Here is a 72,089-nt window from a genome sequence, read left to right as displayed (position 1 = left end):
CCCTGCAGGGCCAGGCCCCGGCGAAGCCCCAGGTCCGCAGAAGGCGGCACGGAGGAGCTGTCCGCGCTGCAGGAAACCGGCGCCAGGAAAGCTGCCCACACGCCACGCGCACTGGAGGCATTTCCGGTGCTGCCAGACCCTGCTGGGTCACTCCCGCGTCAGGACGTCCCACCCCATCACCCCCAGCCTCCCCAGTGCCCTCTGCTGACCACGCTGGCAGACGGGCAGCATGGAATAAGGGCCCACGTCCTCTATGACAGCACCGGCTGGGAGGGACAAACGGCCACCCTGCACAGCCCGCCTTGACACTCAGCTTGCACTGCTGTCTCCCCCGCCCCCGGCCCTGCCACGTCCTGCAGAAGACTGTCCCCGCCACAGGCCACCGCAGTGGCCTCGCCAGTCAAAAGCCAGAGGGATCCTTCTAAAGCGTGCACCGTGTTACACCCCCTCTCTCCAGCCCCTGGCCTAGCTTCCGAGGCCCCCGGCAGCGCCCCCAGCCCTCTTCTGACCTCACACATGCTCCTGCCACGGTGCCCTGATGTGGGAACCAGTTCCCCTCCCCAGGGCGCACGGGGCTGGTCACTGATAGGGGCTGCCCCTGTCCGCTCCTGGAGCTGGGCAGACACCCCAGTCACTGGGACAGGTGACTACACAGCGGAACACAAGGAAGCGGTTCACTTTGGGAGGTTTGACACCTGTGGGATATCCAAAGAAAGGTGTCCATCAGACGACAGGTGAGTCTGGGCGCAGAGAGAGGTCCAGCTGGGGACACCCACCCGGGAGGTGTCAGGAGTGACGGTGTGGCCTTGAGACAGCCTGTACGGAGGGACAGCCAAAAGCCCAGAACAGAAGCTGGGAACCCTGACGTGCAGGAAGGAGCTGAAAGAGACCAAAGCTATTCCCAAAGCAGAGCCACTGGGTGGAGGGGAGGGGACGGAGCTCAGGTCTCAGGAGGGGGCAATGGCCACACGGGACGGGACGAGGACCGACTCCCGGGGAAGCGGGGCGGAGCCGGTCAGAGTGGCCTGGGAGTGTCCCAGCAGCGAGGGACAGCCCAGCAACGGCGGACCACGTGGGGAACTGGGTGGTGGGAGCCCACGGAGACATGGACGTGCAGGTGACGGGGACCCGGGGCGAAGCAGAGGCCATCTGAGATGGTGCACTTTGAAGTGTGGTCAGAAGCATCAAAGAGGAGAAACCTTCAGAGAGAGCAAGAAGGAGACCGTCCCATAAGGGAAGTGGCTGCAGGCGGGGGCAGGAAGCAGCCCCTCTGGAGGGAGGCGGGGAGGGCGCCTGGGACAGGCCGGCGGCGCCGTTCCCTGGGGGAAGGGTGGGTCCCCTGATGAGAAGCGAGGACGACCAGGCGGGCTGCTGATGCCGCGCCTCACGCAGAAGGTGGGAGCACGTGCCGGGGAGGAGAACAGGGCCGCTCGGGCACACCCAGCCCAGCAGCCGCCGTGCGGCTCCCCTGGCACAGGGGCCTCAAGCCCGCCTTGAAGAGGGTTTTCTCTTTCCTCCCCGGCTTCTGGAGGCCACGCCCAGCTCCTTTCCGGGCACCTTCGCCTCTCGTGTGTCGGAGCAAACCCAGCGCAGCTCCGGACACGGCCATCACTCGTTAAGACAGGCTCGCCGACCGATGGGCCGCCTCCCGGGTCCAGGCCAGCAGCCCCATGTGTGCCCACTCCTGACCCCCCAGCATCAAGCGCCTGCAGCCCGTCCCTGCGGCCCCAGAGCAACGCGGAGCTCCTCGCGCACGCCGAGCCACGTGCTGGCCCCTCGTCGGGACGGCGGCACGCTACGTAAACGCGCAGCGATCAACAGGTGCTCCAAGTGGCCGCCAAGCTGGGCGCCGGCCAGGGCGGACGGACGGCCTTCTGACGCCCCCTCCCAGTGTCTGCGGGGTCCTCTCTCCCCAGGGACCTTTCCTGGCCGGCACCCCACGCTGCCCCCGGGCTGTGGGTTGATCCCAAATTGGCCCTTGCTCCAAAATGGTCCCTCTCTCCTCCCTGTCGCTGAGAAAAGGCTGAAATCACTGAGGGGCTTATTAGCAAACCGATCAACATCCCAGGTTAATTGCCAAGACGGGGGCGGGAGGTTTACTGTGGCAGCTCCACGGAATGCCTGTCTGTTAAGGGGCACTGCTAGGGGACTGCCGGCAGCGTGCCAGCGGCAGGGGTGACGTGTCAGGGTCACTCAGGTCACTCCTACCCCTGCTCATGGCTGTGCAGGGTGGGCCTGGCTGCAAAGCAGTGAGGAATCAGGTGACTGGTCCACGTGGGATACAAAACCTAACCCAACACAGGAGATAATACAGTGACTCCAAACATAACTAAATGGGAAAAGAACAGAAAAACATGCACTGAACTCAAAAATTCAATTAGGGACGAAGTTCATCACCTAAAGATGAGTAAGACCATCGGTTCCCTGCAGCGGGTCGCTGTCCTAGAGGTGCAGCAAGACGAGGGCGAGCGCCACTAGGAACGGATGGGCCACGTCAGACGCGGCTCAGAAAGGGAGAGGAGCCTGGCTGCGGGGAGGCAGGACGGCCTCACGCAGCATCCGGGCTGGGCCTTCCGGGATGGGTAACCTTTAGAGGAGCAGACACGGTCAGTCGGGGGTGGGGTGGGAGGACAGGTCATTCCTGGCAGAGGAAACAGTCTGCAAAGCCCAAGGTCAATCAGGGTCGATGACCGAGCGTCCCACAGAGAAGAGACGCCAACATCGTGAGGCCACACGGCAGCTCATTAGCTGCTGGCCTGAGTGGGAGAGGCCTGGGCACCACACAGCTGCTCAGAGCCAAGAGAAAAGTTAAAATCATTCTAGACCGGAGTTCAGTCGTGGAGCTCATCCCCTGATGCTAACGGTGCTGTGCAGGTACAGAGGTGGTGGAGGGCACGTTTGGAGAAGACAGTGTCTGGCTGGTTGACAACTCCACGTTACCAGGTGAAATTATGGTCTGGGATCTGGAAGGCTTCCCTGAGGAAGTGATGTCTGAGTGAGATCCAAAGTATGAGGCGTTAATGATGTGCAGTTCCGGGGCCAGGAAGCAGCGTGGGGTCTTCCTGGTGGAGGGGGTAACCTAATCCAAGGCCCACGGGCAAGGCAGAGACACGGGGAATGTGAGGGCTGACGTAGGGACGGGTGGGCGATGCGGATGGTGGATAGATGGACACGTGGGTGATGGGTGGATGGATGGAAACAGGCCACTTCTGGCTTTTACAATCATTCGTAATCAGCCAAACACACACAGACACACTTAAACACACACGTTAACACATGCACACGCATGTACACACACATCATCTAGAACTACCACGTGCCTGAAATTATTTTCTGTTTTCATAGTAGATAACTAATGGCAGAAGTGGCCTATCATACCTTAGCCCAACCTTAAAGTAACAATCGGGAGGAAAAAATAACATCTCAGAGCAAAAGCCAGTTGAAGATGAACAACCAGGTATTTCACTAGAGAGGAGGAGAGTTACATTAGATTATATGCAGCCCTTAACTCTTAGCTCCAAGTCAGAGCAAAATGTGACACGTGTTTGCCAGGAAGATAATTGCCTTCAAAATTCCGTCATCTTCATCACTGTCTTGCAAAAATATTTAAGAGAAAAGTTAATTAAGAGACTACTAGATATATAATACAGATGGCTAATAAGGCCCTACTGTATAGTGCAGGGAGCTCTTCTCAATACTCTTGTAAAGACCTATATGGGAAAAGAATTTTAGAAAGAGTGGATACAAGTATACGTACAACTGATTCACTTTGCTGTACAGCAGAAACTAACACAACATAAATCAACTATATCCCAATAAAAATTTTTAAAAAATTAAACATAAAACAAAAAAAGAGACTGCTACCCCTTTAGGATATCGTTACAACAATAAAAACTAATAGTGACCAAGTCTCCCAAGGCAAAAGAAATAAAAGAAAAAATAAACAAATGGGACCTAATCAAACTTAAAAGCTTTTGATTAGTTCTCTATTTTACACATGGTATCAAATCAGAACCTACTGTTTAGCACAGGGAACCCTACTTAATGCACTGTGGTGGCCTAAATGGGAAGGAAATCCAAAAAAGAGGGGATATATGTATATGTATAGCTGATGCATTTTGCTGTACAGTAGAAACTAACACAACATTGTAAAGTAATTATACTCCAATAAAAATTAATTTTAAAAAAAACTTATAAGCTTTTGCACAGCAAAAGAATACAAAAAGACAACCTATGGACTGGGAGAAAATATCTGCAAACAATACAACCAGCAAGGGCTTAATTTCCAAAATACACAAACAGCTCATACAACTCAATATCAAAAAAACAAACAACCCAATCATAAATTGGGCAGAAGACCTAAATAGACATTTCTCCAAAGAAGACGTACAAATGGCAACAGGCACATGAAAAGGTGCTCAACATCACTAATTATCAGAGAAATGCAAATCAAAACTACAGTGAGGGGGCTTCCCTGTTGGCACAGCGGTTGAGAGTCCGCCTGCCGATACAGGGGATGCGGGTTCATGCCCCCGTCCGGAAAGATCCCATATGCCACGGAGCGGCTGGGCCCGTGAGCCATGGCCGCTGAGCCTGAGCGTCCGGAGCCTGTGCTCCGCAACAGGAGAGGCCACAACAGTGAGAGGCCCGTGTACCGCAAAAAAAAAAAAAAAAAACTAGAATGAGGTATCACCTCACTCCAGTCAGAAAAAGTCTGCAAATAATAGTAAATGCTGGATACGGTGGAGAAAAGGGAGCCCTCCTACACCGTTGGTGAGAATGTAAATTGGTGCAGCCACTGTGGAGAACAGTATGGGGGTTCCTTAAAAAACTGAAAATAGACCTACCATATGATACTGCAATCCTACTCCTGGGTATATATATCCAGAAAAGGCAAAACTCTCATTTGAAAAGACACATGCACCCCAAGGTTCACTGCAGCTCTATTCACAATAGCCAGGACATGGAAGCAACCTAAGTGTCCATCGACAGAGGAATGGATAAAGAAGGTGTGGTACATACATACAATGGAATATTACTCACTGATAAAAAATAGAATGAAATGCCATTTGCAGCAACATGGATGGACTAGACGTGATCATACTGAGTGAAGTAAGTCAGACAAAGACCAAAATTATATGACATCACTTCTATGTGGAATCTAAAAAAAATGATACAAATGAACTTATTTACAAAACAGAAACAGACTCACAGACATAGAAGACAACCTATGGTTACCAAAGGGGAAGGGAGAGGGAGGGATAAATCAGGAGTTTGGATTAGCAGATACACACACTACATATAAAATAGATAACCAACAAAGACCTACTGTAGAGCACAGGGGACTATATTCAGTATCTTGTAATAACCTATAATAAAAGACTCTCAGAAAGAAGATATGTGTGTGTGTGTGTGTGTGTGTGTGTGTGTGCGCGCGCACACACATGTATAACTGAATCACTTCGCTGTACACCTGAAACTAACACAACACTGTAAAGCAACTATACTTCAATTAAAAAAAAAAACTAAGAGTGACCAGGTCGTGCGTGTTCACCGTGAACTAGGGCTACATTCGGTGCCTCGGACATAATAATCCTGCTGGAAATGAGAGATAATCATCGTCCCTTTTTATAGATGAGGAAACTGGGAGTCAGAAGGCTGTCTAACGTGCTCAAGGTGACAAAGCTGTGAGTAATCTACAGATCGGCGCCAACACCTATTAAAATTTCATTTTTGAAACAAGGAAAAAAAAGACCCATATTCAGTTCTCCGGTTCCATCCTTACCTCCTTTTTCTGTTTTGCTCTGTTTTGCTTTTCTCGAGTGAGCAAAACCCCTACAAAGGCCATCCTTACAGGCCATCGCCCAGACTAGGTGCTCCCTTCCAGAAAAAAATCTAACTCAGCATCCCCGAGAAATCTTGCTGTTCTAGAACATCTTCTCCTTCAGCTCAAAGAAGTTTTGTAGGCAAGACCCTGGGAACCCAGGAGCATAGGATGCGGCCATTCTCCCGTGAGCCCGGAGGCGGCACAGGCCTCCCACCCGATCTCAGGGTGGGAGGATGTGGGGACCGAAAGCCGGGAAGAGAAAAGGTATCACTCAGGCTCACACAGGGGGTTCCAGGGACCTAGGGGCACACACCCAGCAGCTTAATTCCCAGATGGGTCTTCTTTCCACCATCCTGGACCCAACAGTTCCTTTCACCCTGAAAGCGGGGGGGGGGGGGAGTGAGCAAATAGGGATGGGGCCCCTAAGAGGTCAGGGGCCTCTCAACACAGGAGAAACCCAATCCTCTGATGTCCCCAGAGTCCTCAGTTGAGCATGGTCACTGTTCTATGTCCCCAGGGTGCAGGGGACACCTGTAGCCCTCTCCTGACTTGGCCTCTGAGCGAGCTGTCTCCCCACCTTTCTTTTTCCTACATTAGGTAAAAGCCTACTTAGGCTCAACACTGATATTGGTGCGTTCTGCCTCGGAGATAAAAATAACTGGCGACGCTTAAAGGAGTTCTGCCCCAGTTTATTTAAGGTGTAATCTCAAATATCCCTTTGTCCTAATTACCGTGCCATCCCCCAAAGGCAGGGAGCTCAGAGAAAACCCGAGAGCAGGACTAAGTTGTATTTTTGGTCTTCAGTCTGACTCTCTCAAATATTTACAAACGACCTCAGAGCAGAGAAGTCATTGGGTAAGAGGGTTCAGTCTGGCCACTTGGAGAAGTGGAAGGAGAGGAAGCGGGGCACTCCTGACAAACAAGAAGGCTTAGTTCTGAGATGTCTGAGAGACGGTTACTGTCTTTAAACGCAGTGACAGTTGCTCAATATTTGTCACCATGTTGCCACCTTAATCATTCGTAATCAGCCACACAGACACACACACACACACACACACACACACACACACACTCCCTCCTGAGAGCTCAGAGCACATCGAATGAGGCCGACCATCGCCATGGCCAGTGGAACCAGCTGCTTGGACGGTGGACCTCTTCGTGTGCGCCTGCGTTAACATCTGAACTTCTCATTACACAGAAAATTTCACGGAAATCTGTTTTTACATTTATAAATAAATATATACACACATTCATGGAGAAACTGCTCAGGCAGACGTCTTGTTTCAGGATGCCGGATGTTCTGTAAATCCATCCGAAGGTGTAGCGTGAGGCCCTGAGTGAGGTAACTCATTCCATTAAAAGTAGAAAAATCCTTCAGACACGACTGGGGAACAGACAAGTGTGACATTCCAGCAGCCTGAGTCACTTCCCACCGGCCAGCCACGCCCTCCATCCCTTCAGGCCACGCCCATCACAACAGCCACCTTCCCATATCCCGCACTGGTCTGGGTGGACCCTTCTTTTTCAGAGACTGACACAGGTAACAGCTAGGAGTTTTCCCTTCAAGACTCCCCCCTGAAAACCAACATGAAGACGCTGAACTTTCATGAAACAGCTGCTCTATCGTGATGCAGGTGACGGGTGAGCATGAGTTCCTTTATTCTGCAAATACTTCTCGAGCCTCCATTATGTGAACGGCAGCCCACGCAGGGTCCTGTGCTATGGGGTTTGCTATTACACGATTAAATGTGATAACGATTACGTTTTTCTGTGTCTAGAATGGTTTAGATCTTGCTCAAAGTGCTCCATGCAAAGGATCCCTTAGGCGTGCAGCGTGCCAGCCACAAAGCATTTCGTCACTTACTGTAAATCACACACGTAGACAAATACGAACGTTATTTAAACGAGAGGCCCTTCACTTACAGAAACCGTATCACAGTTACTTCCTTCCAAGATCGAATTAGATTTAGAGCTTCATTTGGGAAACAGAAGATGAAAATGAACCTCTTCTCCTGACGCCATCTGGATGGGGATCAGGCATCATTTGTTTTCATCGTACAGCAAACGTGCCCAGGTAATGATCAAACAAAAGAGCTCTGCCTGTGAGTGCCGTGCAAGGGAAGAAAAGGCGGACGATGAGCGCTCACCACGCTCACGACTGACACTACCTTTTAACCGTTATTTAAGGAAAAGTAACACTGTTTACCTGGCTGATTCCCGGTACATTTGAGATACAGAAATTCAGGGATTGGATTAAAGTTCCTAAAACAAAATGCCTTGAAATGTAAACATACAGACATCACACTTTCAGGAGTCAGTGCAGAGTTCCCTGAAATTTAAAACAAAATATAAGGTACATCAATCCTTAAAAATCACACAATGAGTCCCCCTGACCTTCCATGGGACCTTCAAGTGCCCGAGTGTGTAGAACAGCAACTCAGGTCCGTTTAGACAACCGTCTAAGGTTTACCTGCCTCAAAAGCACACAGCTCTGCCGTAAGCCCATTACATTAGCTCTCAGTATTGCTTGAAAATTATAACACTGTAACCATCCTCTGCTTTGCTTTGAAATACATGTAATAGTAACTATAAAATATAATAATCCATAAATATATAGTATATAATGTCAGCATAATATACATTCATGAAACAAATCATATGAAGAAGGGAAATGCTGAAAAGCAGGGGTCATCCATTTTGGAAAAAGGTTCTTTACGTTAAAGAAGTTGCTGGAAAGTTCTTTCGACCACTAAACTTTCAGATGCATTGAAGCCTTGGTCTATATAGCAGGTACTTCTTGACAAAACTCAGAGAAAATGGATAAGGTTGAAGAAGGCAGGGTTCCAAGCGCGGCCCCCGCAGGGGAAGGCTGGACAGGAGCAAGCACCTCGCAGGCTCTGGAGAGACGGAGTCACTAGGAACCAGCCTGTGAGATGGACACCTGAGTGGTTCCGTCCAGGGCTCCTGGCAGCACCTCCCCACCTGCCACGGCACTTCCCAACGCTCTATCCAGGCGTAACTGGCGCACAGGTAGTGGGTTTTTTAAAAGGTAAGAACGCTCTGTGCGGACCTGAGAGTCCAGAGGGAGCAGACGCGGCGTGAGAACCTCTGGGGTCACAGCTCCGGCTTTCCTGACTCCCGGTTGGCGCGTTCTTGCTTCCCGACCTCTGGGCTCAGCCCTGCCACCAGGTCAGGACTCTCCTCCCACACTGCTCACTCAGCTGGCGTGAGAGCCCTCCCCAGGCCACCCACCTGGGTCCCCCGACAGCCGACCGTTCCTTATCCCAGTGCAGCAGACCCCGGGAACCACAGGCTAGAGCATCCTTCCTCCCCAATCTCTGGCCCGAGCCCGGCCACCTGGTGCAGGCCTCGGGTACCAGCCATGGCACACATCAGCAGAGCTGCTTTCCCGAGCCAGAGCTGGACATTGGGTGGAGGTCAGGCCTGCTGACCGGCTGGAGATAAAGGTGGAGACGGAAAGGCTGGCAATGGGCGACCCGCCATAGTGACCTCAGGGGCCGAGGGGCAGCAGTGGGGTCAACTGTCAGCCGCGTGCAAGTCCTCACGCTGGACGACGGGTGACAGGAGGGAAACGGAGAGAGGAATGGGGGTCTTGGCACATGGAAACCCCCGCTGGAGGGAACTGTCTCAGTCCCTCCCCAAGTGTCCCATCCCCCAGTCAGCTGAAGGGAAAGTGTGCTCACCTTCCCCAGACATAGTTGGGGAAGAAAACAAACAAAAATTGCTGATTAAAATGTCCAGCTCTCCGCAGACATAGAGAATGGACTTGAGGACACGGGGAAGGGGAAGGGGAAGCTGGGGCGAAGCGAGAGAGAGGCATAGACATATATACACGACCAAACGTAAAATAGCTAGCTAGTGGGAAGCAGCCGCATAGCACAGGGAGGTCAGCTCAGTGCTTTCTGACCGCCTAGAGGGGTGGGAGGGAGACACAAGAAGGAAGAGATATGGGAACATATGTATATGTATAGCTGATTCACTTTGTTATACAGCAGAGACTAACACACCATTGTAAAGCAGTTGTACTCCAATAAAGATATAAAAATAAAATAACATGTCCAGCCCTCTAAACATTAGGGGGGTACCTGACCACTGTCGCCCAGTGATGCTGGCTCTGGGAATTAACCATGGGGCTGTCACAAGCCCTGCCCCTGAGCCTCACCCCTGCCGCCCTCTGCTGTCCCCTGGAGGAGGAGATAGAGCCCGGGGCCCTAGTGACACCACGCCCACAGCAGGGAGATCTCTTCCCCACAGAAAGGGTGCCTGCTCGGACACTGGGGTTCACGCCGCTTTCTCCTTTCCTGACCTCCCTCAACAGTCACTGGTGCAGGTCTAGCAATGACAGGCCTTATCTGGTCGTATTTCTGCCTATTGTTTCACGTCTGAAAACGCTTATGAACAACTCAGTAAGATCCCCAGACCAGTTCTGCATGCCCGCAGCTCCCAGCTCAGCGGAACTACCCACAATTTCAGGGTCAGCATCAACAGTGACGGAGGGGGCATCCGGAAGGCTCCGGAAATAAGTGACGACTCCTGCCCACCCTGGCCTCCTCCGAGGACCCTGCCTCAGCTGACGACACTGGTGCCCCTCCCCGACCACCCCTCCACTGCAGCCCAAACTGAAATTCAAGCTGCCACCAAAGGTCTGCCAGATTTTCCCAGTAAAGGTCTCCACGGCCGTACATTTCCCATCAGCCCCCCTCCCCCACCCCGATCCGAGACACCCACCCACACTCCCATTCTCCACCCAGTAACCACAGTGATCTTACCACTACGATCCGAGCCGGCCACCCTCATGCCCAAGCCCTCTAAGGTCTTTCCAAGACCGCCCAGGTCAGTTCCACACCCGCCCCGCTCCTGCGTGAGCCTCCACAGACCCCACAGCCCGTGTCTCCCGACCCTCCACGGTCCAGATGCGCTGGCCTCCGTCCTCCAGCACAGACTTGCGCCTCAGGGCCTTTGCACAGACTGCTCCTACCCCGCAGACTGCTCGCCCTGAGCTCCTGTTCACGCCCCTTCTCTATGCCCTCACGTGCCCTGCCCCTCCATCACGGCAGGTAACACAGGCTGTGCTTACATTCTAGTGAGATTATTTGATTAGTGTCTAGTCACTGGCGGGAATGTCTGTCTCAGCCCTTTGCATCCTCTCTGCTGAGCACGGCTCCACTTCCTGCTGAAGGGCCCAGCGGGGGAATGAGCAAACAAACCCACCAAGGGGATCGATACCTAACCCCACGTTACATCCAACCCCAGCGAGCTGAAGCAAAGGGAGTTATTACTACCTCGAAAAGCTCCTGTGTTTTCTAACTAGGACCACGAAGGCCACTGCAGCAGCACCGGGGGTTTAGACTTTTCTAGGACAATTCACGACAGCCTCGATAAGGCCGCCTGTGGTGTCAACGCAGCCGCAGCGAGGAGAAGATCCCACGGTGAAAGGAGCGGCCGAGCACAGGGGGCACCGGAGCCCTGCAGCCTCGCGGCCATGGGGTCCCCGACCGTGGCGTTGAAGCACCCACGGATTCACACAGGGGGGCCGTCTGGTTGTTGGGGTCTAAGGGTGGGGCAGGCCCACTACCAAAGACCACTGGCCCTGGGAGGACAGCGGATCCCAACAGCCACAGCCTGGCAGGGAGGGAGCCCGTATCTGCCACTGGTCCCTTTCCAGCTCCACCACTGCTCGAGCTCAGGAGAAGTCAGAGCCCACCGAGGGCAGCCCCCGGGCCCGGCAAAGGGAGGAGAAAAGTCTGCGAATGTCCGGAAGGCGGAAGTCTGTGTCCCGTCAAGGTCCTGCCCCAGAGGGCCGAGGCCTCGCCCTTCCCAACCCTGCAGCGGGGCGGTGTGAGCCGTGCAGACACGGGCCTCATGCCTGGTGCTCGGGACGAGGGCCTCCCTCCGGCTGGTGCACACCCCACCACCACCCCGTAATCAGCGGGACCCCCGGCCGACCGCTGAGAAGCCCGCGTCTCTTCCCTTTTCCTCTCTTGGGCGATTAGCAATGAAACTGGAGCCACTTGAGAGCAACTCCTGCTCCGAACGCTCCGTCTACAATCACCCCGGACGTCCTGCCAGGCCGCAGCTCTAAGCTCATCAGGTGAATGGACATCACAGCCCGACAGGCGAGCTAGGGGCTGGCCTCCAAGCCTCCCCCCACGCCGCCTCACCTCCTCAAGTGCACTGAGGCATTTTAGAACTTGCTGGCAAGCTCCAACCTCAAAATCCTGATTATTTATTTATGCCCTTTTTGTCTAAGAAGTTAAATCCCCAAAGCAGCTCAATTTAGATCAAAAGCAATTTACCAAACGTCACCTGGCACACCTGTGCCTTATGATTTGTTAATTACCCGCTTAGCATTTCCAGGGCCTGAGCAGAGGTGCAGCCTCATTGGCTGCAGGGGAAACCTCTGATTCTCGCTCCTGTGATGGAGCCTTCCAGAACACCCGGGTGAAGCTCTCCCACAGCCATGTGCCTTTCTGCAAACTGCTTCCATTTCCCAGGGTGAGGAACTCAAGCACCAAGCAAACAAACACAGAAATGCAAGTGACGTTGCTGACACATTTCCCGGCCACCTGATCAAATTATGTAACAGCCCCAATATAGCTTATCACCAGTGACCTATCCCACACGGGCTCCTTAAGTACTAGCACCCCATTTACTTCTCCAGAGCCCCTGCTTTAAAATTGCTGTTAGGATATTAGGAATAACAATAATTACTTGCTTTTACATCACTTCAAACGAAAGAAATCATTCAGTTGCACATGTGAAGAGATGAGCTCATTTCTAAGATGGCTCTCTTAGCTTGCTTGCCCTTTGTTTTCCTTTTCCTTTCTTTTTCTTTTCTTTTCTTTTTCTTCTCTTCTTTTCCCTCCCTCCCTTCCTTCCTTTCTTTCCCTCACACGTTCTTAGCAATCATAGTATTTTCCTCTGTAGCACTATAAGCAGTGGTTACAAATGCCAAGCAATTAAAAAGACAGGGAGCTTATTACAGCAACACAAGGCAAAAAGCTTTTTGTCTTTTTTCCTCAGTTTTTGTGTGAAGAGACAGCATAACCTTTACCGAGCTCCACCACTGCCAGAGGGAAACAAAACAAACAGCCCCATGCAGTTCGCTGTGTCACACGCAAGGAGTTTCTAAATCTTAATTTGCTAATTGCTTTTTAAGTTAAACTCTGAGGGAGTTGAACAGGCTCCATGCTTTGAAAACATCTAGAAAATTAAGATTATGAAATTTATTGGCTTCTGGAAGTCAGTAACAAAGCCGCAGCTCAAAGCCGCGCAGCAGAGGCTTCTGGGTCCTCCCCACGGAAGGAGTCGCTCCCCCGACTTAGCTCCCACTGTACTTTTTTTTTTTTTTTTTTTTTTCCAGTACGCGGGCCTCTCACTGTTGTGGCCTCTCCCGTTGCGGAGCACAGGCTCCGGACGCGCAGGCTCAGCGGCCACGGCTCAGGGAAGCCCTGGGTACTTTATTTTTATTTATTTTTATTTCTATCTCCTCCATGAAAGTCGCCGCATTTGAACTTGTATTACAATTGCAATTGTGCCCCTGCTCGTTCATTACGCCGTGAGTCCCGTTAAAGCCAGGTCCTATCGCCAACTCCCCTTGGTACCCCTCCTCTCCCCAAGCCACCTCCACACCCCAGGGAGAAGGCAGGCGTGGCCCGCGGGCTGCCGTGGGGCCGCTGGGGTCACATCCATCCGGCCTCTGCTCCCCGCCGGAACCCATGGCATCTCCCCAGCCAGCGCGTACTTCCAGTACCGCTTCATGTTCTGAAACTCAATCCGAATTTCTTCACAATAACTGGGATAGTGATATCCGTCCTACCCCGAGATCTCGATGTGTTAGATCAGAAAACAACGGTACACAGAGAGGAGAAGAACAGGATCCTGACAGTCACAACTAAATGAACCTTGTCCTTAGTAAAACAGAAAAAGGGGGCTTCCCTGGTGGTGTAGTGGTTGAGAGTCCGCCTGCCGATGCAGGGGACACGGGTTCGTGCCCCGGTCCGGGAGGATCCCACACGCCGTGGAGCGGCTGGGCCCATGAGCCATGGCCGCTGAGCCTGCGCGTCCGGAGCCTGTGCCCCGCAACGGGAGGGGCCACAGCAGTGAGAGGCCCGCGTACCGCAAAAAAAAAAAAAAAACAGAAAAATGAACAATCTCAAAAACCATAATGACTAATGAGTCCTGATCCAGGGGCTTCCAGAGGCTGCAAGAATGACCTGCTTGGTTTGTGTCCCTCCGTGAAGCGTGACGCGGTCAAGGTTCAGGCTCAGAAATGCACTTCGTCTGGATGATGAAACTAACAAAATACCGCGACGGCGGAGCATCCTAGAACCGGCGGGCGTGTGCGCACCGGCGAACCCCCACTGTGATCTAGATCGTGCGAGCTGAAAAGATGCGTCTGTGTTCATTCTGCTCAACGGTCACAGGACGACTGATTCCAAGGCCGCTCATAGTCACCACGTTGAAACCTGCAGCGAACGTAGCGCGCGGTGGGAAAGAGCTCCGGCGTCACAACTAGGCGTCGAGTCCCCTCGTCACGTAGAGACCCCAAGGTGCCACATAAGCAGCCTCGGCGCCTTCATCTTACTCCGTCAGCGGACGGGGACAGAGTCAGAGCTCTTCAGACGGGACTGTGACGGTCCGACGAGAGTTTTTATCCTAATAGACACCCCAGGGCTTCCAACAGGGCACGTAACAGCCACGGTAACTGGAAGGTAGACGCTGCTTCTATCTTCTGTCTCAGAGACGCTCCAGGATCCAGTCAAAGGTGGAGGACAATTATCTGAGCTAGAACCACTCAACACAATGAGGGTCCAGTGGACCAAAACTTGTGAGGGACGTGGTGTTAGCACCCCGTTCTTTCCGGGGTGGCCAGGATGCACACTCCCCTTGCCCACGGCCGCCAGCGTGCGCTTCACTCAAAGCTGGTTCCCCAGCAAGGAGTGCCCCGTGCTCTTCCCTCCCCGCTCCTGCCTACAATTAAACTGCTCGTGGCTGATAACAACAGCAGAAACAGATCAGGCAATGGCCAGAAGGAGCCCTTCCACGTCCCCCGGACTGGACTGAAGCGAGTTAGGGCACCTCTCGGAGAAGCACGCGTCCCGTCATCCTATCGTGGAGCCACACTGGATTAGCGTCCCAGGGCTGCTGTGACAAAGTAGTGCAGACTGGAGGGCTTAACAACCAGACTTTACTCTCTCCCAGTTCTGGAGCACAGAACTCTGAAATCAAGGCGTCAGCAGGGCTGGTTCCTTCTGGAGGACCCAGGGGAGAATCTGCCCCAGGCCTCGCCTCCTTCCCGTGGCAGCTCCTGGGCTCGCAGACTCAGCCGTCTAACCTCTGCCTCTGTCTTCACAGGGCCCTCCTCTGGCACCTCTGTGCCTGTGCCCTTGGGTTTAAAGCCCACCCGGTTAACCCAGGATGATCGCATCTTGAGATTCTGAACTTAATGACATCTACAAAAACCTTTTTTTCCAAATAAGGTCCCATCACAGCTTCTGGGTGGGCAGGAGCCCCGTTCAACCCACAAGACTCTTTCTCGGGATCCTTAAAAGCTTCAGAGCCTTTACCGCTGTGTCTTTTGTATCTTTCAAGGAGCCTAACAAAATGGCAATCCCCTTGACCGGCGTCCAGTCACAGCCACTGACAGATAACATTACTGCTGACCCACTGTTCCTGCAGAGCAGGCCGGTCTTGCCTCTCCAAACGCCTGGAGAACAAGAATAAAGGGGGTTTTTCCCCATGGAATGGGCATATATTAGGGACTCAACGTTTGAAATTTTTCTTGTAATAGTTTGGAGTTAGTTGCATTATTTCCCCAAGATCGGATTTTGTGAATGTGGAGCAAAGGTAAGAGAGAAGAGCTCAGACGGATAAGAGAAGTGCTATCATCTTTCCAAATGTCCATTCCACAAGGTGCTGCGGGCCCGCCCTGCACACACCCCGCACTGAAAAGAGGAGGATGAAAGCTGGGCGGGTCCTCGAGCAGCTCAAGGCCCTGTTGGGAAGACAAACACACAGACAGCTCACCACTGACACCAGTGATTCGTGCAATGATACAGCTGTGAGTGAACAGAAAAGAAGGACGAAAGCAACTCACTCCACGAAGACTCCAACGGGACGGCAGTGGGGGGTGGAGGGATGTCTCAGAGGAAGTGGCCCTGGGCTGCAGAGGGAGGGGACATTTAGAACAAAAGACAAGCTTGTGAGAACAACTGGGGGATCGCGCACGTTTCTGTTGGAACGGAAGGCGGAAGAAGACAACGCTAAAAATGCAAACTGAAGCTCGTCTGGACGTTGCCTCAAATGCCGCTCTCTGAAATTCTACCCTGTAGGCAGTGGGGGCTGTAAAGTTCCTCCACCTCCTGGGGTTGGGGAGGACCCCTGCCCTTGCCAGCATTTCTGCTCACAAAGGTGCAGGCTGCGCAGTGCGGCGGCACTCCAGGGGCTGCCACTCACGTAGCGGTCTGGGAGAAGAGTGCCCCCTGGATTTGTGCAGCGTTCAACAACGCAATCGTCCAGGGCGGTCCGACCTTTACTTTCGCTTCCCGCCCAACAGCTTTTTGTATGCAGGGCGGATTTCTGCAGTTAGCTGCTTGGGAACTGGAAGCTAGCCCTGGTCGCATGTTAGAACTAATCAGCATAACGCGTGTGGTAAAAGCTCACGTGGTAACCCACGTGGTAACCCACGCTCGTATTTATAACATGTAAATAAGTTGTGTATATAACAGCTGTGCAGAAAGCCTGCAGTGACAAGGTAGATGGTGACACGATGAAAGGTTGTCAAACTGTAGTGTGTCTACCACAGGCATGATTTTAAGGTTTCTTTTAAGAAGAGAGCATAAGAACAGACTCAAACGGGAAGGAGGTCCAAGCTGAGCGCTGCTGCAAACTTGAAAGCAGACAACCCCGTGAGACGTGCGGTCAGACAGGACAGCAGGTGACCGGAAGCAGCCAACCCATCCTCCTTCTGGGCCTCGGGTTACAACACCTATCAGAGGGGACTGTCGGACACTGCCCATCTTGCAGAGGTATTGGGAGGATCTTATGTGAAAACTCTTGGGAAAATACAAAGGGATATCTTCATGTAAAACACAGTTACTGTCAGGGAAAAAGAGAAAGGACGCTACATTCTCAGACACCGGAAAGAAAGTGAAGGAAGTTTCCCTTTGTAATGCCTGAACTTTTCCTCCTCCTGATTTGAATGTCAGCCTCTAGCATGCTGGGAAGGTATTTAGAAAGCGATAACCCTGCATGAGAAAATAGAGTTGACAGAGAAGAGCGGGTCTAGCTGCAGCTACAGCTAGAGATGGGGCAGGCGGAGAAGGCTGTTTTAGGAGGCGTGGGCCCAAGCATCATCGGGCTGGCGGGGTACGCGAGTGAGTCTGCGCTCTGAACGACGCTGCTTCCAGCTCACTCAGCCAGGCAGCTTGATACAAGAAAGACCATTTGGAAGAGGTTCAGAGAAGAACAGAGCAACAACACTATTAAGAGGCTGGTTTCAAGGATTGATTTAGGAAGAAAGATTAAGGCCGCTAAGTGTGTACAGCTTTCCTAATCGTGGACTAAGTGAAGACAAGATACACATCATCAGATATTTAAAGGGTAGAAGCAGCGAGGATAGAAGGGGATTATTTAGATGAGATTTTCAATTTATGCAACACGTTGTAAACTGTCATAAAGAGCTACAGGAAGACTTGGCTCCCTCGGGGACTTGGGAATGAACTTCAGCTGAAATTGACGGCGCTGTGCCCGCCCCTCTCCCAGGAATTAAAGTGGCTGAGGAGGGGCACCCCCTCCATTTGCAGAGGGACAGGCCACGTTCACACTAAAACACACGGGGAATGACCTGGAAGCATGGGCTCAGCCCGTAGCACCGTGCGCCCACCCCAATCTCTACGTTCTTTCCCGGGAGCCTGGACAGGAGGGCGAAGGGCTCCGTCCCTCAGGGGAGATCAGGCCCTCACGTACCCCGGGCCCCCGAGACGCTGACCACAGCGTTGTGCCGCCAAGGCCCCGCCCACCCACGCCAGGTACCGTCATTTCTCACCATCAGTGAGACTTACTGATGCTCTGCTGGCCGTCGCCTCTGGTCACTTTCCTGGTTTTTCTTGCATTAGGTTTGCTTCTGTCCTGTGTCTGCTCTGGCCCTTTAGTGCCCTCAATATGCGGTAAGGGATTTTCCACCTTTGGATCTTCTTTCACAAAAGTTTCTAGGATATTCAAGGACCTTTATATTCCCAAATAAATCCATTTCTTGTGTTCCTGAAAGAAACCTTGCTGGACTTTTTATTGGAGTTACATGGAAATTAATGATTACTTTGGGACGAACTGACATCTCGACAATGTTAACTTGTCCCATCCATGAAACCAGAACATCTTTCCATTAATTAAAATCCCCTTTTGTGTTCCATGATAGAGTTTTTAAATTGTCTTATAAAGGTCTTATGCATTCTCTGTCAGGTTAACTTCTAGATCCTGAATAGCTGTGCTGCTATTCTGAACGGTGCCTTATGTATATTATATAATCCAGCTGTTCGCTGTTGATGAGGAAAAACACAACTGAGAACCGTAGGTTAATTCTGAATCCAGCTTCTTTACTAGACCCTGTATGGTTTTAATAATTCATTCATTGATTCTGCTAGGTTTTCTGTATAGATAATCATATCATATGAAAAAATGACAGTTTTGTCTCTCTTCTCACACTCTATACCGTATATCCTTGTATTTATTTGACTTGTCCTATTTCTTTGATTGGGGAGATGCTGGAAGTTAACAGGGATGACAGTCATCCACGTCTAGATCCTAATCACAATAATCTACCCTCCTCCACGAGCCACACGCTTGCTGTCCACGTCTGTCTGTACAGACCTTGTAAAGCTAAGGGAGTTTCTTTATATATGTTCCTTGTTTCTGAGAAGTGTCTTCATAAGTAGACGTCGAACTTCATCAAATGTGTTTCTGCAGCAACTGCAGTCATCAAATGATTCTTCTCCATTGGTCTACTGTGTAGTGAAGTAAGAGGAGAAATTTCTACTGATGAGACACCCCCGCTCTCCTGGGAGAAGGTGTGCTTGGTCATGATGCATTCTGAATTCTCCACGGGACTACGTAAACCATGACTCCTCCAGGGCGCCTCACGTACGTGTGTTAGGTTCCAGTCCTCAGGTCTCTGAAGCTCCCCCAGAGGCTCCTGCACTTGGTCTCTCCGCCCTGGTCTCACACACGTGGGTCCTACTGGACACTGGTCTCGACCCACAGGTCCCGTCTTCACCTGTTGGAGGCTCCCCCAACCCCCGAAGCTCCCCCAGGGACCCTCCACCACATTCCACCACGCAAAGTGCTCCCTGACCTGCCTCCTCAATGACTGCTGAGCTCTCCCGATAGTAGATACATAGCCAGAGAACAGCCCTTCTCTGCCCTATGGGCTTCTGGTCCTCACTGCCCAGACACGCTGGAACACAACCACCAATAAATATTACGTTGCGGAGCAGTGGTGGGGACTCAGTGCGCTGGCATTTTAAGTAGTTTAAAGCATGAGCGATGCCGGTGGACAAGGGGAATTTCTGATTACCTAAAACTCCCTTAAAAGGCTAAACGAATATACACTCAGGGACGAGGGAGAGGGACAGAGGAGAGAAAAGGAGAGGGGGAGAGAGAGAGAGAGAGAGAGAGAGATCACAGGCCTGTGCACAGATTCCCTGACATCTGTTTCTAGCACATGTCACTAAATAAATCTTGGAGAATCCTTCTAGAAACAACCATGAGCACAGGTTTTTGAGCCCTTGCTCTGCACACAGTGAACACTGAAGCAGAGGCATAAACCGAACTCCAGGAGCTAGAATGACAATGGGGAAGGTGTGGCCAGCCAACAGCCACGTGGCGGCGCAAGGGGAGTGTGAAACGGTCCCAGTAACTGACGGGAGAGGAAACTTGGGGTATGGGTTGGGGGGTGTCCAGGAAGCACCCAGAGCAGCTCCTGGGCTGGGTGGTCGGAAGGGGTGGGGCAGGCCCCTTGGCCAAGAGAGAAGCGTGAAAGGAAGGCCTCAAGTCAGAAACAATTGGGACTGTTCACTGGAAGCTGCGGGCAACTGAGAGAGGATCATCCTGACCATCCTCCAAACAGCCCCAAGTGGGAGAGCATCCTTCGCCGAGCGGACCTCCCGAGGAAGAGGGAGGCGGAGGGAGGATGGAAGATGCGCTGAGCCGGCTTACCTAAGGCTGCAGGTATTTCTCTCGTTGGCCAGTGTTTATCACCATAGCAGTAGATCTGTACAGTCTGGGGAGATGGTCTGTGTCTGGAGCATTTCCCATGCACCGTCTGTGCACCATCCATGAGAAACGCTGCAGCCACGCAAATGCAGGTGAGAGCAGGGACCCTCCCTTGGGTGCAAGAGCCCCAAAGGGCATCATCCTAAGAGGTCAAGGTCTTAACGTGGGCCAGTCGCTTAGATGAACGCCAAAGCGGCTGGAAAACCTCGCGCTCCGTCATTCCTGACGTGGACCTTCTTCCAGAAGCACAAAAGGGACCAGGTAGCAAGGAGCTCCTGTGACCAATGCAGTCCCTGACTCAGGGGAGGGGCAGAAGTCTCCACGTCCGTCGAGAACCACGGACACTCAGTTTCCATTGGCAGTCGCCTAAATGAACGAGCGGTTGTTGGTTGTTCGTTATCAACTTGCCCAACTAAACGTTGAGCCCCTCACACCATAGGAAAACCTCTCACACCTCCATATTTTGTGAGCTTCCCACAGACACCGAGATTTTGCGAAAACGCTGATGGCCTTTCAGTCATGTGAACGTGGATCACTTCTTCCTTTATCCAGTACTCTGTGTCCGTCGTTATGGCTCAGATTATGTTATCTATTTATTTAGCAACAGATGGTATGGTTTTTTGAAGGCAAGAATGAACTCAAATTCAGGCTAGTTTCTTTTTTAGTTCTACAACTTCTTGTGATTTTAGAAAGTGTATCCTTAATTTGCACAGAGTAGAAACTCCACCATATCCGTGTTTCCCTCGCGTTTATCCTTGGTTCAGCTTGTAAGGTGTGTGTGGAAGGTCTTCTCCCCCCAGCCCTGAAGGGCGAGAAGTGAGTCGATGCGAGAGCAGACGGGGGCCAGGCTGCGGGGTCTGTGCTCAGATGCTGTTCCTTCCCCACACCGCTTCTTCTGTTCTCTGCTTCCCTAGCTGGGGACCCTTTTTAACACCCCTCTGTGCTCTATTACCTTATGCTGTCATCAGGGTGAAAAGGTCAAACAGTCACGTCCACCCTCATGTGTCCAGAATTTCCTTTCTTCTGTGTTGCATATGTGGAGACAGCCTCACTTGGGCTGATTTTTAAGGACGGTGTTAACTCAGGACCAAATGAAGACCTTCGGGGGCCGTAAGCTCCCAGAAAGATAGCTGTGCCCCCATATTTCATTCAATCAAAACACTATTATTCTGCAAAATAAAGAAGTTCAGCAAGTTCTGGTTGTTCTCACGACAGTTACTTCAAAGCTTAAAAAAACCCACTTCTTCCCAAGACAGTGTTTTCTTTCTCAATCATGGAGCCTCGGTTTTGCTGACCCCCTGGACGGCCCAGCGCTGGACGGAAGGCCTCAGTCCTTCCCAGCAGATTGAAGCGGTGGTCAAGCACATTCCTCAGGGTCTTCTTTTTTTTTTTTTTTTACTTTTTATTGGAGTATGGTTGCTTTACAATGTTGTGTTAGTTTCTGCTGTGCAGCAAAGTGAATCAGTTAGACATATACACATATCCGCTATTTTTTAGATTCTTTTCCCATGTAGGTCATTACAGAGTATTGAGTAGAGTTCCCTGTGCTACACAGTAGGTCCTTGTTAGTTACCTATTTTATATATAGTCGTGTGTATATGTCAATCCCAATCTCCCAATTCATCCCTTCCCCCCACCTATCCCCCGGTAACCATAAGTTTATTTTCTACATCCGTGACTCTCTTTCTGTTTTGTAGACAAGTTCATTTGTAGCCCTTTAAAACTTTTTTTTAAAGTAAACTTTTATAAATTTATTTATTTTATTTATTTTAATTTTGGCTGCACTGGGTCTTTGTTGCTGCACACGGTCTTTTCTCTAGCTGTGGCGAGCGGGCTTCTCATTGCGGTGGGTTCTCTTGTTGTGGAGCACGGGCTCTAGGCACGCAGGCTCAGCAGCTGTGGCACATGGGCCTAGCCATTCCACGGCATGTGAGATCTTCCCGGGCCAGGGCTCGAACCCATGTCCCCTGCATTGTCAGGCGGAGTCCTAACCACTGAGCCACCGGGGAAGCCCCTGTAGCCGTTTTTTAGATTCCACATATAAGGCAATATCATATGATATTTGTCGTTCTCTGTCTGACTCACTTCACCCTGTATGACAGTCTCTAGGTCCATCCACGTTGCTGCAAATGGCACAATTTCATTCCTTTCTATGGCTGAGTAACATTCCGTTGTATATATGCACCACATCTCCTTTATCCATTCATCTGTCAATGGAAATTCAGGTTGCTTCCACGTCGTGGCTATTGTAAACAGTGCTGCTATGAACACTGGGGGGCATGTATCTTCTTGAATATTATCGTTTTCTCTGGATATACGCCCAGGAGTGGGACTGCAGGATCATATGGTCCTCGAGCTCTTCTTTAACTGCAGACAACTCAGGATCAGACTCTCCTTTGGACTGTGACTCAGATCTCACTGGATCCAAGAAAATCACTTCAGAAATCCTAAAATGAATCCACAGTGCTCCAGAATCTGAGGATCTGGAAACACACTTTCAGGGGCCCTGAGTTCAGACGCCAGTGAGTAAAGTAGGTGAAAGGACTGACAACTACATTTGCCCTAGAAAAGTCTCACGAGGCCCCAGCGGGGACGTGGCTGAACAGAGTGGCCGCCGTGCACCCGGGGAGCCTGCTGTGCAGGGGAAGGACGGGGCAGCCCTGTCACCCACTTGGCTCAGGGGTGCCCGCCCTGCGGAAGGCACGCGGGTGGCCCTGTTGTCCCACGGCACAGGCGGGGAAACTGAGGCTTAGTGTGGGAAAGCGCCCTGCCGAGGGCAAGAGCAGGCTGACTGATGGCAGGGCTCAGAATCCGCCCCCCATCTGTCTCTCCCAGAGGTCCGTCCTCACCCACTGGGCCTCCTCCTTCCGGCCCTGCTCTGCGTTCTCAGTGCACCCGGCACCTCGCTTTCCCGCCACCAACAGGGCGGTGAGGGCACAGCTGGCCCCGTGTGTGTGCGCTCAGGCGCCGAAAACAAATCCGTCTCCTAACGGTCACGATGATGAAATAAACATGAGGGAGAAGCCTCGTGCTCTGACGTCCTGCACTTCGGGTCACACTAAAGTGCTGTACAACTGAGCGAGCTGCTGTGAGGCCCCCTGCTTGACAGAAAGATTCAGCCACAGATTTTAAAGATCTATTTGGGGAAACAGACCCATCAGGGAGGACAGCGCTGCCACTGCCGATCTGCACGCAGGACAGTGGAATGACCCGGAGGAATTACAGCTTATACACTGTGTTATCCCTTCACAGACATGGAAGAGTAGCTAACGCGAGGCGGTGGAAACCCGAGCAGAACGTTCTCGATACGACTGCGTGTCCGCGGGGGCTCTGTGTGTATATATGCACGTGTGGTGACACTTAAACGCGTGTGAAGTGCTTTAAATGCCATGGGGGTGTTGGGGGCATAACAACGGCAACAGCACGATCCAGAGGCTGAAACGGAAACCTTGTGAGTCAGTCCGAGCAGGGCCGTCCGCCCCGCGGAGCGTGTGAAGTGGCTCCCCAAATGGGAGAGATGGGGTCGTCTGTGGTCCCCACTACGATCACGACCCTGGGCCTGTGCGGCTATCCCACGCTGCCGAGTGACCGACGGGGGCGGGTCAGGCTGCCCTGGTGAGAGCAGCCGAGGCTGGGTGCCAGGGCCTGTGCCCCTCCTGCAGGTTCTGGAAGGCCAACCACCCCGAAAGCCTGGCTCCCAGCTCCGGCCCCAGGGCCACCTGGCGCAAGCTCGCGCCCTCAAGCCGAGCTCCCCGCCCTCCTGGAGCTGGGACAGTCACAGCCGTCCTGCCCACAACAGCAGGTGGCACTGAGGACTAAACCGAAACTGAGAAACGGCTTTTAAACACACAGAACACGACAGGCAAGACGGTGCTGGTGGGGCTGAGTGCCCGTCAAGAACCTTCCCTTCAACGTAACAAACACCAAAGCTACAGGTCTCCAGTCTGAGCTCCCACACGCTCCTGCTTTAGATCCTGGTTCACGATGGCGGAAACCTCATCAGCTCCTGGGTTAGCTACGGGCTCACACGTGCCATGTATTATCAGCTTAGATGGCGCTGTGCTCTCGGTTCCATGTCACAAACCCACATCACTAGTGGCAGTGAGGGCTGAGCCCACAGACGCACGGTTCGACAGGAGGCCAAGGAGTGAAGAGGGAACGGAAGAGGAGCCGCCGAATCGCCCAGCGAGCCCGAGGGGTGCTGCCCGGACGAGGCTGGGGGTGCCTGTACGTAAGAACGCGGCCAAAAAGATTCAGGAGTCTCAAAAAGAGATGGGCTGCCCTGTCCCTTTTGCAAGGGGACGTGAAACTACAAGTCTGAGTCTTGTACTTTACAGAGCAGGTCGCCCCGCAGGGCTAGTCGGCCACGGGTGGGAGCGCGGGGCGAGGTGCAGAGGAAGATGTGGTCTCCGCCTCGAGAAGGAGGTGTTTTCGCTGGAAAGTGCAGGAACAACTGTGCGGTCCTCACCGTAGGAGCCGGAGGAGGGACAAAAAGCGCTAGGTCCATGCGGGATGAAACAAAACTTAATGTAGGGGGCAGGTGACATGAACCAGACCTTTAAGGAATGATGGAGATCTGGACGGGAGGAGGAGAGGCATTCTGAGACAGGAGACAGCACAAATGAAGACTTGGAGGGGAAAGAAGAAACGGGTCTGGGGAGCTGGGGAGTCTGGAAGCCAAGCTTACGTGGCAGGAGGGAGGGGGAGGGGAAGAGGGGGGAGGGGGAGGGGGGACCTGAGAGGGGGCTGTAGGCGGGGAGGGCAGAGGAAGCAAGAGTGGGAGAGAAGCGTGAATGGGAACGTGGAGCCGGACCATGGAAATCCATCAGCAAATTAATAAGCATTAGTTGAGATCTCGGACAACGCTCCGACCCTCCCAAGGCCCCGGTCTCCCCACAGAAGCGAGAGGAGCCCACTGGACCTTCAGCTGTGAGTTCAGGGGGTGCCAGACAGCCCCTCCCTCCCAGGACCTGGGGCCCGCGGAGCCACTAACCATCCAACCAGAATTCTGTGTGGTGACCTGCAAATAAAGCTGACATGCCACAGACAACGTCCATGTTGCTCTAAGAGTTTAATCCAAGAGCCCATGTCTTTTAAGAAAGAGATGGTTGCAAAATGCATGAGGACCGAAATTACAATATTACAAATAGAAGAATCAGAAAATTATTGCACAATGATCTGACTGGCTCACCATCCCAAGTCCCACTGTGCCACGGCTCAGGGCGTTTAGCTGCCCTCCGTGCACCTCCAGCCTGGCTGCCGAGAGCATCGTGGTTCTGCTCCTGGTGGCCCCTGAGATGCCCGTCCTGCCTCTTCTTCGTAATGACGCCCTTTCTCGGCATCGTACCACTGTTTGCCAAAGCCACCAATGCTGAGACGTCTGCCGGCCCCTAGCCTCATAATTACTGCCTTTCAGGAACTGAATTAGTCCTCTCTGCCTGCCCAAATTCCGGCGACGGCTGCCACTGGGTCTGTCCCCAAGCCAAGCACCTGCCCCACTGGGGAAACTGTCTATTTTGTGGACCAATGACTCAGGACATCAGGACATCCACCCTGAAACTAGACCCTACGGCCTCCAACACAAAGACACTGCTGTGACAAAGTGAGAGAGTGGCATGGACATATACACACTACCAAACGTAAAATAGGTAGCTAGTGGGAAGCAGCCGCATAGCACAGGGAGATCAGCTCTGTGCTTTGTGACCACCTAGAGGGGTGGGATAGGGAGGGTGGAAGGGAGGGAGACGCAAGAGGGAAGAGATATGGGAACATATGTATATGTATAACTGATTCACTTTGTTATAAAGCAGAAACTAACGCACCATTGTAAAGCAATTATACTCCAATAAAGATGTTTAAAAAAAAAACACACACACAAAGACACTTGTTTAAACCTCCACTGACAAGACCAATCATTGAGCCGGAACAAGAGACATTTTTGCGGATGCTCATAATATGCTTAGAAAACTAAGGAAACCACATTTCAATAACAATACGCAGAGACACCATAGGAATTCAGAGGAAGGAGAGGAACATTTCAGAAAGATTTCACAAAAGAAAATCTGAGCTGGAACTTCAAGAATGGGATAGGTTTTGGAAAGTTGGGTAGAAGTAAGAATTCTTAGCAAGAAAATATCCCACTTAAAGCCACGGAGTCAGAAAGCTCAGAATGTGTTCAGAGAACCCAGTCAGGCATCCGACACACACATAGAGAGCTGAGGACAGGACGGGGCAGGTGTGACCCAAAGGCCCAGGGACCTCAGTGGACAAGACAAGGCCTCCACCCTGGGGCAGATCACATTCTAGTGACCACACGCCCAGAGTAAGGTCCACAGAGGAGATGAAATGGCCGGGGGTGAGAGGAGGTTAAGGGCAGAGTGGCACCCCCCCATCCGCGGGGGCCCCAGACCTGTTGGCTCACAAGGGCTGAGGTCACAACTAGAAACACGCAGGGCCTGGCTCTGGCCCTGGGCGTTCACCTTCCTCATCTGTACAGTGAGGGCCAGGACCTCATCTCACTCAAGACTTCTATGATCGTGGTTGCCTCTTGGTCTGCAGGTAAAATTTCTGGGGTTCTCAGGAGAAAAATCTAGATACCTGTTCATTCTGGTTTCATGCACAAGCTGTAGTGACGCTTCTCTCTCTCATTTTGGTAATTAAAGCTCTCGACATAGATGAGTGCATCTCATCACAGAGGAAACGCAGGTGGGCCCTGTGTGCCTGCGATCTGAAAGGACCAAAGGCCACCAAAATGATTTTCCGTCCTGGAATCTCTGTGGCCAGAGCTGTCGCTAGACGAAGCGCCAGGCCTGAAAGCACACTGCAACTTAGGAAGCGCTCAGGTTACGGAAGTGGTGGTCGGCCACTAACCAGCTGGTCAGATGACTGGAGGTCGGTCAGGAAAGGAGCGAACAGGCAGTGATGGAAAAGCACTGGGGCTCGAAAGGGAGGGACCTGGCGTCCTCCTCCGGGGGATGGTTCAAGAGGGGACCCGGAGTTCCAGCAAAGCCCCAGGGATGCTGCCGGCTTCCCCGGCTCCATCTTTTCCTGCTTCTGCCCTGCCCGCACGTCTTCAACCGAAAGACGCCTCCAAGGCAGCGGAGATGCACGGGGACTGTTAGCAAGTGCTCCAAACACGGCGAGACCCCAGGTCTTGATGGAGGTGACGAGAACAGACGAGGCTCAGAGCGGGAGGTGGCGGCTGAGCCCAGGCAGGTGAGGGCCTGGAATGTGAGGCCCTCTGGCAGGTATCGAGGTGCAGTTGTAAAGAGATAATTCAGGCAGTGAGGAATTGAAGTTCAAAGCCAGTGACACAGAGAGAAACCTGAGATACCGAGTTCAAAGTCACAGCAGCAGGGACAAATTGCTGCTGCATCTCGGGCGCGAACGCGGCTGGGCGCGCGCTCGCCCGCTCCCGGGGTCTGGGCGGGGCTGGGCTGGAGGTGCGGGCTCAGCTTTGAAGTTCACAGATGCGGCGGGCGCGGCGCGGAGGAGCCGGCATCCCGGCGGGGCGGGGCCCACGGAGGAGAGGGCATCAAAGACGGCCTCTCCTCCGCGTTTGCTCAGGGCGGGGCCTCTCTCCAGTTACAGCTGCGTAACCCATTGTGTTCCCCACTGTTTGCTTAGGTTTAACGCAGAGTTAGAATTCTGGTTTTGTTTCCCACTTAGAAAAAAAAATCGCTTTGTAAAGGGAGGTTACTAAATAAAACTTGCGGAATTCTATTCAGCCGCATAGGATGACTTTTGGCTTGAATGTGATCCCTGGCGGGTGACTATGAGTGTATAGAATTTCCAGGAGACTAGAAGACGTTTGAAAGAAATTCCTCCTGAGTAGTTACCTGCCTTGGTAACCACAGAAGACATTTCTACCTGCCAAGCTCCAGGCTGGGAGTTTCGGGGCAGCCTGACACCAACAGCATTCCTTTACTCTTTCAGGAAACAGGACGGTGCCTGTTACGAACTCAGCTCTATGCTGGGTCCTATGGTATAGAAAATGGCTTTGCCACCTTCAAGGACTTAGACTGTAATGAAACAAGTGTTTCAATATTTTTCTAGCTGATTGAACGTCATCAGATGAATTAAGAAAAGCCCAAACCCTGAACTAGAACGTTGAGAGTAAACACAATACAACAGTGCTCAACCCCACGATGAGACAGGACGGCACCATCGGGATCCTGAGAGCACTTCCCACAAAGAGAAGGTCTGGACGGTGCCACGTGCAGCGTGAGAGGAGACGTCGACCTGGAAATGTCTGGGATCGTCTTGAATACAGACGGCTTACAACGTGCCTGTGTTCAAGGCACCTGGGACAATGGCGTTTTATGTATATTCTAACAAATTTAGATCGCTCTGAGGTCTAGTCCATGGCTAGACGTCCACACGAGCACGTGACCAAATCAGAACATCCCGGCTTGAGTTCTGTGTCTCCAAATTCAAACACTCCTACTGATATCAGACTGATCTACTTACAGAGACAGGGACCACCGTCACCAAACATAACAGGCCATGGTGCCGAGTCAGCTAGCTCCCTGTATCACTCATCTCACAATAAACCATATATTTATGTGAAAGAAAGTCTGAGACACCTAGCGTGTGACGTGTGCGGAAGGAGACCCTTTATCCCCTCAAGTATTTACTGGGCACGTCCTAATCTGCCCCCCACTGAGCTGGAAAATGACAGGGAGACAAAACAAACCAGAGAAACTGTGCCCGTCCCCAGATGCTTTGACCGTTCAGTTGAGATGCAAGACATTCCCGCACAGAAATATGATTATGTGCCCAAATGGCTTGAAACCGGCAAAAATAAAATGCTATGAGGTTTAAGAAAAGGAGGAAATTAATACAGGTTGCAGTGACCAGATAAGATGTTACGGAGGGGCAGGTCCTGCAAGGCTCCTCGAGGACTGCAGAGAGTTTCACAGGTGGAAGGGGAATAAGCGGCCGACAACTGGGTTTTGTCACGATGTCGTCTAAACCAGAACACAGCCGAAACCAGACTGGAGCGTGGATGGGGGAGGGCGGGGAAGTTGGGGTCGGGGGAGGGGTATGGCTCTGGCGATAGGAGAACCCAGACTGCAGGAGGACAAGAGCCCTTGGACAGGTAACTGTGCCCTCCACTGGTCCCTACTATTCCCATGATACTGACACCTAACACTCTGGGGCTGGAGATAAACTTCAGATCTGAAAGGGCAACACAGTAACATTCATCACATCCTTAGGCTAAGAGCTTAAATAACCAAGTATCAATGGCTACCGGCGGAAAGCTGAGATGATGAGACAGAAATCACCGCGGGTGGGTGGGAAACCATGATGACTACAGAGAAAGGAGTGCTACCCACAGAGGCAGACCCTGGCCTCAGGGAGCCATGGGCCACCCCAGGGATGGGAGAGACTGGCGGGAGAAGGGGACAGGCTCCAGGGAACAAGGGTGGTGAAAGGCAGGCTGCGGTTCCAGGTCAGGGCCCTTTTCTGAGCCACTGCTGGGTGACAACTCCAACGTTTCCGTGTTGTGTTGCACACGGTACCTTCTAGACGTCAGCGTTACATCTGACAGCTCAGGATTTGATCAGAAATACACAAATCACGCCATAGCTTTTCCTAGTCGTGTGCATACAAGAAGATGACTTACACCCCATTTCTTTCTCCACCCTGAAACACCTCTGACAGCCATCTCAGCAAAGGGAAATGCCCTCCTGCCAGCTGCTCAGGCCAAAAACATCAGGGTCCTCCGTGACATCCCTCTTTCTCTCACACCCAACATCTAATCCATCAGCAACACATGTGACTTTACCTGCAAAGCACACCTGGACACAGTCACTGTGCAGCCGCCATGCTGGTGCAGCCACTGTCAGCGCTCCCCTGGGTATGTGTATGCTTCTGCCCTGGGCTCTGCGATCTAGACTCAACGAGAAGTCAGGTTACCAAGAAACAGAAAATAACAAGTGCTGGTGAGGATGCAGAGAAGTTGGAACCCTGGGGCTCTGCTGGTGGAAACAGCCCATCAAGGACTAAACATAGAATTACCCTGGGACCCAAGCACTCCCCTCTGAGTATAGATACGGAAAAACTGAAAGCACAGAGACAGTCGGGTCTTTGCACAACCACGTTCACAGCCGAGTTATTCACAACAGCCGCCAGAAGGTGGAAACAATGCCGACATCCAGCCTCAGACTAAGGGATGGACAACATGCGGGCCACACGCAGAGGGCTATCACGCAGCCCCAAACAGGAAGGACATCCTGTCACGGCTACACATGGAGGAACCTGAGGACATCATGCTCAGTGCAATAAGCCAAAAAGACAAGTACTGTGTGATTTCCCTCATAGGAGGGGCGGAGCTGTCACGTTCATAGAGACAGAGTAGGGTGCGGGGGCCAGGGGCTGCGGGAGGGCGGGAGCCTTAGCGGGGACAGAGTCTCAGTTGGGAAAGATGAGAAGTTCTGGGGATGATGGTGGCGATGGCTGCTCAACAGTGTAAACGTGCTCAATGCCAGTGTCCACGTAAACACGGCTAAAAAGGTAAATTTATGTTATGTGTGTTTTACCACAATAAAAAAAGAGAAGACAGAGTAACGGTTTTCAAACATGAATCACAGGGTGCCTGTCCTCTGCACAAAACCCTCCAATGGCTCCCATCTCGTCATCTCACAACTTTGTGCCCCAAGTCACTCCCCATCGTCCCCCACGGCCACCCTGCTGTCCCCGGCCCAGGTGCCCCAGGGCCTGTCACCTCAGCAGAGGCCAGCGTGCGGCCCAGGACTCCACTCTGCATGCCCCCACCAACCGCCGAGACCCCGCCCGCTGCCAAGACCCCACCACCACCACCGTGACCCCACCCACTGCCGAGACCCGACCCACCTCAGACCCCACCCACCGCCGAGACCCCACCCACCCAACCAGCACACACACCCTCTTCATTTTCTCCACAGCACTTAGCACCTCTGACATAGTCTACTTATTTGCTTATTCATTATCTTTCTCCTCAAATGAGAATTTAAATCCTATTAAGGCATAGATCTGGTCTCTTCTCTTTTGTCCCCAAAACCCAGAACAGTGCCCGAACACACCTACCTCTTATATCTGGGTGAGTGAATGAACGAATGGGTCAAGCTTGAGAAATCCTTTTCTTAAACTATCAGCTCTTTCTAAAACTCTAAATGTGGGTATACCAATTTTCTTCCTTTATGTGAAGATGATGTTTAAAAAATTCCATATGGTCTATGTGAGTATAAAGCACAGAGAAAACTAGGCAGAAATCGGCTTTACACAACTCAATCTCTATTCACCATACTTACTATAAATTTCTGTATCACAATGACTTTATCAGAAATGCATGTGTGTGTGTGTCCACGTGTCTGAGTGCGTGTGCACGTGTGCGTGTGCATCTGCTAAAGAGGCTTTAACAAATTTTCCATTTAGCAGTGGTTGTAAGAACACCACCTTCACTTTACACTTTCCCTGTAGGTTATTTTTGTAATAAAATGTCCAACTCTGGTTGTCGCACTAGATTTCACCGGCTTCAAAAAGCTGAGCTCAGAAGCACTACATATTTGAAGTCTGCACACATTCGAAAACCCCTCTTGAAAAGTCGATAATATTCAAACAATAGCTGATGTTTGGGAGAGAAGAGCATTCTTTACTCTGCAGCATTTTCTGCTAAAACCTCAGCTGTCAGCGCCGGCTGAGGCCCCACCTATCAGATACCCTGGCGTCCCTGACTCCCCTCGCCCACCAGCCACTTAAAATACTTTGTTTCCTTTTAATCAGAATAAGCTCCGATGATCTCCCTTCAGACCCAGGCTGCTGCTTTATCACGTTGACAGTCTGGGGGACCCTGCTTCGTTTCCACACGTGATGCGGGACAGACACAGGTAGACACCCAGGAGACAGACAGAGCTTCACACAGACAATGGGGGAATATTTCGTAGCTTCAGGGAGCACAACGTGCTGCAAAAAAAACCACAAAAGAGCGGTGTCTTTTTGCCCAGAAATGCCTCGTTTCTGGGTATTTATATTCGGGGAGGTAAACGGATGTGGCCAAGTCGGAATTTTGCTTCCCCAGGCTTCTTCGTTCTAAGTTGATGGGGAACAGAACATCAGCTCACTCAGTCCGAGGAGCACAGGTAAGTATCTGGCAACCAAAATTAACCGGGAGACACAGAGCACGAGGAAGGTCCCCTTACAACACGGCTCTCGATCACTGGAGACTCGCAGAGCCAAGAAGTGGTTTCCATGCAGTAAACTGAAAACAACAGGACAGCACTTCATTCCAATCTGCTACGAAAAACACTGCTCTCAAATTGTTTTCCAAAGGAGCAAAGCTTTTATTACCTGCATAATCTGATTATCTGAGAACATAAGAACAGTGGCTCTTGGCCCGGGACTTGGTGTCTGCAGGAGGTGGAGCCATGACTCCCCCTGAGCCCCAAGGACCAAGGCGGACGCCTCCCCAGAACCAGCCTGTTAGCCAACTGCCCACCGGCTCCTCACTGTGGCCCATGACTGTGATGACGGAGTTTGGCTTCAGCTCCTGCGAGACGGCTTTCTCTTTGTTAAAAAGGGTGGCCCCTTCCTTCGTAAACTGCCCAGAATCTATTCATCTGGGGAGACGTAGGAGCCAGGATACTGCTGAAGCGCACCAGGACCGCGAGAACTGTCGCCTTCCCCGAGTGCGGCCTTCCCCACCACGTACTTGCATAAGTTGCCCTGACCTTCCGGGTCCTCAGGCCAGCCCCACGCCCCTGGCCGCTCCCTCCCCATCAGGGCCCCTGTGTTATCCAGGTGGCAGGAGTGAAAGTGAGCGTTAGATGAAATCCTTTGCTAATTCGCTAGCACGATCCGTATGTATACCTATTCAACGCAAACTAAGAAAACCAAGTTCTAACCTAATTAGGAAAACCACTAGCTGTGGAATACATTATCGCGATAAAGTTCTAGCAGAAACAACAGAGATGGTTAACGAAGTGATTGCTTTTCCCGTTTTTTATTGTTGCAGCGAATACTGGCAAAAGCATAATATACAAGCATAATATGTTCCCCAAAGCTTCGTCTCGGCAGCCAACTTGTTAGTACAAGGCTTTGATGATAGTTTCTCATTGCAATGGGTGTTTTTTCAAGATTTCTGTCACATCATTAATAACTTCATTCAAAGATCACACATCTCTGCTTCAAATAAACCACTCAGCCACGTAGCCAGCATCGTGCTGACCTTACTTCCAAACAACCTCTGACAGTTCAGCAGAAGCATGAGTAATTGCTTATCTCGTGTCTTTACTTACAAAATACTTCATATTTGTTGCTAATTATCTTTCCACGGCTGCACAAGTAGGGCATATAAGAAGATGCATCTGTGTCTTTGAAATTACTTCATAAAATACATGTAGATCAGTGTATAGAGGCACGTACTTTTTTGTATATTATTTAACTGCAAAACAAAGTGATTATCTCCAACCATCGACGCAGCCGTCCTAAGCGAGAGGATTCTACGCTATTATCTCAAGACACTGATTTCATATCTGAAGGTCAAACTATTTGGTGATTTCATCTAAATTTATAAATACTAAAGATAACTGAACAATTAACTGATCCGTGTTGCCAGGCTGTTCCCATAGCGTAGGATGTGGCTCAGGGCACCTGGAAGGCGTCTACTCTTCCTACGTTCCAACCTGGAGCTGCTGGAATTCCCAAAGTGGCGAGAGGCTAGGGAACACCAGGTGTTCTGCAGATCTCAGCTTCCACATACTCGTTGGTCCTAACCCATTACCAGTACTTAACTGAGCACTTCTTATATATGTAGCATTTGACCAGGTCATCAGATTGTTAGACTCAGGAAAGTTGGCCTGGTCTTTATATCATGATGGTGGCAGGTATGAAGCAAACTATCTATCAGTTGACTTACAAACATCAATTAGAAAATGATAAAAAAAAAAAAAATCTTGAACCAACTCACAGTGTTTAGTAGAGCTGGTAAGAACAATAGTGGCCCAACCAATATGTGGAGAAAAGACCATGAAAAACAGAACCCAAACAATAACAATAATGAAACAAACAGGCTTGGCCCTGTGTGCCGCTTCCTCCTGCTTAATCCAGGCTGTGTGAGCTCAAAAGCCCATTGGGAGCTTTTGATTTTTTTAGCCTGCTTTCAATATTTCAGTTCCAGCGTTTTTATAAATCTGATATAAAGTATTTAGTCTCAGAAGAAAAAAAAATACCATTGAAGATACACTCTTAGTTTTGTCAAATGTTGGTTTGCCTTCTATTTGGCTTGACATCTGAGGAAAGTATCTGAATGAGATCATTTTAAAAACTATATTGGCTGAAATCTAAATTTGACTGAATTAGATGTTCGTTCCTGAATGTGAGTTAGCTTTGAGTTCATTTACCTGTATGATCCTCAGCTGGAGAACGGGGCAGGGCAGGGGAGTGACAGTGAGAGAAAGAGAAGGTGACAACCCTGAAAGCCAAACTGTATCTATTTCACGAGCAGTAAAGTCAGAGTTCTTTCACTGTCCAGAAATTATTTCAGTGTTTTTGAAAAAAATTACTAGAAGTACAGAAAGCTCACCCTTATAAAAATTATACCTTTAGTTTGCTTCCTGCAGAAAGGTCAGAGGGCCTAGATCCAATTAATGGTAAAAGTCGACTTCAGTCCGTGACATAATTTAGTGGTGACCACATTTTACTATTCCTACCATCTCTGAGACAAAAAGCGGCCACTGCGTATGTTATCTAAGCCCGTTCATAACGAGACTCATTATACGGGCTAAATCCCCTACGTGAATCAAACAAAAAAACATTCTACAGTTTCTCCTACGATGAAATTTTATTATGACAAATAAACTGCTGCTGCCTGGTCTACAAGGCAAGAGATGAAACTGGTCCCTAAGTGCCGACCATCGATTAGTAATCAAAATTAAATACTTCATACCCCGAGGAGGGAAAGAAGGGCATCACGCAAATACCTTCTTTCTCTAAGTTCTGAGGGCAGCTTTTTGTGTGTCTTTGTTGTTTGTAGCTTAGGAGTTGAAGTGGGTTTTCCTGCCTGGAATGGTTGGAATTCTTGAAGTGGCAAGAGGCTGGGCAAAGTCAGGCGTCACTGATGCTCGAAGAGAAGAATCTCGGAACTCAGCAACAATCGGCCACTCTCCCGCCCCTCCCAGCACACAAAGGGAACAAAGATGAAGGCTGACTCTCAAAGCTGAGTCCTTCCTGATCGAGACGAAGCAGTTTGCCTTGGGATCACCCAAGATGGACTGTTTACTAAGACACAGGTTCGCGCCACTATAGGAAACCTTTTCCTAGGGATGGAGTGACGCCTAAAACATAGGTCCCAGCGAACCGCCGCGACGGTGAGAATCTGCAGGACCACCCCGAAGCGTCCTCTCCATCGCGGCCTGATTGCATTCCCGTCGCCACATGCACCTTACAGAGCCTGTCCGTCAGTGTGTGCTGGACAAGAGCAGCCGTGACGACGAGGCTCTTGCGCCCTCCGCGCAGCCTCCCAGCCGGGGGACACGTCTGACACAACACCGCCCACGTGACCCAACACAAAATCCATTTCATAACCCAGGACTCAACAGATGGGCTAAGTGATGAAAGACGACCCCAGGCCTGCCCGGTCACAGGCGAGTCAAAGGGCCCGTCCCTGAGTCCCGCTCCCGGCGCCTGGAGGTCCTACCCTGCAACCCCGCAGCGCTCACTGCGTGCATCGCCCACACGTGCACAGCTCTGTCCTGCCCTTGGCTTCGCAAAAGGAGGGTGAGCTTCTGCTGAGAAGACTCACGTCCTGACTTACTCTGTCTTCTGTGGTTTTGGGGTGGAAATGAACAGAAAACGAGACTCCAGGATGCCTGAATCAAAGTCCAGAATCTTTGTCACCCTGAGGTCACAGGACCACGCGCTCGGGCTGGAAGTCAGCCCCGCGATAACGTTTCTCAGATTCATCTGCACACCTGAACTAGGAGACTAGGGACAGAGCGGGGCAGCGGGACGGGAGAACGCAGAGGAGGGGCCGGAGCACGCAGCCTGCTCTCTCTCCTTCCCCAAAACTTAGGAAAACACCAACTCAGGACACCATAAACACAGGACGGCCAAATTCCTCCTGCGATGCGAGGCCGTTTCTGTCTTCTCCCCTTCACCTCTGCACTTCACTGAGAAAAAGCCAACCCTCTTTGGCCATCACTCATCACTGCCGGCCCCTAGAGCCAGGACGAGCTGGCTCTCAGTGTCAGAAGCTTTACAAACCAACACCCGTGTCCTCAGAGGCCTGCAAGAAAGGATAACGCCGAAAAGAAGCTGAAACCTGACTTGGGATCCCTTCCAGGAGCTGTTCTCACCCTGACAGGTGGAAACGGAGTGCAAGCCTCTGTCACTGGTATTTGTCTTTTGTCCGTAACTGGCCTGTGACCTGCTTATGAGTGAAGGGAACTAATACGAATTAAGTTCCTACTATGTGCCCAGAGCCCCTCAAGGTCCTCACGTATCTCTACGGATGAGGTGCAGGGCATAGGGACTGGCAAGGTCTCAGAGCTGGCAGGCAGCACAGGTGACAAGATCCCTTAGGGTAGGGACTGTGCCACGCAGAGGAGAGACCTCAGTACAAACACGGCCACCATCAATACTCCCTGAATGACTGACAGCGTCACTAAACATCAAGTGACATAATAGGGAGCTTACTTCCCTCCCCATACCACGAAAAATGCAGGCCTTTATCCCACTGTAATTGGAGGGAGAAGAGGCACCAGAAATTAATGCCTTAAGGCTTTGTCATGTTAAAGATACGGTGTCTATATGAACGTAATTAATATACAAGTTCATTTACATAATATTCCCATTGTGGAAACCCATCAGTATTTGAACTCGCTTTTCTTGACTCTTAGTTCCAGTGCCTGCCTGCAATTTTTAAAATTATTAATAGTAATCCTACCCTTGACTAACTTTGAGATGAGGGTGGGTGCAGGGCATCCCGGAAACACCTGTGTCCAATGGTGCCAGGAGTTGAGATGGGAAGAAATGAAGAGAATTAGAAGGGCTCCACCCACGTACATGTGACTCACCTTTTTCTTTAGGGCTGTAAACCCTATGGAAGAGAGAAACCCATGGGGACCTCCCTGCCCTCTGTCCCCCGAAGACCATCGCGTTCTGTACACCTACCTCCGAAGTCTCCCTTGCCTCTTCTCTGCCCCTAATTCAGCCCTTCAGCACCCATGAATGGAGGGGTCTCCCCTTCCTCATTGTTGACTGCTGCACCCCATTGTCTGGCGCATAGTAGGTGCTCATTAGACATCCCCTGAATGAACGGCTGGAGGGAGGGAGCTGCCTCCCGGTCCCCCCTGCCTCTCCGTCACCCCGTTCCCCGCGTGCCGCAGAATAATCTTTCTGAAGCGCATCTGCTTTAAGAACTGAGGGGTGAGAAACAGTCTCCTATGAGAGAGAAAAGGCGCTTCTTAATCTCAAAATATATGTTCAGCAAGAGGAATATTTTTATAAAAATAAAGGATAAGCTGAAAGAACGCGCGCACTAGAAGCTGTAATTTCAGCGGTGGAATTTACCCTGTTCGTTTGAAGCATCAGCGGTATATATTATATCCGCATTAGTGACAATGATAAATAGTGTTTTAAGATTTAAATACATCAATTATAGCGTTCCTGGATATTCAGATGTCTTTTCCTGTTCCATTTTTTACACGGTTCCTCGCAGACTTCAAATCAATGCTTCAAAACGTTTTTCATTCATTGTAAAGTCATGGGGGCCATTCTTAGTTATAGTGTTCTTGTGAAAATAAGATGCCTTGAGCAAAATGTATTTATCATGCTAAATGACATACGTTTTTCTTCTGTATCCAGATAAAAAGAACACTGGTAAGGTTGGGGTGAGAGCACGTGAATCCTGACCAAGTTTTCTGAACTGGTTTGTCACTGAGAGCCCGAACTTCCTTAGCAATTCAATCCTTTGCTGCAAACATTATTCTTTGCACCTATTCCTCTAGTGAAATAAGCCACTGAAATTGTAGTATAAGTTACTCCTAGTAGATCACTTTTCTACAGGTAGAAGGGAAGAACAGAAGAGAAAAATGGAAAGGCGGAGGGGCAAAGCCATCGGAATTCTGCCCAGCACAGCCTGCGTGTAAAGCTGCTTTCCCCACGCCTCCCTTGAAAATCAAGATCTGGGAGGGAAGAGTCTTTCTACTATAACAACAGATGAGAATGGAGACTGACAAAAATACGAAATACAGTCTTTGACTCTCTTATGCACAGTTTGAAACACTAAACAAAATCTATTGAACCTAGAATACTAGCAGCTGTAATTCCCAAATTCATTTTTCAAATAAATTCGTTTTAAGGCCCTGCACCATGGCGCCATCTGGTGTCGACAGAGAGAAAGACGGCTCAATCAAACGTGTAGTAGGCATTCCCTTTGTTAGCTAGAAGGATGAAAAATTTAAAACACACGACAGTTGTCTTTCATCACGTTAAATCCTAAAGTGCTACTAAAAACAAATACAGTCTGAAAATAAACTTGGAAATTATTCCGTTGACAATGATCTCATTTTGAGCGGGTATACGTTAAGTTCGGTTAACATCAGCACTGAATGAGTTCTTGCAATATATAACTTTTACTAACTCTTTCCATATGCGTCTGTTTTTAAGGAATAAAGGCGTTTTCCAAGTGGGGATGCTGGTGAGGTGTCTTCGTCGTGAAATGCAAAGCGCAGATTGGCGCTTTCTCAATCAAACACTGCTACTGAGGGAGTATTTTCCTCTTCCTCCTCCTGGGAGGAAAATTTGAAGTCATAGATCTACAACGGACTTGGAGAGTCAAAATAATCCGGGAAAGAAAAGTGCAAAGACCTCAGAGTTGAGTTCACCTCTGCTTCCCAGAACGTAAACATCCCTCCAGGGAAATGCGCCGACCACGGAGCCGTCCTGGTGCTCGGCCATCCCAGCTCACGCTCCCTGGGAGACAGTGGTCAGACCACTCAAGCGAGCCACGCTGACACCACCACCCCCCCGCCCCGTGGCGATGGGTCACTGCACTAGCAGGGTCATGGTCAAACACAGACTCAGAAATGGGGATAAAGCAAGCAAAGGAAGCCCTTCTGCGCTTCCCCCAGCACGTCTGCTGTCTCCGTGTGGCTGCAGCCCAAACTCTCGGCAGGGGCATCACCTCCCACCTGCCGCCTCCCAAGCTCAGCTGTCTCTTGGGACACCCTTAGGAGAAAAGCAGACTTGATTTCCTCAGGACATGACGGGGCCGTCCCTGTTTCCCTGGCTTTGTACTGTCTTTCTGGAATGCCTGTCCCCTTACTCCACTGGCCCTTCTGGGCAGACTCATCTGGGACGAGAGCGGCTCCTCCCAAAGCCTCCAAGCCCCTCAGCGGGCCCTGCCCCGCCCCCTGCAGCCCCTCCTCCACCCCCATCACATGGTGGCCTTGCTGCTGTGTCCCCACCTGGGCCGCAGGCTCCAAGGGCAGGGGCAGGGCACTGTGCCGGCCCGGGCTCTGGAAACGCTGATGGACGGGGAAAGGAGAGACAGGGAAGGACGTGCGCACAGAGGCGGGGACCATGAGAAGGGCCAGGGCAGGGGAGGGCAGGCAGGGGGGTGGTGCCGATCTCAGGACGCCCACTCCGGCCACGGCCACGGCCCCCACCGCCCAGGTGCAGGCCTCGTGTCCTCCGGGGCCCGTCACCACCCCCCAAAGACGGAAGCGTCCTGACCCCCCCTTCCTCTCCAAGAAGCCCTGTCCCAGCTTCACTGCTCGCACTGCCCCGTTTCGCTAGACGAGGTGCACAAGGAGGGGAAATGAGGTCTGACTCTGAAGGGCGCCTGGCAGCGCGGAAACCCAGGCTCTCCTCTGGGGAGAGCAGCCCAGGTCTGCCCTCCCCAGAGGCCAGTCTCCTCCCCCAGCATCGCCCCACGAGTGAGCGGTGGGCGGCAGGGGAGTGACAGGATGCGCTGCTTTCAGTGAAGACCACTTATCCCTCTTCCCCCCTTCGCCCGCAGAGCGACTTATTAAGAAAAAGCACCGACGGGAGGAAGGTTCACCGTGGCCACCGTGGAGAGTCCCCGAACTCCACCTAACCCAGCGGTAAGACGACCTCATTTTTAACTTTGCATCCCTTGTGCTTCTCTATGACTTAAAGCTCCATCCAGCGGTGGGCCTGCAGTTGACATGCCTCTCCGAGGGTCTGAAGAACAGCTCGGGGAAGGAGCTGAGGGGTCTCCAGCCCCAGAAATTCTGCCCCGTGGCCTAGACGGCTTGCCCCGCCTTGTCTGAGAAACGCGTCTCACCCTCCCTTTTGAGAAACCTAACCAAATCCACAGACAGAATGGGTGAGCAATTATTGCTTTTTTGATCTTAATTATGAATCAATCCAGAAACTGATCCCATTTTATCCAACTCTAAATTCCGGCTACAGTTATCTTCTGTGAAGGAAGAGTCGGGTCGGGATGAACTTTCTCTGAGAATGGAAATGAGGACAACACAAAGGATGAGAATATCTCAGATTTGGCGGCAACCCTTTAAATGATGAATTCATAGATTTCAGAAAGTGGGAGAAGATTTTAAGGCTCACTGAGATCTTGGCGGCTTTGCCCACATCCCGGCCAGGCCAGCACTCGGGCCGGAGGCCCTTGGTCTCCCGACTGGGAGCCCAACCACCGCCCAGCCTTGGACGCAGGTGACCTCCAGGAGGGATGCAGAGAAACCAGAACCTTTATACACTGCTGGTGGGGATATAAGATGGTGCAGCTGCTCTGGAAAAGTCTGACGGTTCCTCAGAAAGTTAAACATAGAATTACCGTATGACTCATCAATCCCACTTCTAGGTATGAACCCAAAAGCAGTGAAAACAGAGACTCAAACAAATGTTTGCACACATGTGCTCATAGCAGCATTATTCACAGTAGCCAAAAGTCTGGCAAACCACCTAAATGTCCATCAACAGCTGACCTTATACAGATGTGGTCTATCCGTACAATGGAATATTATTCGGCCATAAAAAGGAATGAAGGACTCCTACCAAAGCACGGGGGAAGCTTCACAGCATTCTCCAGGTGAAAGAAGCCACCCACAAGGTCCCATACAGCATGAAGCCACTTACGTGAAGTGTCCAGAACGGGTAATGTCTAGAGACAGAAAGCAGGTCGCTGGTTCCCAGGGTCTGGGAGGGGGGATGAGGGAGCAGTGAGTGCCTGTGGGTTCGGGCTTTCCTTTGGGGATGAAGAAAATGTTTCAGAACTAGATAGAGGTGATGGTCGTACGATAGCGTGAATGTACTAAATGCCACTGAATTATTCACTTTTAGATGATTAGTGTTGTGTCATGTGAAGACATAAAAAAGGAAAAATGTATTTAGTTTGTAACTGATGAGGGCTAGACATAATCCCGCCTTCTTCTTACAGCCTGTGCTTGGGAATTCAGGGATTTCATCAAGTTCAGAGCACCCATCAGGTGGTCAGCTCCCTAGAGCCCCTCCAGAACTGCCCTGAGGGGAGACACCCCCCGTGCTACACAGAAGATGTCATTAGTGTAGTCACCCCACAATGTCAATGCTAAATAGACGTGTGAAAACCTAATCACGCACGCTAGTTACAAGTCACACACACAGTACAGACCCAGCCTGGGTTATTGTGCCCAAACCCCAGTGGCCTGTCCCGTGCACTGGGGGTGGGACAGGGGCCCAGACCGCCCTCAAAGCCCAGGCCCGCAGAACACGGGGCCTCTCTCCTCCGGGAAGAGACGCCCGCGGCGAGCAAGCTGCCCTCGGGGAAGGGTGAGGGCTTCGGGGTCTCGGCTTTGATGCTCTGGAAGGAGGGGGCTCTGGTCCTGCACTGGCCCCGCTTCCTCCCACTCGCATCAGCAGAGGCCAGTGAGTGCTAAACTCCAGGGGAGAAAGTCTGCCCTCACCTTCCTACGGAGAATAAGTGGGTTTCTTTAAACTAGAGGTGCTGTATCTTCCAAAAAGAACCTTTGCATGTACTGATATCAATGAGTCTGCTCTGGGCTGGGCTCTGACTCTAGATGTTGGCTACATTTGCCCGCTGTCCTGTGACGTGAACGCTGTGTTTTTCCTGTCCTGGGACCTTGGTGTGTGCCTGGTCTAGCAGCGATCACCGAACTGGTCAGAACACTGAAACGGATGCAACGACCCTCCAGCCGCCCCTTCCAGACCAGGAATGGTGCCTGGCAAACAGGGTGCACTTCACAACACCCCCCCAAACAGAATGGAGCACATGCCTTCATGACTGGTACTGATACTTTACTCAATAGTTATGAAAAGAGGAAAAAAACAGTCCTATAAATTAAATCAATTCTCATCAATACTTAAAGGAACACTGTAGTCAATTATTTTCTAATTCACCCCATAATTTATTGATCTATAACTTTTTTTAAGAGAGGCAGGCCTGTGTCATTAGCATTATAACATCAGGTAACATCTTCCTTGGAGCAGAAGATTTAGCAACATCGCCCAAGATTAAATAATGATGTGCAGGCATTACTGACAATATTTTAAATGAGACTGTCTGGGCAAGTAGAGGCATAATGGCAGGTCCACTTAAAGAGAAAGAGAAGGGGAAACGGAGATGGGGAGGAAAGAAGGAGAAAAAGACAGAGAAGAAGGAAAACAAGGAAGGAAGGAAGAGGGAGGAAGGAACTGGTTTCCTGAAACACGTATGAGATCACTGAGTACGTGGCCAAACACTGAGCACCTTGCAATGTCACAAAAATGTGTGTGTGTGTGTGTGCGTGTGTGTCTAGGAGATGTTATTCTGAAAGTTGCCAGGCTTGAAGAATTGCTCAAAAGGGAAATCCCAAACGAAACGGAACAGCCCACATACCTGTCCCAGGACACGAGGCTCCAAGAAAGGTGAAGAAGAGTCTAGTTACATGTTGGCTAATTCACTTTCTGGCAAAGTATCCTTACAAATAATCGTATAAGAAGCCAGAGGAGAAACCTCTAGGCAATAAGACACTCCAAGGTAAACAGAACCTGCGTGACTACCTGGCGATGTCCTCAGAGCACGGAGGATGCCCTGGGCGGCTCCCCTCACAATCTCTCGCTGTCATTTACTCAGCAGTTCCAAACTCTCCTAACTTAGGGAATGAAGTCATGATGGGAGGCTTTTGAAATCAAATTGGGCTGTATGTAGCTAAAAGGTTACACAGTTTTCCACTGTGCGTGCGTAAGTCTAGGATCCCCAACCATTTGGACTCACGATACTCTCTCAATGCTGAGCTAAGTTTCTGATAATAGACACCATAGTGAAAGCTCCCTTAGAAATGAAGGCGGCGGGGAGAGAGGATACTTAGTGAACTCAACTTATTTAATGGACAAGACAAGACGAAACAGCATGTTAAGCATACAGACGACCCATTTAAGCCTCGTCTTTGCCTTCAGGATATGGTATGAGAAAGACTGTCAACGCCACCGTCAGCCTCAAAAGGTTACCTGTCACCTCCCCACCCCCTTAACGATACCTTAACCCGCTCCAACACCCCCACATACTGACCACAGTAAATTCTGAATAACCTGCTGGTGTTTCCAGACTGGATCTCACCTAGAAGCTAAGACATCCCGTAAGTTCACTGCCCTGCAGTACGCGCTCCTTCTAAGGAAACCCCAGGTTTCAATACATCTCGTGATCCTGCTGCTTTGTGAGCCGGCGAGGAGGCCCCCGTGACTGCGGACTGAACAAGAAGGACGCACAGCGTGTGAAAGGAAGCGTTTTTATTTCTGTCCCTTCAAAGCCACTCAGCACACGCTCTCTGCCACTGCGTGAAAACCCAGCAGACCCCATAAAGGTTCTAATCACTCATGGGGCTTCGTTCCCAAACCCAGAAATCTGAAGACCATCCACAAAGCTAAAATTTGGTTCTTTGGGGAGAGTAATAGGCAAACTTCTGGAGAAATTGATCAAGAAAAAAGACAAACACACAACTAAGTAATATTAGTCATAAAGGGGGGGGCATGATGCCAGATATAATTATTAAGATAACTTAATGCCAAAAAATGTGAAAACGTGGACAAATGGATAAATGCTTTATAACGTATAATAACTCAAAAATAAACAGAATTCCTGAAGAATCTTTTTATTATAAAGGAAACCAAAGCAGTAGTTAAGGATTTTCCCAGAAAGAAAACACAAAACAAGGTGGTTTTTCCAAGTGAGTTCTAAAAAAATTTCGGGAAACGGATCAATCCATTTGCATGCAATTTTATTCTTCCAGGGAATGAAAGAGCAGGACACCCCCATCTTACTTCCTGAGGGTGGTATAAACTTAAAGTCAAATTTAGACAAGACCAACCTCATTCACGAATATATAACCCAAATCCCGAACAGAATTTCAGTAAACCAGATCCAACACTGAATAAGGAAATACAGCATGTCATGGCCAAGTTTGATTTATTTCAGAAATGGAAGAGTATTTTAATATTAGAAAACCCATACACTTCATACACTATATCATCAGAATATCATATGGTTATCTCAGAAGTTAGAGAAAACACATTTGATATAATTAAACACCATCCAAGCTAGGAACAGAAGGAAACTTCTTTAATCTGGTCAAGGTCGTGTATAAAATATCTACCATGAACATAATTCTTCATCGGAAAGCACTGGAAGAAGCATTCCCTTAAAACCTGATGAAGAGTAGGATGGCCACCAACTGCTGCTTTAATTCAACTCTGTATTGGTGATTAGAGCCAGCACCGTAAGGAAGTTAAAGTACATTAAAGTCACAAGAATTGGAAAGGAAGAAACAAAGCCATTATTAACCAAAGAAGAGATACAAAGAAAATCCAATAAACACTTGAAAAGATATTTCATCTCACTAGTAATCGGCTCAGTGTAAACTAAGAACACAGTGAGATACCGTTCTATGCCCGCTGCATTAATAAAATTTAAGAATTCTGACACCACCACAGCTCAGACAGCCTATGGATCAAGGGGTCACAGAGTACAAACTGACACACCTCTTTGGAAAGCAATCTGCTATTATTTTGTGAAATTGAGCATTTGGACACACTACAACCCAGCAATTCCCCTCCTGGGCGTCTATCCCAGAGAAACCCTCATGCATGTACCTGAAGAAAAATATACAAAAATGTTAATAGCAGAACAGTTCACAAGACTAGAAACAACTCAAATGTCCTCACCTGGAGAATAAATAGTGACAAATTCACACAAAGGAATATCATGCAGCTATGAAAATGAGTAGACAGCAGCTAACTGCAGTAACAACGAAGTCTCCTTCTCATTCCAAGAGCCATCAGGATACAAGTGGGCCAGGCAGCTGGGAGGTAACGGGGTTAAGTAAGAGATGCTAAGAGCTCAGACTAAGGTAATGGTCAGAGGTGGACAGATCTGTGGGTCTTTGGGAGTGAGAGGAAGAGGACTTGGGAACGTCTCAGCTACGGGACGTGTCAGGGAGGAGCCCTGGGCTTCAGGCTCGTGCACCTGGCTGGTGATGTCACTCCTGGAGACGTGAGCACAGGAGAAGTGTTGGAAGGAGTGGGCACAAGGTGAATCTAGATACAGTGGTGAGATAAGCACTCTGCAAAGAAGAGGAAAAACCCCAAGGAAATGCGTGAAAGACCACACACACAGCTGAGGCAGGGTACGCTTGATTCAAAAACATCAGGGAGTCTGAGAGGGCTCCCAGGAGGCTGGGAAGACACTAAAAGAGGGAGTTGAGATGAGATGGAGCAGAGCCTTCCACAGTATGCGTCAATAAATGTCAGCTACCTCCTCCTTCGGATTCACTAAGTGCCCCCGGCATACAAGGTACCCCAGTCTGGGAAGCACAGATGGCTACCCTTAAGTAAAGTCAAGAGTCATTTTATAACATGAATAATCACTTCCGTATTTATTTTCCCCCTCGTTGCATGACTGATTTTCCCCCTCAGGTGATTGAGGTTACTACTTGTAAATCGCTATCCTGTCTCATTCAAGCTCCTCCTTTCAAGCCTAAAATTTCCAATTTATCAAATTTCTTCTCCAAACTGAGGCTTAAAATTAGAGCAAAAATGCAATAATAATAAGCTAGAAATAGCATGTTGCTATAGTGATACCAAAGTCTAAAATTGGATTTTGATCTATAAAAAACAGAAAGTTCATTACTGTGCTACTCATTTTTGCCATTTTTCTCTGGGTCAAGCCCATTTCAGAAAGAGCCTTTATTATATACAATCACAGAACACCTGTCCCACAGTGAGAAAGAGATGCATCAGGTAATTGAAGTCCACAGGTAATCCAGAAACCTCATTTCAGTTCAATTTCAAAACCTTCTGCCATCAATACTTTATTATATCCACTCTCAAGTAACAAAATTGGCTGATTTATGAAGTTGGACAAGTTTTTTGGCCTCTCTAGACCTTGGTGTCCTCAGTTACCAAGTGCAGAGACCATGCAGATGACCCCAGCAGCTGCTCCAGGGCCAAGGTACCCCAGCAATTCCCATCACCTTTCCTCCATCCCACAGGCAGGAGGGCTGCTAAAGGGATCTCAAAGGTCAACTGCCAATGGATTGATGACTGAGACACCACCGATCCATTTCATGGACTCTTAGATCCAGAATTCAGGCTACCGTAAATCATGGCTAAGGGTAAGACAGTAGAAGCCAATGAGGCAGGACATTGTGGCTTTATTCCATGGAAGCACAGGAGATAAAAGAAGGAGGGAAAACACAGGGCTTCCGATGCCTGTCAGTAAATACTTAACTAAGAGAAAACTCTGTGGTTGAGAAACACAAGAGGTGGTTGGTAACAGAAAATCCCAGGTATGGGTGACGCCTCTAAGGTCGCAAAGTACAGTGAAAACATTTAGAACATCACCAAATTTACCCCTTAATTTACCAAAGATGGTCACCTCAGTTTAGTGGGTGCTATTTTTTGTAGCTACACAAGCTGAGTTTCATAATAAAAAGGTTAGAGGTTTTTTTCCCAAAATTCACATTACGACCAACTTTGCTGGAACACACTGACTCAGTAAAATAAGGAAAGTGTGGAGGCCGGCTGTTCTCGATCCTGGCTACAGATTCGAATCATCTGAGGGGTTTTAAATGCTGATGCCACAGTCCTACCCCCAGCAGGTCTGATTTCGTGGGACAGGGGTGCAACCTCAGTTTTGGAATTTCAAGAAAAATCCCAAATGGTTCTAACTGCAGCTACGATTGAGAACCACTGAGTTGTCAAAAGTCAGGAAGCACAATGGAGAAAAAGACATATGACAAGAAAACCAAATGAACGAGATGCAGGTCAATCTGATTCAAAGTCACTTTCTTCTTATGTTTACAGCATTGTAACCAAGGAGAGAAGAGGTGTCGGTCCTATAGGAACACTGGGGTCCAACCAGTTAAGAATATAATCCTATTTCCATTCCTTTTCTTCAAGCACATTTCCCACTGTGCAAATAATTCAGTGTTCCTCTCTCATCGATCTACTCAGAATGTGCAGGCCTCCTGGTGTGATAGGTCCTTCAAGTTTCCTTCTACTTGACTAAGGCACCTGAGAAGCATGCCTGCAGTGCACATGCTGCATCACTAACTGTGCTGTGACCCCTCCACCTACCTGGGCAGGATCAGGTTGACGGGCTCCTCAATCCACAGACACAGGTAGTTGTTTTCAGCTACGAGTTGGATTAAAATCTCGACTTCGATATTGACAGTCGAGTAGCCCTGAGACGAGTTATTGACCAAGCATCCCTCACACTGATGGAACCAAGATGCTGCTTCTCCGCAAGGGCCAGCTGTTGGTGCCATGGCTGTGTTTCAGTGTGGACCTCGCTGGGCAGGGCCCACGGTGAGCCAGGTGACATCGGGGATACCAAGAAGTACAGATGGCTCTGCACTTGTCGGATGAATCTGAACTGATATTTGAAACTCAGGGTCTCTACTGTGCTTGAAGGAGGAGAGAGACTCATAAAATATGTCCCTTCATCCAGGATACTCAGTACCTGGGGTTCTCAGTAAGAAGGCCGGAAAGCAGGGCACTCACACGTGGCAAGGTTATCTGTCCTTCCAGAACCAGCTGTGTGTGGAGCCAGGCTCCACCCACATCCATCTACCCTGTCCCAAGAGTTGAACATCTTTGTGCCTTGGACCCTCCAAGGTACTGAGCTGGGAGAGCAAATGAGTTTTTTATAAATATGTTTTTTGGTAATCAGAAAAAAAAAATAATAATGTTTTTAAAAAAGACAATCCCAACGGTGTAGAGTATAAGAATGCTCGTAAAGTACTGATGAGAATGTGCATTGACGAAACAGTCTGACGGAAAACCTGACAGAGGAAATTTGAAATGTTTCAAAATGAGCATTTATGTTGGGCACATTCTTTTTTTTTTTTAAACATCTTAATTGGAGTATAATTGCTTTACAATGGTGTGTTAGTTTCTGCTTTATAACAAAGGGAATCAGCTATACATATACATATATCCCCATATCTCCTCCCTCTTGCGTCTCCCTCCCACCCTCCCTATCCCACCCCTCTAGGTGGTCACAAAGCACCGGGGCACATTCTTTAACACTGCATCTTTACTTCCAAGAATTTGTTTTCAGGAAATAGTTTAGGATGCATGTGAAGATTTAACCACAAGGCTGTTCACCTCTGCATTATTTTTTATAGATAAAAATGAAAACAATGCTGATGTCCATCAATAGGTAACTGTTTGGCTAAATCACGGTCTAGTCATGAGGTGAAATAAATACTACTTGGATATTAAAAACTACGCATGAATATGGTCAAATAATGAACGCTCTTGATTTCCTTCTTAAAACTTCTTAATCTTCAGAAAATTTTCCATAGGCATGTTTATCATCAAAAGAAACAAAATGGTAAATATCGTGGTGATCATTTTAAAATATACAGAAATACTGAATCACTACGTTGTGTAACTGAAACAACATAGTGTTGCAGGTCAATTATACTTCAAAAACAAACTCATAGAAAAAAAATCAGATTTGTGGTAACCAGAGGCAGGGGGTGTGGGGAGAGGAAATTGGATGAAGGCCGTCCAAAGGTACAAACTTCCAGTTATAACATAAATGAGTCCTGGGATACTGAGTGTCACAGGGATGTGATACACAACATGAGAAACAGAATTAACACTGCTGTGTGTTATAGAGGAGAATTGTTAAGGGGGTAAATCCTGACACTTCTCATCACAAGGAAAAAATTTCTTTCTATGTCTTAATTTTGATTCTATTTGAGATGATAGATGCTCACTACACTTACTGCGGTCACCATTTCATGATGTATGTGAGTCGAATCGTCATGCTGCACACCTCACACTTACACAGCACTGTGTGTCAGTTACATCTCAGTGAAGCCGGAAGATAAACAAGGAACAAACTCTACAATGCTGTAGAAAAATACCATTAACGTGGAAAAGTGCTAATCATATGTTATTAAGCAAAATTTTTTAAAGTGCTGTAGTTTATAATGTGTTATGTGGGGATATATATGCATATGTATAAACACACATTTATATATATATAATTTCATATTATATATATAATAATTATAGTAATAGTTAGGTGAGAGACAAAAGCCTGGAAGGTTATTTAGGTTTTTATTACATCTAAACATTAAAGAATTCATATCTTGATAATGGAGTTGGGGGTGAATTTTATTTTCTCTTATTTGCTTATCTGGATTTTCTGCCAAGAAGTTGTGCTACATAAGTACCATTTTTTTCAAATAATGAGAGTTTTCCTTAGATAAGTATTTATGGAATATTTTAGGGCCCTGTTTTTAGATCTTTACTCCAAATATCAAGAAAATAACTGTTTACTTGAAGAGAAAATGCTAGTAGGGAATGTTAGCAGGGAAAGCCATGGTGATGCTCACGTGGGGCTGACGCTGCAGCCAAGGTTCCCGGGAGATGGGACGGTGCTGGGCCTGAAGGAGGGGGTCGGGGTGGAGAGGCTGGGCAGGGGGCTCTCCACGTGGGAGGACAACCACGCCGCCGAGAAGGACTGCAGGGAGGGGCCCCGAGAGCCCTTCCTGGAACACAGCCCTCCCGGCGTCTCACTGCACAGAGGGTCAGTCCAGAGTCGACACAAACACCACCCAGATCTGCGCTTCCTCAACAGGCCTCTGAGGCTAGGAAGGCACCTGGCACTGCTACACAGCATCCTTCCCGTCTCCATAGTGATAGGAACGAGTGAAGCTTTCTCTTAATTACTTCTGTAGGCGCAGGAGGGCAAGGGCAGCATACATTTTGTTTGCAGCTATATTCCTATCACATGCTAAGTGTTATGCACACAGTACAGACTCAATAAATATTGTCTGAATAAAAACGAAGGACGTGCCTGTCAATCCTTTACGGGTCAAATCAGTGAGACGGTAACGAGAGTAAAGTTTCACACAGTAACAGGCTCACAAAGGCTGGATTTGGGATTTAATTTAGAAACTCTTTTATCAGGTACCACATACTTGTATCAGCAGCCCAGCTTTAACTAGTTATATCTAGTTAACTAAAATCATGCATGACCCACGAACATACATGACTAGCCTTACTTATAGTAGGTTATCCACACGGAGAAAGGCAGGACTCCTTCCCCTACGGCCCACCACTTACCATCAGGGCTTGAAATTCCCAACATTAGTCATTCACTTGAATTTAACACATTAGAGGCTTAAACCAAAATTCAAATATATTTTCATGGAGCGTATTAGCATATTGTACCCTTACCAACCTTAAACGCTTAGCGCTAATGGGTTCTCTTTCACATATAGACTATCTCCAAATAGGATTTCAGACGGTTTACAACAGTACAGACATAATAAAACCAAAATCCACCAACACTGAGAAAAAGATGAAAGTCAAGTAGTAAAGACTGGCAGTAGGTAAGAGTGGTCACTATATATCTACCTACCTACATGGATGGATGGATAGATGGGTGGGTGGGTGGGTAGATGGATAAATGGATGGATGGATGGATGGATGGATGGATGGATGGATGGATGGATGGATGGGTGGGTGGGTGGGTGGATGGGTGGATAGATGGGTGGATGGATGATGGATGGATGGATAGATGGGGGGATGGATGGGTGGGTGGATAGATGGGTGGGTGGATGGATGGGTGGATGGATGGGTGGATAGATGGGTGGGTGGATGAATGGATGGATGGATAGATGAGTGGGTGGATGGTTGGGTGGATGGATGGGTGGATGGATGGGTGGATGGATGGGTGGATAGATGGGTGGGTGGATGGATGGATGGATGGATAGATGGATGGATGGGAGGATGGATGGATGGATGGACTTCCTGTCTGTCAAGCCAGAGCTGAGTTACATTATCCTTATTTAATATCAATACAGCAATTCATGTGAAAATAGAGCTTTTCCTGGTCCCAACCAATGTGATTCTAAACAACGCCATCAACGAACATTTTCTTTAAAATGCAGATTTAAGTTACATGTGGCTGTGTCTTTATTGGCCTTGTGGGCACAACGTGGAAGCACAATTCTGCACATTTCCTTCTCTAAGAGTCCAGCTGATGTGGTTCAGGCCACGTCGCCTTATCTATTTTTAAAAGTGGCGTTAACAGTGGGGCTAGTGCACGTGACAAGCACTTCCCTAAGGGCTGGAGGGAAGGCTGTGGAAACTGAGAGAGTTTTAGCCGTGTAGCTAGCAAAGGCTGTTTTCTTGAAGAGGCAAAGGAATCTAACCTGTCCACTGGCGAATAACGCAGGGATGTGAGAGGGAGGAAGAACCCTAGGCAGACGCAGGATTTGTCTCTGCCTGAGTGCTTTCCTGAAGCCATGGAGTTCTACACCAAACAAGCCATGATCTGGGTTATTTGCCTTGGTATTACCAAATTCCCATATATTCCACTGTGTAACTTTAATCCCTTCTTGTATTATAGGTACCAACAGATTACATTAAAAATGAACCACTGAATAAGTCACATGTATCTTTCAATAGAAGTATCTGATACCATCCATGTAAGTGCCAAAGGAAAACTATCAAAAATGGTTATTTGAGTTTGGGCAAAATTATAATTTAGATGATACTGTTGGCCATAATTTGCCAAATCCAGGGCTTCTTGACACCACTCCAGAAAATGAATCGAGGTCTCTGATCATCAGCATACAGGAAAGGCACCCAATTTGTCTAAAAGTACAGATATTAAAATGCGAGTGAAATATAAAAGGGGCTAGGTCTCAACATTGGTTCACACCATTTAATACAGGGATTTGATAAATTAGAAAATCATTTTGCCCTCCTGATTCTCATGATGGCATTAGGATAAAACATCTGAAAAACCATTTAAAAGCTTAAATCAATATTAAGAACATTCAACTTGCCCAGTTAACAATTTCTGTCTATCAAGTCAAAGGTTGATGGTGGATACATAAATTCTATGAAATGTCTTAAAAGATTCTTGACAGTTTTTTTCTATTAGTTGAAGTAATCGGTGTTAGAACAACGAATCAGAAGGGAACAGTGATGTAAGAGAAGGAGAAATGACCCAAGACAGGCTTTAAAGGACAGACAAGCCTAGTGGCCAACACAATTTGGGACCCTGGGCCATGACGGTACCACTTGCAGGGGATATATGTCAAGGTATCCAAATGAGTCTTGGCTGCTAAGTGCGAGCTCTGGAGATGCCATCCTCTCCCCACACCTCGCTGTTCCCCAAAGGAAGCATCAGTCTCCCGTATCTTCTACAGAGGCTGCAAGTGTGTAGAAAAGGAGACTCACACCGACATTTACAGTTTCTTCACTCGTGCAGCCTGGACGGCCAGCCCTTGCTCTAGGTCATGGCTGGTTATCCTCTGTTTTTCTTAGTCCTGTTTTAACGTTCTTACCAAATTTAAGCAGCTCACTGGGAAAATCTGACTCTGGCCAAGATTAGTAAGAATATCTTGTCTTCAGGCTGTAACATATCTTCACATGCAGGATTATTTTAAAAAATATGTCATTTTATTGAGTACACGGAACAGTTGTAAATTTACACTGAAGTGAAGCAAGGGTGCCTTCCTAGGTAATGGTTACAGGCTATATTTTAAAACAGCAACTCTGAATGTGTAACTTTTCCACCAATTGCACAAATTTAAAAGTTTATGCTTCCTACGTAAGTGTATGTATCACACAGCTGCCTCCAAGAAAATAAAGACTTTTCCTAAGTCTTTAGAAATTAGAAAACTGTGAATGCTGCTCTAGTATAGAATTTGGGCCTAAGACAGCATAAAACATTTTCTCCCCAAAAGCAAATTTTCCATTTGTTCAGAATTGTACTTTTTTTTTAAATAAATTTATTTATTTTTTTATTTATTTTGGCCGCATTGGGTCTTTGTTGCTGCACGCAGGATTTCTCTAGTTGCGGTGTGCGGGCTTCTCATTGCGGTGGCTTCTCTTGTTGTGGAGCACGGGCTCTAGGCACACGGGCTTCAGTAGTTGTGGCATGTGGGCTCAGTAGTTGTGGTTCACAGGCTCTAGAGCCCAGGCTCAGTAGTTGTGGCGCACGGGTTTAGTTACTCTGCGGCATGTGAGATCCTCCTGGACCGGGGCTCGAACCCGTATCCCCTGTATTGGCAGGCGGATTCTTAACCACTGTGCCACCAGGGAAGTCCCGAGAACTGTACTTCTGAATTGTACTTCTGATTTGGGTAATCGTCAGTGATGTTCCCAAATGTACTTATTAAACCTACAGACTAATGAGTCCCAGTGGAAATTCCATTAAGAGCGTCGTCATTTACCCATATCTGTCCCCACTTTCTCCCACCCAATCCCTTGGCTTCAATGTTCTTCCCTCAATATTCCCCATCCGTAGTCAACACGACCACCCACCCAGGGGCTCAAAGGCAAAAAACCAAGAACATCCTTGGTTCCTTTCTTTCCCTCCACACTACAAGACACACTGGCTGTGTCCCATCCTTCAGACATGCAAATGTTTCCATCTGCACCTGACCACTCCGCCCCTGGCCTTGGCACGGCTCACTCCTTCCTGCCACTGAGATCTAAGTTCACACGGTGTCTCACCACACGGGCTCCCTAAACCTCCCACCTAAATCAGCCCTAATAGCTCCGTCTCCCCAGCGCGCCTTTTGCCTCCCCCACGGCACCGCTCCTGGTCCTCAGCAGTCCGTCTGTTGTTCATTTGCTGATTATCTGTCTCCCCGGTGGAATACGAGTTCCGTGAGGGCTGGTGTGCTCTGTCGCGTTCATCCCAGAATCCCTGCCGCCGGGAGCAATGCCTGGCACCTGGGGGGGTCTCGGTAAGTGTTTGGTGAATGGACACCAAACACTTGTGTAGAGCACGTGTGTGGAATCTTTGATGCTAATAAAGGGACAGGGCAGCTTAGGTATTAAGAGCCCTACGAGAGAGGCTTCACACCTGAGAGAGGGTTTGGTACACGGGTTCCAGGGCGCGTGGAGGGAGGACACCAGGGATGAGCACACCTGTTCCTGAGCGCCTCACCTGGAGGGACGCGGAGCTCTGCTCGCAGCGCCCTTTGTACAGCTCAGCCACAGGGCTGCGATGAGGGAGGGACCTTGGAGACCATCTCTTCCTGGGAGCCCAGGGACGGATCGGCGGGGACACGCAGCACTGGCCCAGCCCCCAGGGGAATCAGGAGAGACAGAGGCAACGAACATTCCGAGCGGAGGTCCTGGAGGCCTGGCGGGACTGGGTTACAAATTTCCTAAGTACTATGCGAACGCTATTCAATAGCAGTTGTATGTTAATGAAACTGGGAGCGGGGCATTTATAATGTCCCCAAGAGGACTACACCCGGGGACCAGGACCGCAGCAGTCTATCTCCCGCTCACGTGGTCAGCTTGTTCTGTCCGTACAGACTTTCCCTTCCAAGGCTTTCCTCAGCGACCTGGATCCACGTGAGCATCCTCGCCATCACCACGGCCTCCGCGGCGTCTGGGCTGAAGTACAGGTCCTCCTGCAGCTCACCCTCCGGCAGAGCCCACCCTGCGCCCCCAGTGCCACACTGGCCACATGTGCCCTCAGCCTGAAGGCTGGTCCTGGAGAAGAAGGGCGTCGTGAGCACATCCTCTGTGAAAGCTGCCTCTTCGGTGGCTGGTGGAGCCAAGCCTGCACAGCAGGTGCTTTTGGTGCCACCGTCCGCCCACCACCAAGAGCCGTGCCTGCACCTGTCTGTCTGATGACGCTCCTTAGCCCCTGACTGTGCTCGCCTATATCCACGGGGTAGGCCAGGAACGCAGTGGGGACGACACCCCCAAGACAACCTCAGCCCCTGTGGAAGGGGAGCTGTGAATACAGCCGCTCCTCAGGAGACGGCCTTGAGGCGTCCACACCACGTGCCCAGCTGCCAACGGCGGACGCCTACCCGCAAACACGACCCGCGCGAGGCCAGCTTCTCCGTGGCTGCACCGTCTGTGCCCCAGGCTTGCGCACAGCCCCTCACTCAGATGGGCCCCTGGCTTCATGCTCTGCTGTGACTGTCTTGAATTTTCCACCCCTTTTGAACAAGGGGCTCTGCGTTTCCGTTTCGTGCCAGGCCCGGCAAATGACGAGGCTGGTCCAGCTTGGTGGCCTCCTCCCTCGCAAGGGTCCTCTCATCCTCCACGTCCAAATCCTCGTCTCACGGCTGCACTCAGGGGAACTCAGACAAGGACAGCAGAAGACTCCCTGTGCCTTTTCTTGTTCTCCTCCTCAGTGACCTGCGTCCCCCACGTGTCCTTCAATCCCGGGAACAGCACGACACATCACGATAGTGTCAAGTTCTGTGACTCAGCTCCGGTCCTCCCATCACTCAGGGCCCAGCTTCAGGCACTAGAGATCTGTGCCGACAGCGTCTGCTGTACGTTGACTACAATAGTGAATACGATACAGGGTCTTCCTGGCATTCACGGATCGTTCCAAGGACCCTCCACATCAGGGCCTTTGCACTGACTGCCCTTCTGGAATATTCTACACGTTTTAACTGTGTAATACAGAGAAACACACGCACGCGTGCACCGGGACTGCACCTACATAACGAGGGCTGTGATAGTCACACGAGCATTCTTTGCTCTACCAATGATTTACCATAGACGTCCTCTAAACACAAACTCCCCAAATGCATGTGAAGCACCTTGAGTTCGCCCCAATCATCAGATGCACTGTTGCTGGAGCACACCTCTGGGATAAAGCCAAATGTGCCTTTGATAGAAATGACAGTGAACTCAGAATTAACTTCCGAAATCCGTACCATGTCCCTGTGCTGCATGAGGAAGCTATAGCAGCCCATTCAACTCTACCTCACTGTAGAGTCTCAAAGGGCAGACATTCTACAGGAAGAAACATTCTACCCAATATCCAGGACTGGACCACTTCCTGGGACAGCGTTCAATTATTAATTTGAGCCTGATGAGGCTACATAACACCTTAATGGAAAGGCGACTGAAAAAGAAAGGCTGAGAGAGCTGAATTTTTTCTCTTTCTTGGAAAAATGTTCCATATCGACTAAATATCCCTTACATTTCAGCTAATATTAATATTAATATTTTAATCACCGAGTCCATTAAATCTAACATGCATTTGTCGAGCACTTGTTATGGGTTCACCACTGGGCTAAACACGATGAAGGTACGAGATATATATATTTTGTTTGTTTGTTTGTTTGTTTGTTTTGGGCAGGGCTGTGTTGGGTCTTCATTGCTGCGTGTGGGCTTTTCTCTAGTTGTGGTGAGCGGGGGCTACTCTCTGTTGCAGTGCACGGGCTTCTCATTGTGGTGGCTTCTCTTGTTGCAGAGCACAGGCTCTAGGCACACAGGTTTCAGTAGTTGTGGCACGTGGGCTCAGTAGTTGTGGCTCGCAGGCTCTAGAGCACAGGCTCGGTAGTTGTGGTGCATGGGCTTAGCTACTCCGCAGCATGTGGGATCTTCCTGGACCAGGGCTCGAACCCGTGTCCCCTGCATTGACAGGTGGCTTCTTAACCACTGCGCCACCAGGGAATCCCCAAGATGTATTTAAGATATAGTTTCAGCTCTCAAATAGTTATAAGTCTGGTTAGGGAAGCAATCTATTTTTACTTGAAAACCTTGATTAAGCTAAAATGCATTTATACAGATGGTGCTGTGAGAGGACAAGGGATGTTCCCCGAATACATCAAGCATATTCTGACGTCGAGGCTTTTGCACCTGCTGTTTTTTCTAGAAACTTCTTTTCCTCAGACATCTCCAAGGTTCGCTCCCTCACTGCGTTCAGGTCTCTGCTCTAGTGCCCTGTACCAGCAGGGTCTTCTCTGACCCCCCCAACCACGGTTCCTGTCTTCTTACCCGACGTGCATTTCTTCCCGTCCATCCTGACCTACAGTGATTCCTCCTGTGTTCCCCTCTTCTGTCTTCCCCTCCCCAGGAACACGCAAGCTCTGTGAGAGCAGGAACTCGGTCTGTCCCTAACACCCACAAGAGGGCCTGGATCCTAACGGGCATTCTACCAGCATTTTGCTAAGTACTGTTTAAGGAATGAGTCATAATACCACTTATTTCACAGTATGATGTCATATGGATTAAGATATTTTCCAGGAAAGGTCACAAGTGCCACATGAAATTATAAACTTCCTAAGAAACAAGTGCTACCTGCCAACATCCGCGTTGCAAATCATGCCGTCAAGCTTTACTTCAACTTGCTGACTGCGTAGATACCCCAAATAAATGCTGAATTTGTAAACATACAAACACGTATGGATGTATTTATACATGAGCAGCAGATAAAGTCAACCCCAATTAAACATATTCTAAACTCTGAACATTAAAACCAAGGCTGGTGTTAATTTCGGATGTTCACACAATTTGAAACCAACAAGTTCCATTGAGATGGGAGCCCCATTTTCTAAATACAGACTCCTTGTCAGCACAGACTATGACAAAGAGAGACAAGAGCAACTCCCCAGCTATCTCATCTGTCTCAAGGTAATTACTTGCTATGCAATTATAAACTGTCTCCTATTACACTAGGATGTTTTAATTTGTTGTGTGGGTGTTTGCTTGCTTGTTCTGTTTTGCTTTAGTCCAGAAAGTTTATTCTGTTGTCAGATTGAAGCTGAAACATCTTGCATGTGTAGTTTTCACCCAGTGAAATACCATATGCACACACAGGCTTCCAAAATATCCTCCAGTTGAGGACCATCGTGAGATGTGTGCAGGGGTCAGGCAATCCTGAACCAAGTAGAAGGAATGGGGCCTGTTGCGTCAGACAGGGCTGAGGCCCAGCTTCCTTCCCTCACCCGCTGGCAGCCAGCATCGCCTGGTGAGCGGGTCGGCCCCTTCTCAGAACATCTCTGAAACCATCGTCTGCATCACACGACTCTGGCATTAGCTGCCCCCTCCGTGTGGTGTGATGGGGAACACACGGGCCTTCTCTCCATACGGAGACTTTAAACCATCGGGAGCAGAGCCTGCACAGGGGTGATTTCTCCTGCATTTCCTGAAGTAATCAAGCACCGAGCACACGGTCTAGATACACGTGTTGGCTGACAGGTGTTTCTGCTTCAAAGCCTGCAGACACTCCACAGTGACCACCTTCTATAGACTGAGAATCAAACGCAACTGAGGAGCCCACCCAATACCAATAAGGGCCGCCCCCCGGCGGACTTTAGGCTCCTAGGTGTACTTGGTCCACTGGGGCCAATCTCTCCTAAGGACATGGTAGAATCATCAGCGAAATACCAACAAATGAAAACTTCTGTCACTGATTCAATACTAAAATAACTCTGCTACAGCACGAAGACTTCCACGCCAAAACAAGCGAGGAAAGATGGTTTAGAAAGCGTCCTCGTCATCAGGGTGGAGGAGAGTCAGTAGACTACACGGACTCCAGCCAAAGCAACCGCAGAAACAGACCAAATACACGGTGGTGATGAAGGAAGTTATCTTACTTTCGTTTGTCTCCCTGCAGACCCCCTACTCTCACGGCAAGCGGTCCGGTCAACGAGCATCACACCCACCTGCTAGCAAGCAAATATCTGTGTCCAGTTCCATCGTAATCCCGGAACGGAAACCCTGAGATCAGGGAGGGCTGCGTGATGGTAAGGACCACGCTGCTCTCCATCTCTTTGATGGAAACCACACTCTGGACATGGATAAGCTTCGTTTACACGTGTGTGTGTATATATATATATATACACATAATCATTCCTGCAAAGCTTTGAGACAGGGAAGGAAAATTTGCCATGAAATGCTTTACACGACATAAAAATCCCCACCCCCGTCCTCGTCCCAGCCCCTCAATACAAAGCAAGTTTCATTAACACAAGGCAAGTGCTCAATTTTAAAGAAAACTGTGGGCATTAAAGCAGATTGTTTTATGTCTCTGACATGAATACTCCGGGTGGATGAACTATTGAGGCCTGGGTTTAAGTGTGATTAATGCCTAGTACTTGGAAAGCATCCAAACTTATTAAATCTGATGGAGTAACACAGCATAACTTTCTCATATTCTTTCCAAGAGGTACGATTAGGCTGAACTGTAGTAGTGAATGAAACTAGAAGTGAGCCACAGGGCGGGGGCGAGGGAGCTCGGCTGTGTTTACAAAGAATGAGGCAGGAGCTGAGCGCTTCAGCAAGTACAGGCAGAGTTCAATCACCTGAACCCCAGGAAAACAGCGAGACTGAACACCACGCCAACACCACCCCCGCGTGTGTTCTGTGACCTCCCCACCCACTGCCGAGCACGGTACCCTGTCGGAATAAAAGGAAGAAGAAAGTGTCTGCTGTCTGTTCCCTCCTCCCACCCCGCAATGAATATATCAACACACACACACACACACACACACACACACACACACACACACACACACACACACGCACACATTACCTTGTGCTCGGCCATGCCGTGGCAGTGATATTTAACAGCACCCTTTAAATGACCCCATTTTCACAGAGAGCCCAGGAGCTACACAACCTGTGCTTACACAGTGTGTTTACAATCCCAGACAAGCTTGTCTGAAACTGACGGTTCGCAGACCTAACAGTTTGGGTGTCATGTATGTTCTGCCCTTCTGATCTCGAGCGCTTCTCAAAGGCAGGCGGGCCTAAGAATACAGATACTCACAGAATTCTTCCCCTCCTTCTTCGAACAAAATGAAACTCCAAAGAAACTAACAAACAGAAGGAAAGTGCAGACTGGGATAAGTGAACTCCCAATATCCAGCAGAGAATTTATCGGGTGTATACCATGTGCCCAGAGGGTCACATGAGAAGGTCAGCACAGGTAGGTCTGACCGCTCACTTTGGGGTCTGACAGCTCTGCAGAGAGACGCAGAAAAGGTCCGCTAGACCCAGCACAGACTCTGCTATGACTTTAAACATCACTTACCCAGACACTCCGATACTTGGATTTAGGGTTATTATTTGAGAGCAGAAACATACAAAAATATTTGTAATATCAAAGCCCATCTGAGTCAATTACAAATCTCAAGGCAGATCTGAGAAGTGGGAGGAAAGATGCTACACCCCCTCCCCAGTCTCTGAACTGATAAAAGAATAACAAATTTTTAAAAATCTGCCAAACAACAAAGCTTCAATTTATTATACATGCTCATCAATTTAACCCAGGAAAAAAAACCTTAAAAGCCTGAGGGTGATGCAGCCCCTTTAATACCCAGGCCCTAAGCACGCCACAGATCAAGGCCCAAGCCCCAGCCTGCTTTGTCTGTGAAAGATGAAAGCCGGGTGAAAACAGGTGAAGGCTTTTTTGAATCATCACCTGCAATTAAGCAAAGGGAAACGAAGAGGAGAAGAGGTAAGCTGAACTCACTTGAGAAAGACATCCCGGACAGAGCAGGTGGACGCTTGCTGGTGCGTCTGCCGGCTCTCTCGCCCCAGATCACGCACGGGCGCGATTTCCTGCCTGGAAAGTGCAGGGCATGCCCGCCGGGAAACACACGCGCGCGCACACACACACACACACACACACACACAGCGTCTGCGCCTTACTCATAATTCTTTACGTGTGTTTTGTAAATTTTTATTTTATAGTGGAGTATAGGTGATTAACAATGTCATGTCAGTTTCAGGTGTACAGCAAAGTGATTCAGTTATACATATACATGTATCTATGCTTTTTCAAATTCTTCTCCCATTTAGGTTGTTACGTGATACTGAGCAGAGTTCCCTGTGCTGTACAGTAGGTCCTTGTTGGTTATCCTTTTAAATAGAGCAGTGTGTACCTGTCAATCCCACACTCCCTAACTATCCCTCCCCCCGACCCTTCCCCACTGGTGCCCGTACGTTTGTTCTCTAGTCTGTGACCCTTTCCATATATTTTTAACTGCTTGCCAATCTTCTGGAAACGCTGTCCCAAACAACACAGGTTTGCATGGGATTTCACTACATCTAAACATAAGGTCTTTGGACACCACAGCAACACTGGATTGTCTATTTGAAACTTGCTAACAGGGTAAACCTGAGAAGTTGTCATCCCAAGAAAACCCCATAACTGAGAGGTGATCAATGTTGACTTACTGGGGTGATCATTTCCATATACACACATATCAAATCCAAAGACTCTGCTGAACAAATAGAAAGGTGTCTGCTTGACTTTCTTCTCCACCAACATTCCAATCATGATGATTCCTAAGGTCGTTTCAAAAGTAGAGAGTGTTTACCCAAAATTTCCAGACCTAACCCACTTCCCATTAATAATATTTCCCTGATGAAGCTTCCTTCATTCCGAAAGAGCACAGTGATTTTAATAAAAAGATGCTACAGCACTACGTTACAGCACTGTATTATCATTTTCAACTACCGTTAGAAAAGCTGCACTGTTTGAAAGTGCCCGGCGTCCCCCTCCATGGATGAACCGTCTTCTGCTGTGAATGGCAGGCCCTGGGGGGCCCACCGGCTCCCCTCCGCCAGAACGTCCTGCCGCCTCTTCAGAGATGGAAGAGCTCAGAGCAAGCAGCGCCCTCTGCCTGCCCATCCCACCGTGTAGAGTGGTCAGTGCACACTTTACCAACGTGCTCACTGGCTCCAAAGGGTCAACTGTGAAAAGGAAACTGACACTCGGTAATGCCGGCTTCACATCTTGTGTGTTGCCCGTAAAACATCCCAATTAAACTCTCATATTAACTCTGATTTCAAAAAGAAACCCCAACTGTACCAAAATGAATAAGTAAGAAGTTAATAAGGTTGACTCCTCATATGACAGGAAGCTCAAAAAACTGTCAATTTTTCCTGAAGATCATTTGGGAGGAAGATGGAAAGAATGTATTCCCTCCTTGTGTCAGAACAGTTTGGAAGCTTCTAAAACTCCAGGTGCATTCTGACTGCTTTCATTTCTATCAATCGATAAAAAAGAATTGATGTGAGCTAGCTTTCTGACACCTGGAGGTTAAGGGTGATGTCAATGCACGAGGCCACCAGAGAGGACGGCTGCTTCCCGGCCTCTAGAAAGCATCTGCTCCAAGGTGAGAATTTAGTTTTCATCTCACAGTTAATGAAGAGAGCAGAGAGTCGTGGCTATTGGATAAATCTTGGCCTCAAGCTGGTCCCCAAGGCCCACACTCCCCATGTCAGAGTCAAAACTTCTATAAATGTTGACCTTTTCTGTATCTCCCCTGGAGCCCATCAGCCATCTTTTCTATTTCTGTTATTTCTGACCCCGGGTTTATGCCCCATGCTAGGCGCCCAACTGTAAGGCTCCTGAGGAAGAGTGACCCTTCCCAAGTCAAAGCAAATGTGTCCAGTAAACAGAACTGTGTCTTCCGGCTGGATCTGGATCTGTGGTCCAGATCCCACGGACTCCCCACCTTTCTGAGCGAAGCAAGCAAACAATGCAAAGAGATGGTGTTTCCAATAATCCTGTTATTTTGTCAAGGAAATGAATATGCAAACAGCGGCAGGCTGGAGAAAATATGCTTTTATTTTTCAAACAGGCAACACATCCAAGATAGCACAGCCCCGGCGGGCGGCGTGGGTGGGGGTGATGGACTGGGAGTCTGGGGTCAGCAGATGCGAACTAGTACATAGAGAATGAACAAAGAACAAGATGCTACTGTAGAGCGTGGGCAGCTAAATTCAATGTCGTGGGATAAACCATAATGGAAAAGGATATAAAAAACTATATATATATATATATCACTTTGCTGTACAGCAAAAATTAACACAACATAGTAAATCAACTATTCTTCAACTTTAAAAATAAAGAAAATGCCTTGAATTTAAAAAATAAATAAAGAACACAGCCCTTCTTAGTCTGTGCCATCCCATCAACCACGGGTTCTCCTTCCCAGCAAAAAGCCTCACGCATGTCGCCCCTACGTTTTCAACTATGGTGTTAAAAGAGGAAAAAGACGCAATGAAGCAAAGTCCTACCAAATGGCTTTTCTAGGTGAAATCTTAGGGAGCACACCAGAGACGTGCCAGTTTGGGTTCCTGCAGATAAGAAAGGGATGCTTTACTGCCAACAACAGGAATTTGCAGAATTTGTCAGCTCAGACTAAGTGTGAATGAAGAATGGATCAGGTAATGATGTTTCCTCACCTGACTTGCCAGCAATGAGTGAGCTGCCCCTGAACGGAATTCAGCTGATCTCCTACTACAGCCTGAGAACAAACAGGGCTGCTCTGGAAAGTGAAGGACGGATTTCAGATTCCCATCAAAAGAAACGCCGAGCAAAGGCAGACTCGAGGTCAGACCACGTGCCTCTTCCTCTGAGGCCTTGCCTACCCTGAGATCTTAGGAAACTTATGAATCTTACAGGCTCCCCGTGTAGTTGTCAGCTCTCAGGATTGGGGAAGTGGGAAGGTCAGGGCCCAATTAATTTGTTTACCTTTGTCTAACTTAGTAACTTCCAAGGAGCTAATTTCTTTGGCCCTCTATTGCCCAAGGCGATATCAACACTTCATGTTATAACAAAAGCCACACCCTTTTTTCAAACATCAGCTGCAGCTGCAGGCGCCGCCCGAGTTTCTCCTGTTGCCCACACTGCCTTATACCTTTCTGAAGCAACAGTTCTTTGCTACAGGTATGTTTACGAATGGAGCTTCCAGCCCCCAAGGAAGCTAGACTCTGGCTGTGCTCACAGAGCTCCAAGCCTTCAAGCACTGACCCGTCGCTGGAAGCAAGGAGATGGGAAGGGGCAGAGAAGGAGGGGGAGCTTCTAACCAAGGTCTTCATTTGACCTCCTCGGCCTCAACTGCCCGCCTGCAGAGAAGGGGGCTCAGCGCCATCGCAGGCTTCCTTTCAGCATGGAAGATGCAGGGGTCATGAGGAGGGTCTGAATCACTGGTCCTCTCTCTGCTCAACGATTCTCAAAAGGCTCCAGGTCAGAAGCCGGAACTTCGTGGGGCACCGTGGCTGGAACTGACAAGATGACCAGAAACAATGGGAACCGAGGTCCAGACACCCTGTCCCTGGTATTGTTTGTCTTCTGCCACCACCTGGGTCACCCTAACCCGGCCAATCCCCCCACAGAGAGAGGCACTGCCCTAGTGGGTCAGCCGTGCTCCCAGCTCCCTTAACCAGTGCCCAGCAGCTAGCGCTGGTGGGAAGACTAGCTGAAGGTGAGGGTTCGCATCTTTAACCAGGGAAAAGGAATCTATCCGTGTGAGACAACTAGTGCATGTGGGATCCGACCACATTCCGAGTTCTCGAGAGCCACCTTCTCCCTGGGGTTAATACAAGCCCCCAATGGCGCCGCTTTTTGCTGTAAGTGTGTTCCCAATATTTCATCAATGTACCTACACTGAAGGTGTTATCAGCTGAATCTGAAATTCAAATATAAGCGGGCATCGTGGCTTCTACCCGGCAGCCCTAATTCTAGCTAACCTGGAATCTGACCAGCCACGTCCTCTGTGTTTCCCTCCCTGGTTATCGCGGGGGCTCCCGGGGTCATGGAGGGCAAAGGGACTGGGACAAACACCTATGACCACTGCAGGCCGTGTGGCCAGCACTCGGAGTGGAGGTCACATCGCCAGGTCCCCTCTCTGTCCCTGCCGCTGGCCCTTCATTCCAACAACGCCAGGAGCATCTCCACGCCCCGAATCTGTGCTGTGCCGGTGGGGCTCACGGGCCCCCGTTCCAGGGCCAGGCGGTGGGCTCAGTCTGCAGCAGCCTGGCCCCTGGTCCAAAGCTTGCATTTCTTCAGCAATTCTGTGTCCCTCCAACAGTTCTTGTTCCTCTCGATTCCGCTACAGGCGCAGATTTGAGGGGCTCCAGGGGCCTGCGGGGCGCTGGGCACACGGGCGGGCTTTCCCTCCACCTCTGTCCCGGCAGCTGCGCCCGCAAAGCAGAGCCTCCTGCCACCAAAATGCGAAGCCGCCTCCACGTTCACACACTCACGACAAGGCCAGCTGGACGGGCCCCTCCGTGCCTCTCCTTGTCTCCCACCCTCACTGGCCTGGATCTGGGGAGGAACAGGGGTCTCCACATGGCTGGGCAGGAGGCTGCTCCCCACTCCACTCAGGTGCTCCCCTTGCAGGCAGGACCCGCGCCTGGGACAGTCGTGTGACGCTCAGAGCTGGCGTGGCCCGTGTGCTCTGCAGAGACTGTGTGTGGCCATCACCCGTGGACACGGACGTGGCCCCGGCCTCACTGTGCGCCTTCTGCTGCCATGTTTCCACACGTGTGGCACAGCCTCAGAAAGAAAGCCAGGTGCCCCTGGGTGCTTCTCGCCCCGACCCTCCCTCACCTTGCACCTCCTTTAGCACCCTGCTCTCTGGCCTCTTCAAGGGATGCGGTAACCTGTATTACCTTCTCTTTTTTAAATGCTTATCCAGATTCTTAGGTTTTCAGTGAGTATCCACTATTTACGAATGTTTAACGTTCAACACACAGACCACTTGCCAACCTGCCCTTGGCCGTCTCTCCCCAGAAGCCCCGTGGTAACTGACCAGCACAGGTGCCTCTGTCATGGACTCTCCCAGTCCTTCCATCTTTAGTCAGTCAGCCCCCGGCTCTCTCCACTCAGCAGATGCCCACCACGTGTCCAGGCCACGGGGACACAGAGTGAGTGAGAGCATCGCTGCCCTAGGCTCGCCCAGCGGAGGAAGCTGGGCAGCAGGAGGCGCACCAGGCGGGGGGATGGGGTGAGCGCCGGGGCACCCAGGTGAGGTGCTGCAAGCCCAAGAGGACAGGAACCCTTCTGTGTCCAGGGGCTATGGGCAGCTTCCCTGGAGGTGACATCTGATCCAGAAATGGACGAGACAATTGGATGAGCAGACGTGAGGAAAGAGGGCTCTGCTGGCAGAAGAAGCAAGTGGCCGGACAAGGTGGACAGGACGAGCATCTGGGGACAACAGTCCAGCACGCGGCAGCGGCAAACACTCCTGGAAACGCGGGTGGGTGAGCGAGCTGAGAGCCCCGACGCCAGACGAAGAAATGCAGACTTGACTCGTGCATTCAACCTGTATTTCCTGAGCACTGATTACACACCAGGCACTGCTCCTATCCTGGGGACCCAGCACTGGCAAAGCCCCTTCCTCAGGAGCTCACATTCTAACAGGGTAAGACAGTGATGAAACTAGTGAAACAGATCAGACTCAGATTAGGATAAATGCTGTAGAAAAACAGATAGGAGGGGGGAGGCAAAAGGAATGCCAAGGAAGTGGAAACTTGTACTTCTCTAAAACAGAACTTTAGATCAGTTTTAGATTTAGAGATAAGTTGCACAGCTAACACAGGGACCCTCTGCCCGGCTTCCTCTCCGTTAGCAGGGGGGCATCTGCCACAGCTAAGAATCCAGCGTTGCTCTCGCCAGTAGACTCCGGACTCTGGTTCAGGTGTCCTTGGTTTTCCCAGCAGTGTCCTCCTCTGTCCCAGGACCCCATGCGGCACCCGCACTGCGCCCTCAGCGTGGCTCCTGGATCCTCGTGACCTCAGCAGGAGTTGTCTGATCTCACCCTCGTGGATCAGGCTGGGTTCATGCATTTTGAGAAGACTGCCCCAGAGGTGATGTGCCCTTCCCATCACATCCTATCTGGGGACAGGACGCACACAGGTAACAGAGGGAAGAGAGCCAAGCGTGGGAAACGGCAGGTGCAAATGTCCTGTGCAGGAACGGGCTGGGCGTGATGGGAGCAGCAGAGGGGCCAGGGGGGCGGACACAGTGCCGTGTGCAAGAGGAAACTGGGAAAATGAGCTTAGACAGACAGAGGGCCAGATCGTGGAGAGTCTTGGAAGAAATGGGGACTTTTTTTGAAGTTTTTGTGCAAATGAATGCCATGATCAGAACAGTCTCAACGTGCATTAAGGACACCCACTACTGCCTGCGCCCCCCTCCTGCATCTCTGGGAATCCCCTCCTAGTCTGGGGGGAGGGGCAGGAGGGCAACGGATCCCGGGACCCCATCCTCCCTGGCACAGCTACTGAAAGCATCACCTGGTGCAGACGCACTTCCCAAACCAAGCCGAGCTGAGTCAGTCAGAAGATTTCTCAGAAATTTGAGCCAAGAGATAAAGAAGGAATCAGGCAGTGAGTGAAGGGCACCGGGAGAGCTTCCGGACTGGAGGTGGCCGGCCACACCTGACCCATGTTTAAGCCGGGGAAGCCAGTGCATGAAACGACAGGGATGCAACCAAGACGCGGCAACAGCACCAGTGTTAACCCCGGATTGCTCATTTGGTCTCCACTCCCAGCTGACCCGAGACCCCACTGTTCTTCACGTCCCATCTCTGGCTTCTCCAGTTCCTGAAAATAAGCACCCTTCCCATTTTAACAAAAGCTAGCTTGAATGGGCTTCTGGTTTCTGTAGCTGAAAGATCACTGACTGTAAAAAGAAGACTGAGCCGGCAAGTGTATCTGGGGCGAGTCCAGGGAAGGGTCCCGGGACGCAGCTGCACCAGCTGTAAGACCTTGGCAGTTGCTCTGACAGACAGACGTCCTCCTGCACCTGCCCCTGTCCTCACCCCAGGGGGCAAAAAGGTGTGAAAGGAAAGAATCCCCGTTACAGTGCCAGGGGTGCAATTCGTCATCACTTCCAGGAAGCATTCAAGTTTTTAAAAACGAATCCTGAAAATATAACCCCTTAACCCTATGGAAGCAGCTCTTCAGGGTGGAATTCCAGGCACCAGAGCACAGAGGAGTGGAAGGTAACTTTGAGCAGGTGAGCCTTTCAAGTCCTCCCACCTGGTGACTGCGGCCACCTCCAGATAAGCTTGGCTGGGACTGAACCACAACAGTAGTATAATGCCCATCATTAGAGGCAGGAAGGGAGCCTAAGAAGGCGGCATCTTGAACACTGCCAAAAGGCTTCGCTTAAATCTCAAGCTTTGATCACAAATGTAACAAAAATATCTAAGGCTGAGGCAGCCTTTCCTTTGCACATACATCAAAGAGGCTATTAGTTCAAGAATCTAGAAGTATGTTCAAATAAATATTCCCAACCAGACCGCTAGAATCATTACTAAGTATGTATCGACATAGGTCTTTAGGTATTTCAAGTCTGGTCTCTTTGGGGCGATGAGGAAACTGCTGGGCTGAGATGAGAATGACTGACCCAAGGTCACGTGGCTGGTGGCCACCTCCTTCACTGCCCACCGGCTCACAAACTCACCCACCTGCACGCAAGTGTGTGTGTCATCACCATCGACACCCTCGTAATAGTTCACTTTTCTACTGCTGTACCATGCCATGTGGTTTCCTACTCCAGCTCAACAGGTCCATTTGGGCCAATCACATTCTTCCTTGTCCACTGTCTACACAGCTACATCCAGAGACTTAGGAAAAAAAACTAATACCCAGTCTCCCCTCTTCCTTTCAAGAGAAAAGTGAGCTTGGGACTTCCCTGGTGGTCCAGTGGTTAAGACTCCGTGCTTCCACTGCAGGGGGCTCAGGTTCGATCCCTGGTCAGGGAACTAAGCTCCCGCATACCACATGGTGCAGCCAGAAAAAAAAAAAAATACTTAATCAAAAACATAAAAAAAAAAAAAAACAGCTTTCACAGAGGGGGGAGCACCAACGTGCTCATCCCTACACACTGCAGCGCGCCAGCTCCCTGCACCAGGGCAGCAAGGTGTGAGCCCAGGCAGCGCTTGGAGGAGCTCCTCTGTGGCCGGGATCCGCCCAGAACAAAAGCTGCTGAGCCGCAGATGGAATAATCTTCAGGAAACCCGAACATGACTCAGGACTGTCTTCCCATATGCAGGAACCCTCCGCAGGAACCCTCCTCTCTGCCTGCAGCACTGCGCACACAGCTTGCCATCCTCAACAATACGCAAGCTGCCCCTCTGCCCCAACAGCTACTGTTATTGCTCTCCTGGAGCCACCTTTTTATTTTTATTTTTTATTAATTGACTGATTGATTGCCGCGTTGGGTCTTCACTGCTGTGTGGGCTTTTCTCTAGTTGCGGCGAGCAGGGGCTACTCTTCACTGCCGTGCGCGGGCTTCTCATTGCGGTGGCTTCTCTTGTTGCAGAGCACGGGCTCTAGGCGCACGGACTTCAGCAGTTATGGCACACGGGCTCAGCAGCTGTGGCTCGCGGGCTCTACAGCACAGGCTCAGTAGTTGTGGTGCACAGGCTTAGCTGCTCCACGGCATGTGGGATCTTCCCGGACCAGGACTCTTACCCGTGTCACCTGCACTGGCAGGCAGATTCTTAACCACTGCGACACCAGGGAAGTCCCCCAGCATCACCTTTTTAATTTGTAACAACTCAGTTGGGAGTTTCTGTGAGTCTCAGCTGTCCCGTGAGCTCAACTACCAACTACATCCCTCCCACCTGTTCTCTCCTGCTCTGAACTCTCTTCCAGATCCCACTGTCCCCTTCTAGCACCAGGACGCTGAAAACAACCCAGGGTGAGTGACTACCTGGGGGCTGTTTACTTGGAGAAACCTACCTGCAGCAGGTGAGGATGGTGAGTCTGTGGCCTTCCTGCCCTGGGGCATTCCCACCCCTCCTCCTCCCCAGATCAGGTGGGGAAGACCTGCAGCTTCATGGTCAGAAGGGGTGGACTTGGTGCAGGTGTGTGGCAAAGCAGCTAGAAAAGCAAGGGGCGGGGCAGGGGTGGGGTACCGTGGAAGCAAACAAGCCAGGAGACAGCTGAGATACACTCACACAAGCCGACTGTTAAACTACAGATGCAGGGGGAGGCGGGGAGGGACGGCGTGGGAGGTTGGGGTCAGCAGATGTAAACTAGTAGAAAGAGGATGGATAAACAACAAGGTCCTACTGTAGAGCACAGGGAGCTATAGTCAACATCCTGTATCCTATATTCAGTATTCAATAACCATAACGGCAAAGAATATGAAGGAAGATGTATATATATGTATAACTGAATCACTTTGCTATACAGCAAAAATTAACACAACACTGTAAATCAACTGTACTTCAATTAAAAAAAATATATTGAAGAAAATAGAGTCTGTGCTCCTTCCACAGAGCCTGAGGAAAAAAACAAAAATAGAATAGAATAGAATTAAATTAAATTAAATTAAAATAAAATAAAATAAACGTGCAGGTGGGAGGTCCCAGGGGCACCTGTAAAAATCACACACGTGGGACCTTTGTGAGCTGCTGTGCCTTTGCATGCATTCTGCAATCCATATGCAGTCCAGGTGGCAGAGACAGGAATCCCCAGTGTCCTGAATGTCGGAGCACAACTTCCACTCAGATCGTCACTGATTGCTAAACTATGCAGGCACAGGGAGACCTCTAGGGAGCCAGGCCAGAAAAACAAAAACAAAACAAAACAAGACTTCCCTGGTGGCGCCGTGGTTAAGAATCCACCTGCCAATATGGGGGAGACAGGTTCAAGCCCTGGTCCAGGAAGATCCCACATGCCATGGAGCAACTAAGCCCATGCGCCACAACTACTGAGCCTGCACTCTAGAGCCTGCGAGCCACAATTACTGAGCCTGCGGGCTACAACTGCTGAAGACCGCGTGCTACAACTACCGAAGCCCGCGTGCCTAGAGCCCGTGCTCTGCAACAAGAAAGGCCACCCCAATGAGAGGCCCGCACACCACAACAAAGAGTGGCCCCCGCTTGCTGCAACTAGAGAAAGCCCACGTGCAGCAACGAAGACCCAATGCACCCAAAAATAAATAAATAAATAATTTTTTTTAAAAAAGTATAAAAAACAAAACAAGACAAAAAGCTGACTCGAGATGTTCGCGGCTGTACATTGCAAGGGAGACATTCTGCAGTGTGAGCCCAGGCAGGTTACTTGCCTGCACCCTCAGAGGACAAACCAGAATCACTGTCACGTCAAGATACTATCTAAACTTCCAGTTTTCAAATACAAATTACAAGATATGCAAAAAATAAAAAAACATAACCCATACTCAAGGTAGAAAAAGAGCAATCAACAGAAAGTAGACTCCCAGGGGACCAGAAGTGTAATTTAACTAAGATCTTTTAAGAAGCTATAAATATGTTCAAAGAATCAAAGGAAAACAGGTTCAAAAAACTGAAGGAAAATGTGCTAAGCATGAGTGAATAGAGATGGAATGGGAAAAAAAGTTGGAAACTATAAAATAGAGCCAAACAGAAATGCTTGAGCTGAAAATTACAATAACTAAAATTAAAGTTTCACCAGAGAGACTCAATAGCAGATATGAGGTGGCAGAAGAAAATATTCAGTAAACTTGAAGACAGATCAGTAGGAATTATTCAATCCAAAGAACAGACAGAAAAAAGACTGAAGACAAATGAATAACACCTCACAGCCTGTGGAACAATACTATGTGTACCAACATACATGCATTTGGAGTTCCAGAAGTAGAGAGAGAAAAGGAAGAAAATTTACTTAAAATATTGTACAAAAACTTCCCAAATTTGGTGAAAACATTAACTTAAAGATCCAAGAAGTTCATCAAACCCGAGTAGAATAAACAACAAGAAAACCTAGACACACAACAGTCAAACTGCTGAAAGCCAAAGATAAAAGGAAAATCTTGAGAGCAACAAAAGAAAAATGGTACACCACACACAGAAGAGTAAAGATACAATTTAAAGCCAATTTCTCATCACAAACGATGGAGGCCAGAAGATACTGGAATGATATTCAAAGTACAAATAGAATAAAACTCTCAACTGAGAGTTCTATACCCAGTTAA

This window comes from Orcinus orca, chromosome 9, assembly GCF_937001465.1.
Source record: "Orcinus orca chromosome 9, mOrcOrc1.1, whole genome shotgun sequence".
In the NCBI taxonomy this organism is placed as follows: domain Eukaryota; kingdom Metazoa; phylum Chordata; class Mammalia; order Artiodactyla; family Delphinidae; genus Orcinus; species Orcinus orca.
This window is presented reverse-complemented; position numbering follows the sequence as displayed.